We start from the raw sequence: 72,089 nt of genomic DNA on the forward strand, positions 1-72,089 counted from the left end.
AGACAATCGCTGAAGGTTCCCTATATAGGAAGGACGCTCCAACAGATTTGAGCAGTTATCTAGCTCAATATTTCCGAGATTAGTGCAATCTCCAATAGGGGTTGGGAGATTCACGATACTTGAGCATCCCCTCATATCCAATTTCTTCAGATTTGTGGCAGATCCAATAGAAGGAGGGAGCTCTAGTAGACTTGAGCAATTGTGGAGACCCAATGTCCGGAGATTAGTCGCATTTTCCATAGCTGGGAGCTCCATGACAATTCGTTAGAAACAATTCCTGGAGATTCGTGGCATTGATAGAAGAGGAGAATTTCTCAAGTCTTGAGCAATCACGAAGAATCAATTCCTCAAGTTTAGTTGTTTTCCCAATAGAGGGAAGCTCCACAAGATTTGAGAAATAAGAGAGATTTAATTTCCGGAGATTGGTCAAATTCTCAATAGTTGAAGGGATTTTCACCGAGCTTGAGCAACGAGAGAGATTTAGTTCTTGGTTGCATTCCAAACAGAAGTTGGAACCTCCACTAAACTTGAGCAATTAGAAAGATTCAATTTCTCAAGTTTAATTGCATTCCCAATAGTGGGAAACTCCACAAGATTTGAGCAATTATAGAGATCTATTTCCTGGAGATTGGTCAAATTCTCAATAGAAGAAGAAATTTTCACCAGCTTTGAACACTGAGAGAGATTTAGGTTACAAATGGTTGCACAATTGAAAAGGTTGAAGGAGTTGAAAAAAAATTATTCAACCAAGTTTCACCATTTGAATGGAAGAGGTTGCAGAAGTTGGAAAAAACTATTCAACTCATTCAACCTAAAAAGTTAAAAAAATAAACTAATCCTACAGCAGAAATGTTCAACTTGTTCAACCACTATTTTGGAGATGAATGAGTTGAATATTTTCTAACTCAATATTGTTCAACTCATTTTTTCAATTTTAAGCAACCATTTGCAGCCTTAGTTCCTGGAGACTGGTTGCGTTCCAAAAAAAAGAAACAAGGCTTGAGCAATTAGAAAGAATCAATATCTCAAGATTAGTGGCAGTTGAAAGATCGGGAAGCTCTTTCAGATCTTCAGAATCACTCAAATCCATCCCCTTGAGATTTTTAAGTTGCTGCATTGACAAATAAAAAAAATGTTAACTACACTAGAAACTTTTACGAAAACAAGTCTAATACTCTTATATACATTATAAAGAAAGTTTTGAGAATTGAAATTTTTTATCAAAATTACTTACTTTTACTCCATCCCATAGCTTCTCGAGCTTGTTGGACTGCACACTTAGTGCAACAAGAAACTCGGGATTAAAAGTAGAAGGCAAACATATGTTCTGGAAATAACTCCAAAACAGGAATCTAATCTTTTGTGAGTAATATAACAGTGAGTTCAGTCTCTCAGGCTGAGCAAGATCCTTCCTACTCTTGATTATTAAGATTTCGAGATCAGACATTCTTTCAAGTGCTTTCTCACTTATGTTCAATTCTTCCCCAATCTTAGATAACTTAAATTTAATCCCTATAAAACATCTATTATCCGGAAAAAAAACCATACAAATTATAAGTAGAAAACAGAGTTAGGTATCAAATAAACTCAATTTCTAAGGCAAAAAAGAACTTACTGTTGTATCATTACCGAGCACTTCACAAACATCTCTTCCATCAACCAAAAGCTGACATTTCAGAAGCCGACTATGAATCTATACATCCGGTTTCGTTAATAGATATGAGAGATTTTTCAGCTAAGACATGAATACCAGCTTGCGTCACATGCGGGAACTTCTTTGGGAGAACCTCTTCCAGGTCATGAGGATCTATGCCGTTGAAAAAGCTGGCTATATCTTTCGAGCTGGAATCCTCATCATCGTTGGTTGAGCATATCTTTCGTCTCTTAACAGATTCGGATTCCACATCCTGACTTGTTGGGTTTTCCTCCTAGTGGGGAAACCAATTAGATTTGGTTAACCAAACCTGGACTTGGGCCATTATATTAGTCCATGAGATTAATGTTGAGCTTTAGGTTATGAGACAGTATATAAACACTCTTAACCTAGTTATTGGTATAAGGAAAAATAGAGAGGAGAGAGTTGATTTTCGGATCTAGAGCAGAAGAGAAAAATATAATCTTTAGGGTTTGGTGTTTTGCACGTTTGGACATTCAAACGAGCTCCGATCTGGCTGATTTTTGGAGGGTAGCTTCGTGACTCAGTTTCTACATATTTGACGGTGGATATCTTGTTTCAACGGTTGGTTTGTGAGAAATCTGAGTTTTAGCGTGGCTGGTCGTGTCTGGAATTTCCAGATTTTGCAGCATCTCTCGTGAGTGTTTGTAAGATCCAACGGTGAGTACTTCTCGGTTTGAGCTGAAATTCTGCAGAGTTGTTCCTCACCTGTTTATCTAGGATTTGTACGATGGAGATCTGAATAGGTTGCCGGAATCTTAGTAAATCTAGGGTTGTTTGGAACTGCATATTTTAGCCTTTTGTTCTCTCTCTTGTGTTGTTTTCTTATTGAGATTGCTACTTGTAGCCTTAGTCTCTGGGGAGGACGTGGTTGTACTCAAATACATTGGTGATAGTGGAATTTTGAGTGGACTACGGTCCCGTGGTTTTTACTCCATGCATTGGGGAGGTTTTCCACGTATAAATTATGTGTCTTGTTTATTTTACGCTCTACCAAATTTATTATATTTTCCTCACAGGTTCACATAAGTTAGGGTGAAACTTTATTCCACTGTGCAACTGTGCGTTGTTTCCCCAACAAAGTGGTATCAGAGCTTTGGTTTAATAACTTTGGTTATTAGTTACTTTTGTGAACGATGGAAAATATGGGTAGAATGATAAGCTTGATTGGTTCTAATTATCATCTATGGAAAGGCAAGATGGAAGATTTGCTTTTCGTGAAGGAATTTCATATTCCTGTCTTTGAGGAGAAGAACCCTGAAGGTAAGATTGATGATCAGTGGAAATTGCAGCATCGCCAAGTGTGTGGTTTGATAAGGCAATGGGTAGATGATAATGTGTTGAATCATATTGAAAATGAGACTAATGCTCGTTCTTTGTGGTTGAAGCTGGAGCAACTGTTTGCTCGAAAGACCGGGAATAATAGGATGTACATAATCAAGAAGTTGATTGAGTTGAGGTATCAGGAGGGAACTCCGATGACTGATCACTTAAATGTGTTTCAGGGGCTGCTTAATAAACTTTCGGATATGGGAGTCAAGTTTGAGGATGAGATTCACGGTTTAAGGCTTCTTGGTACATTACCAGATTCTTGGGAGGTGTTTAGGATGTCTCTTTGTAACTCCGCGTTGAATGGTGCTATTTCGATGGATGTAGTGAAGAACAAGAACATCCATCGAAATAACACCATTCGACGCGGAGTTACAAAGAGACATCCTAAACACCTCCCAAGAATCTGGTAATGTACCAAGAAGGCACAAACCGTGAATCTCATCTTCAAACTTGACTCCCATATCATAAAGTTTATTAAGCAGCCCCTGAAACACATTTAAGTGATCAGTCATCGGAGTTCCCTCCTGATACCTCAACTCAATCAACTTCTTGATCATGTACATCTTATTATTTCCGGTCTTTCGAGCAAACAGTTGCTACAGCTTCAACCACAAAGAACAAGCATTAGTCTTATTTTCAATATGATTCAACACATTATCATCTACCCATTGTCTTATCAAACCACAGACTTGGCGATGCTGCAATTTCCACTGATCATCAGTCTTATCTTCAGGTTTCTTCTCCTCAAAGACGGAACATGAAATTCCTTCACGAAAAGCAAATCTTCCATCTTGCCTTTCCATAGATGATAATTAGAACCATTCAAGCTTATCATTCTACCCATATTTTCCATCGTTCACAAAAGTAACTAATAACCAAAGTTATTAAACCAAAGCTCTGATACCACTTTGTTGGGGAAACAACGCACAGTTGCGCAGCGGATTAAAGTTTCACCCTAACTTATGTGAACCTGTGAGGAAAATATAATAATCTTGGTAGCAAAAACTTCAAAGCGTAAAATAAACACAGAATTATACGTGGAAAACCCTCTCCAATGCGAGGAGTAAAAACCACGGGACCATAGTCCACTAAAAATTCTACTATCACCAATGTATTTGAGTACAACCAAGTCCTCTCCAGAGACTAAGGCTACAAGTAGCAATCTCAATAAGAAAACAACACAAGAGAGAGAACACAAAAGGCTAAAAAATATGCAGTTCCAAACGACCCTAGATTCACTAAGATTCTGGCAACTTATTCAGATCTCCACCGTACAAATCCTAGATAAACAAGTCAGGAACAACTCTGCAAATTTCAGTTCAAACCGAGAATATCTCACCATTGGATCTTACAAACACTCAGGACAGATGCTGCTAAAAAATCTAGAAATTTCAGACACGACCAGCCACGCTAAAACTCAGATTTCTCACAAACCAACCGTTGAAACAAGATCTCTCTCGTCAAATCTGTAAAACACTGAGTCACGAAGCTACCCTCCAAAAATTAGCTAGATCGGAGCTCGTTTGAATGTCCAAACATGCAAAACACCAAACTCTAAAGGTTTTGTTTTTCTCTTATCCGAAAATCAACTCTTTCTTCTCTATTTTTCTTTTTTGCCAATAACTAGTTAAGAGTGTTTATATATAGTGTCTTATAACCTAAAGCCCAATATTAATCTCATGGACTAATATAATGGCCCAAGTCCAGATTTGGTTAACTAAACCCAATTGGTTTTCCACTAGGAGGAAAACCCAACACCATGCAGCGGAGAGAGTGATCGTAACAGACCTCAAGGCGAAAGAACGAGTGATGAACTGATGAACCACGAGAACGCCCTCTTGTGCATCCAGAGACTCCTCCTCTTGGGTGCTAAGTACGCTAGCTTCTTGCAGGCTTGATGGGAACTTTGCAATATTTTTCTTTATACATAACACACAGATTGTGTCTCCACTAGATTCCAAGAACCACCATCTGTTTATTATTTTGTCCTAGAAATTTTCCTATTGTATGATCAAATAAATTAATTCTGGGCTGTTTTTCCCCTTCTTCTGTATTTAATAATTCAATTAAAAAAAAGGCTTATTTGTTACAGACTAAGAAATAACAATTATGGGTCAAACTATTGTATGATGTGAGAGATTGAGCTTAAATAAAGTTGAGATGAAGATACCTTTGATGTAGTTTGGTAGCATGATTTAGTTAGATTAGATACATCTGATTGTTGTCTGTGCAATCCATTTTTCACAACATATTAATTAATTTGAATCTGCTCAAATATTAAAACAAACATAGGAAGGAACCCTTTTAACTTAAAGAGAAAACAAGTCTCTGAAAATACGGTGTTTATTTGGACAAACATGCTTCTTACTCTGATTCCAACTTCCAAACAAGGAGCTGGACTCTCTCTGTTTTCTTTTTTCAGCAGCTGTACTATATAAAGATTATGCAGCTACACATTGAATATTATTAGACAAATCCATGGGTTTTCACGTTCTTCTCATGACTAAGATTCTTTCTTCACCTTCTCCTCCTCGTCTCCACCTTTTGTATTTTTCTCCCAGTCTGCATTTAATTTCAATTAAACATAGCCCAATATTACACACTGATAATCATACACAAGTTCAACCTAAGTAATGCACAATTTTATTAAAGATTAAAATGGCAGAGAATTTTAATACCTCCTCCATCAATGCCATCCATCAACATGAAGGGACCTCCAAGATTTGGAGTAGCCCGCATTCTGTGATATTCCAGTCGATATTGCTTGTGTCGAACCGAAAGAAAAGCTCGGTGGAATTCACCTCCTCTACTTCAACTTCAAATGTGTAGATATGCTCTGATAAAAATATATCTACGCCATGGTAGCTTGGTTTACACTGAACCTTGTGATCAGTTTTTCTGTCCACGATGTTAATCCAGACCAACGTCGACGACTCACAAGATAGGTCTGTAACCTTAACCATCATGACACAAGCCTTAAATCTCAAGGATGTATGAAGAAGCGACTCATTCAACTTGATTGTCAATGAACCTCCAGCAGTAGCTCGGTGATTGAAGCAGGCAGGAACTTGTGTACCGGGTAATATTGCATGTTTACGGGTTGATGTGTGCATGATGAGATCTACCGCTTCTTGATTCAGTTTGAAGCAATTGCTGAATTTCAGACGGATCTCTGGATTGTTAAAGGAACAATCCAATCTCTCAAGGGACTGACAATTGTCTGCGTCTATGTAAGATAGGGAATCTGAGAGTTGGGGGAGTGATACCAGATTCTTGCAGTCGTGGAGTCTAAGTACACATAAACGCGACATTCTCTTGACCCATGGAGCAACTTGTTGTATATCTTTGTTTAACTGCAGCTCCGTGATGATGTCATGAGCATGTGGGAAATCCTTGAGGCTTTCAAAGTATGAAACATGAAAGCCAGAAAGACGAGACCACGACATGATTGACATAGGAATTTCTTTTATTGCAGTTCCTGTCAGCCTGAGATACTCAATGTTTGTGGAGATCTCAGGAAAACTTTTCAACTGCGAGCAATCTGTGAGATTAAGTGAACGGAGAGATTTCAAGTTGATGTTGGTCGGAAGAGCTTCTAGCTTTGAGCATCCACACATTGACAACGTAGACAATCGCTCAAGGTTCCCTATAGATGAAGGAAGCTCCACCAGATTTGAGCAGTTATCTAGCTCAAAATATTCGAGATTAGTGAAATCTCCCATAGAGGTTGGGAGTTTCAAGAGACTTGAGCATTCTCTGATATCCAATCTCCAAAGTTTTGTGGCAGTTACAATAGAAGGAGGGAGCTCTAGTAGACTTGTGCAATTTTTGAGCAACAGTAGCTGGAGATTAGGGGCATTCTCGATAGCGGGGAGCTCCACGACACAAGAGCAATTTGATAGATTCAGCTGCTTGAGATTAGTGGCATTGATAGAAGACGGGAGCTTCACCAGACTTGAGCAATCATAGAGATCCAAAACCTCAAGTTTAGTTGCATTTCCAATAGAGGGAAGCCCCACAAGATTTGAGCAATAAGAGAGATCTAATTTCCGGAGATTGGTCAAACTCTCAATAGAAGAAGGGACTTTCACCAGACTTGTACAATGACCAAGATCCAACTTTTGGAGATTAGTGGCATTCCCAATAGAGGAGGGGAGCTCCACCAAACTTGAACAACCTCTAAGATTTAAAATTTGTAGACGGGTGAGTTTTTCAATAGAGGAAGGGATCTCCACTAAACTTGAGCATCCTTCGAGACATAATTCTTCGAGATTAGTGGCAGTTGAAAGATCGGGAAGCTCTTTCAGATCTTTAGAATAAAACAAATTCATCCACCTGAGATTTTTAAGTTGCTGCATTGACAAATAAGAAATTGTTGATAGGACGACTGACGTATAAAGTTGGAGTTTGTTAACTAGGCTTATGGAAGCAAATTACTTACCTTAGTTCCTTCCCATAGCTTCTGAAGCTTGCTGGAACTCATATCTAGTTCGACGAGAAACTCCGGATTAAAAGTAGTAGGCAAACATAAGTTCTGGTAATAACTCCAATTTAATAATCTAATCTTTTGTGAATGATGTAAAAGTGAGTTCAGTCTCTCATCAGTCTGAGCAAGATCATCCTCCTCACCATTGATTTTTATGATTTCGAGATCAGACATTCTTTCAAGTGCTTTCTCACTTATTTTCAATTCTTCCTCACTCTTAGATAAATTAATCCCTATAAAACGTCTTTTATCCTGAAAAAGAACCATACAAAATTATAATTAGATAGGAGGGTTAGGTATGAAATAAACTCAATTTGTAGAGAAAAAAAAACTTACTGCTGTATCATTACTGAGCACGTCACAAATATCTCTTTTATCAACCAAAAGTTGACATTTATGACGCCGATTATGAACGTATTGATTACGTGAAGTTTCTATTCCAAATTGCTTAATCAGAGTATGCATAGATATACATCCGAATTGGTCAACAGATATGAGAGATTTTTCAGCTAAGACATGAAGACCAGCTTGCGTCACATGCAAGAATTTCTCTGGAAGAACCTCTTCAAGTTTATGAGGATCTACGCTGTAGAAAAAGCAGGCTATGTAAAGAAATAAATCTTTATATTCATCACATAAGGCATCATAGCTGAAGTTTATAATGCTCTCTATTTCTCCATTAAGGCTGGTCTTTAGCCTTGGTAGTATCATTCTCCACTCCTGCTTGGGCTTTCCCCGCAGAGCGGAGCCTAGCATCTTCAATCCCAAAGGGAGTTCACCAGCAAGGTATGCAACTTCCTTAGCAAGCTCATAGAAACCATCCTCTGGATGCTTTTGTCCAAAGGCATGCATACAAAAGATTTGAAAAGCCTCATCACTTGATGGGAATTTCACTTTGTAAATATGATTGATCCTATGGGCTTTCAAAACACTTAAATCTTCTGTTGTGATAATAATCCGACTTCCCGGACCAAACCATCGAGTTTCTTTCGCCAAGGCATCTAGTTGTTCTAAGTGGTCCACATCATCAAGAACGAGTAACACTTTCTTGTCTTTTAACCGTTCTTTTGCCACTCCTAAATGAGAAATCGTGATTTCTTTCTGGTTGATCATCTTGGACAACATATCGTTTTGAAGTTGCAATTGTGCACTATACTCATTCAAACGAAGTCTTGGATTGCTTCCTCTGATATCAATCATGATCGCACTAAGTTGGAATCTGCTGGAGACTTGGTCAAACATAATTCTAGCAATGGTCGTCTTACCAATCCCAGGAGGCCCCCAAATCCCAATCATCCTTACTTCAGCCAAATCTAGGCTTAACAATTGTTCCATTTCTTCTATATGAGCTCTCATCCCAACTAAACCGTCGAGATCTCTTGATGGTGTGGAGCTAATCAACATGTTTGAAACATCAGTGGCTATTTTTTCGATCATGGCCGCATCATTGACCCTAACATTGGAGGATATTAACATAAATCTATCAAATAGTCTAGTCATGAGAACTTCTGATACACATCGAAAACATATGTATTTTCTTGTCTTGATATATTTTTTTTTTTATAGCTACAAATGAACTCTAAAAGGAAATATTAATTAAGGAGAGTAGAAATCAAGAGAACAAACCAGTTGCGAGAATGATATCCAGCGATTTGGGCCACATCCTCCAAAGCTATTCTCCATCTCTCAGTACGCTCTTTTGTTTCACCTTTACATGTTTTTTTAAAGGCTTTTCCAAAATCTCCAATTTGTTTCTTTACTTCAGTTGGATCAACATCATAGAAAATGGTCATGACAATCTGACCCAACACTTCCCTGCAGTTCATGATCTCTGCCAACTCATCAAGACACCAAGACGAAGAAGCATAGTTCTTGGAGAGCAAGACGATCGCGATCTTTGATCCTTTGATAGCTTCTACGAGCTCAGGACCGATCGACTTACTCCTCTTTATATCATTGTCAATGAATGGGTCAATTCCCTTATTTCTGAAGGATTCCAAAATGTGACAAAGAAAGATTTTTCGTACATCTGGTCCGTGGAAGCTCGGGAAGACATGGTGTCTACAGTTTCCGGACACATAAGTTAAAGGAGATGGAAGAGATAAGGAAGAAGCAGAAGAGGAAGAAGAAGAAGGAGAAGAAGAAGAAGAAGAAGAAGAAGAAGGAGAAGAAGATTTAGTATCTTTGTTATCTTGTTGGAATCTGCATTTTCTATAAAACGTAAAGAAGCCTACAGCAGCTACTACAGAGCCAAGGAAAAAAGAAGAATTCATTGGTATGGTAGAGAGAGGATCAAGGATTCCTAGATGGATGCAAGAAGGATTCAACAAAGATGTTTCCTGGAAAATATGGTGAGATTTCGTGGAAAATGTTGCTAACGACAAAATTATTTGTAAATATAATAAGCTCCACCATATTCAACTAGTAAACTTGCTTTGATCTAACTTTTTAATATTTTTCTTCTTTCACAGTTTCGTAGATCGTGCTTGTTATAATTGAAAAAAGTCAATTTGCGCTGTAAACGAATTTTATAACAAAATTTGTTATTTCGTGGTTTAATCTCAACTAATCTCGACTTGTGTTGATTTTGCTTCCTTGGTTGTATAATCCAAACTTATATTATACTAGGAGTTGTCCTGTGCAACACACAAGCTTATCTTCATATTTGTTCTATTGGCAATTTTTTGAACTGTTTGATTTTTATCTTTATGTATTTTGCTTTTTTAATTAGATTTTTTTATTGATAAAGATAATATAAATGTTTGGGGGAAGAGTATGTATCTTAGTAATTAATCATGTATAATGGATTTTATTAATCATGTTTACTTTTTTGAATAACAAAATGTTTATAAGCTTAGACTGATTCTCTTTTAGGACATGTTGTTTTGCGATGTAAACCATTTTGCAATACATTCATGGCCAATTTTGTGATTACAAAATAGATGATTTATGTAATGTATTTGTAAACATTGAAATGATATTTAACATTAAAATAGCCGAGAGCTACCATCATTTTTGAGTTTTGAATTTATCCTATGAGTAATCTTTTATTAAAGATGATGAAGTTTAGAGATATAAAATAAGTATTATATTCTTTAATGTTGCACATTTTTCATCATCAGATTCAGATAATGTGTGATTTATTTCCTTTTAACATTTGGTAACCCCTAACATCAAAAACACATTTTCTGTCCTATCAACACAAGATGGAAAATGATACGAATCTTTCAAGCTTCAAAGTCTATTCAGTGGTTTTAAACCAAAAATAAAATAAAATAAAATAAAATAGAGATCACTTTTTGGTGATTTTATTCACTTCGACATTGTTTAAGGCAAATCCTCATCATCTTTATTTTGTTGTTATGTGAAGACATAAACGAAAGTTGAAATTGAAGTCCCATATCCAAGTTAACTGAAATCAATTACAAATCACCTTATCTAACGTTGTTTCTTCTAATGTCTTCCTTCGACATATATGTAATAGAGATCTGATCATCTATTTTAAGCTTTAGGTCTCCCTATCTGTAGTAATCTTAACAAATATCCAAGTTAGAATAATATATAAAATAAAAGAATGTATAATTAAATTTTAAACTCAAAAAATCATTTTCTAACACAATTATACCGTTGTGTGATATACTCCCTCCGTTTCAAAATATAAGATGTTTTAGAGAAGTTTTTTGTTTCACAATATAGGATGTTTTCAAGTTTCTATGCAACTTTTAGATTAGTTTAGTATTTTATATTATGCAGTATTGTTTCTGATTGGTTGAACTTGTTAAAAGTAAAGACTTCTTAATCTGCGTGCTTTAGTTAAAACATCATATATTTTGAAACGGAGGGAGTATATCTTAGGTTAAGTTGCAATATTTTGACTTTATGAATATGTCGTAGTGTACATGCACGTAGGCTCATGGTGTCTCCATACCGTAATTAACCTTTAGAACTCATTGAGATAAAACCGAAAATGTTATTACACCTTACTTAATATGGCAATAGAAAAAAAAGCTTAAAGGAGAAAATAAGAGTAACTAAATTTTTTATTTGATTGTTTGGTCATTCCGTAAAGGTTTTCTCCTCCACCTAACCACCAGTCCAGACTACTACTTTTTACATGCTTGCATAAACTTTAGTTCCTTGTATGAGATCTTAAATCCTCCATTTTCATTTAAAAATGAATTGTGCAATGAGCAAATCATTTACGTGATCTAAAGGAAAAATGCTTCAGAGACACTAGAACTTTCCTCGAATCATAACAATAATTTGAGTACGAAATAGAATACAATCACATGAAATATACATATTAAGGAAGCCATTATAGTAGCAGAATTTGGCCATTTAAAATTAATGGGACAATATAGAATTTTAGATGAAGAGAAATAAGAGATTGTAATATAAATTTATGACTAAAAATTGAAACTGATTTTTTGATTAAATGTTAGCTAATTTATTGGGATTTAAAGGCGATAATGGGACGTTACTAATATTTAGCTTTCCACGGTTTATTGAATTGACGATGAAAAACATCAATTCTTAAACAATATTATTAACCATGCTCTAATTTTGAAATTGTCAAGAATACATATGGCCCTTTGGTAGCATTATATTCATTCATAGGCCCATATACATTGGTCTTAAGTTTTAGAACAATAAAACATTTACCAATTAATATTTAATAGAAAGTAGGACGTTAAAAACAAAACACTTACCCCTAACTTTCTGTGGGTTTACATGGGTTGCAATGACAACAACTATTTCATCTTTTAGGGTTAAAATTTTGGCATGGGCATCGACCGCAAGTTCTCTCCAAAGAGATATATATACGTTGTCACCACTACAACAAACACCAGAAATGTTGCACAGTTGCAGAATTACAAAGAGTAGAACGAATATGAAAGAAAAAAAACAAAACAAAACCAGTACCTTTCTAAAATGCAAGTCAATATTAAATTGAAAGTTGTCTTTGAAGGGTGGTTCTGATCTTTGTTTTCAAATGTTCGAGACGAGGATATTTGGCCAACAACATCTGGTGAGTGGGTTAATGTAGATATAAATCATATACTGAAGAACAAAGTGGAAGCTAAGAGACCAGAAATACGAACAGTACGAAATAGGTTGTTACCTGGAAGCTCCTCACCCTTGTCTACCATATCAAGCAAGTGTGAAAAATTAGAGAACCTAAAATAATCAAAACCAATAGAGCATTGTCGTTTTTTAACAGTCTTCAAAGACGTTTTCTCCGTGAAAAAAATTCTCCACTTGTGGTTGGTGCGACAATAACGGTTGGAGGATGCAACAACATCGAAATCATTGATGATGTACAACTGGCCTTTCACCAATTGATCTTGAAACTTAGGCACACAATTAGGAAGGACTGAAGCTTGTATAGCACAATCCTGAAACAAAGACAAAATAAATGTGTTAAAACGAGGTAAATCAGAGGTCAAGAGGAACAATAATAGAGATAATATACATTTTCATCACGAAGAGATATTGTTTCTTCGAAAGTCTTGAACTTCCCAAATATGGATGACCCGAACAACAATCCTATTGATACCAGTGTTGTGTGTTTCGTTGGAGGTTGAATCAAGGATAGAGTATTGTTTTAGGTTTACCCATGGTGTGAGAGAGAGAAGGTGAGTGTCGTCAAAGGTTGTTATTTAAAAAGAAATCTTAATGCAATGGTTGAGGGAGAGTAATCAGGGATTGGAATGAAATGTTAATGACCATGAAATCATAGGTGTTTGGTATTATTTTCATTACGTTATAATTGGGTGGTAAACGTAAAGATGAAAATGAAGGATATACTTCAATGGAATTCTTTAATTACCTTAAAAGATTGTAATAAGTAATACAAATAACGTAATCATAATAATGGTTCATATGATTCTAATTGGTAGTGCAGATCTAAACCCCTTTTTAAAAAATTTTAAATTTGTTTCCAAACAATTAGAAAACGATTTTGGACAGGATTAATGTTACATACAGTTCGGAACTTCAAATAGGTGCTCGGGATCTTGACACAGACATTAAACCGGAAATGATTTAGAATTTGGTGGTAGAGTAGGAGTATTAAACCAAAGAAACCCAAGGATTAGGATATTTTTGTGAAGGTACATCGGAGGTGGTAGCTGCTGGAAACGATGGTTGTGAGAAGGTGAGTACAGGTGAATTCGACATCGTTTGGTTCGTATCCTCCTGATAGTGTAAGGGCTGCCAATTATATTTGTTGAGCCTGTAATTGGTCTTATTTTATTAGGTCCAATATGAAAATGTAAAAACAATGGCCTTTAAGAATAAGAGAGGACATGTGTCAGTTATATAATAAGCCAGATGTCATGTTCTAAGCAGAAGTTAGAAAAAACCTTCTATTATTATATAAGATACACTTGTACAGGTAATTTTTTAAAGCACAAATGCTTTAACCAATAAAATTTTGCCACATAAATTTATATTCAAAATTTAAATATATCTTATTATATAAACCTTATGACAAAATTACTCATTAACAAGATCGTGACACATGTCAATTATATCATTCAGATGTTGACACATGTCAATTCATTATTAAAATTTTAAAAATAAAAAATGTAAAAAATTCAAAACCTAACTTAAAAAGGTTATAAAAATGTTAAAGTGAAGAACATATAATAGATTATTTAATGTGTTCATAAAGACAACTTGTTGGTAGTAGTTAAGACTAAAGAGTATATTTTAACAAAAATATATATTTGTGTGTACAAATAAACTTTTAGTGGTAATGTAGACAGTAGATTTGTAAATGGATATATATTAGTGTAATATAGCAAAAAAAAAAAACAACTATTTTCTATAACTAAAAGTTTATCTCTTTACTTTTATACATTTTTTTTTACTTACGAAAAAAATTAAATATATATTCTTTGTTAAATTTCATTTAATTTTAATACTTTTGAACTCATCTACAACTATTTTCTTTAACTAAAAGTGTATCTATTTTCTCTTTCAACCAAACAATAAATTAAAAATAATTTTCTCGGTTAGTTGCCCAAGCCAGAGGGAAGGAGTTTACAAAAGAAACTTCAGAGATAAGAGAATGCGAAGCACGGGCAAGACAATCCGCCTTCGAATTTGTCGCATGCGGGATCCAAGAGATGGAGAATAGTGGAAAAAACTCCAGTGAATCAAACACATCGAGCAAGTTGGAGAAAGATGGCCAATATTCAGGGGAATGCACCATAGTAAGGAACTCAGCACGTATCCGCTCCATGGCGCACAACAACGCTTCTAACTCTGAATGCAGGGGGGAGGGGCTCCATCTTAGACACTTGGCCCCCAACAACAAGGTTCGCTCCTCACCAACGCAACACAACCAGCCCAATCATGAATGCTCATTGGTTGCTTTCCAAGAACCATCAATTTGACAACAAGGTGAAGAAACCTGGACATCCGAGGACGGAGATGGAGTCGACATGACCGCCGTAAAAGATAGCGCCTCTTCCCAGGATAACTTATCGCCCAAAGCCTAAGCAATTATATAATTCGTCTCGATCTCTAAACCTTAAAAAAAAATTTTATGGCTTTTCAGATTGCTCATAAAAATTATGATAATTGAAAAATTGATCAGGATCACCCTGTTGTGAGACATCCCTCCAGAAAACAAAATCCAAATTTGACACTATTATGGAAACCTACAATTAAAATTTTCTTCGGGATTTACTTTAAGCTTTGTTCATATTATTTACCTTCTTTTTTTACTTTTTAATTCTCATTTAATAAAAATAAACTAAAATAAATTTTTTATCAAGATTTCATAAGAACAAGTCACTTGACCAATAAAGAAGAGTGGACGAGTCTTGAGCTTGGAGTTTCGAAGAGAGGGATTTTGAAGTTGGAAAAAAAATTATTTGTGTATTTGCGTCTGAGGTCTGACACAAAATACTAGAATAGTAATATTGCAACTCTACCATATTCACTGAATTTCTCGGAAGCCAGAATTGATGAAAGGGAAATTAGAAGATAATATGATTAATAATAATAAATCAAAACTTGTAAGACCACTACCAATGGTTTGATGTAAACTATATTACAATAGTTGGAAAAAAAATTCCCACTACAATGGTTTGTGGTAAGTGAAAAGCAACTGATGTGGCAAATTTTATGTTGATAAATATCAACACCCGTGAAAGTGGAAGGAAGAAGATAAAGGTGAGAGATGTTGTATTTTGATTGGTTGTTTGGATTTTTATGTTTTTTTATCTCAATTATATAACTTCAATTATTTCATAATATTTATAAATAAATATATCAAAACTTCTATCAAAATTTATAACTTTTCATTCTCTATAATTTGATACTACTTTCATTTGATTTGGACACAGGAAAAAAAACCCCTTCTTTAGATAAAAAAAAAGTTTAGTCTCCAATAATCTTTTGTTTTAGCTTTAAATATCTTTTTTTTTTTATCTAAATGGATCCAAACAATAATCCTTTCAACACCCAAAATTCTTCTAATTATCCTTTCAACTACCCAAATCCCAACAACTATCAGTTTCAAAATCAATCTCCCAACCAACCCCAACATATACCAAATTATGGTTATCCACCAAATTTTTTCATGCCCTCAGCTGTTCTAAACTATCGTCCATATCATGGATCGATGATGTCTTATCCATCTCAAGCACCCCCTTATTCTTCTACTCCAACGGGTAATGAAACTGATTCGAATGTTGGAGCAACTGATTTTCCCGAGTTTTCTACACAAATGGCTCTTGGTGGTATTAGCGGTATTCATGAAGCCATTCCAGATGCAGAGGATTCAACTCCTGCTCGTCGGAGAAGTCCCAAATGGACCACTGAGCAAAATTTGGTTCTACTGAGTGGGTGGATTAAACTTGGAACATACAGCATTATTGGCAAAAACCAAAAAGGTGAGTCATACTAGGGTAAAATTGCTGAATATTGTAATGAATATTGCTCATTTGATCCTCCGCGTGATGGAGAAGCATGCAGAAATCACTATAACTATGTGAACAAAAGCGTGAACAAATGGGTTGGCGCTTATGATAACGCTAAACGTATGCAACAAAGCGGGTGGTCGGAGGATGGTGTATTGGCAAAAGCGCATGAATTATATTCAAGTGCTGGTAAAGGAAGTTTCAAATGTATAAAAGAATGGCTTGCTATACGTGATCAACCACGTTATGGTAGTCAGGTAGGAGGAAATACTGGTTCTGGAAGCAGTGGATCTAAAAGAGCCCATGAGAGTGATGCTAGTGACTCAAAATCTGTAGGATCTAGTGCTCGTCCAATAGGAAGAGATGCTGCTAAGAAAAAGACTAAAAAGAAAGGTAAAGGCGCAGCCTTGGAAGTGGTCAACGAAGAGTGGAATGAATTTAAACAATTCAAGGCACAAGAGTTGGATCGGTTGGACAAAATAGCTATGATGCAAAATGAGGCAAACCAATTGATTAAAGAAAAGACTGGGGCTAAAAAGATGAAGATGTTTATCAAGCTAACTGAAAAGGAGAATCTCGATGACAAGAACAAAGAGTTGTTGCAGAAATTATGCCACGATCTATTTGGAAATTAATTATCGTAAGTGTTATCTGTATTTTGTCACTACATGCTTTAATAATTTGTGTTTGTCACTTTCTCCTTATAATTTGTGTCTGTCACTTTCTCCTTTAATAATTTGTATTGTGATGTTATGCTTTAATAATGTATGTTTGTCACTTTCTCCTTTAATAATTTGTATTGTCATATTTTGCTTTAATAATGTTATCCGTGATTTTCGGCTTTAAAAAAGAGAATCTTATCTTATCTATGACTTTTGTGTTCTAACCACTCAATTCGAATCCAAGGCTCCAACCATTCAATATGTTGGTTCCATTTTTCTATAAATTGGAACTCATTCTTTCATTGATGTACCAATACCATAAATCTCACCTTACAAAAAATCATTATGGATCCATCAGAATATTCTTTTGATATCGAAGCTTACAAGAGGCAGTCCGAAATTGAAGAGAGGTATATCATCAACCAGTTTAGGGAGCGTCGAAACAAAATATAAGAAGACTATCCACCTAGTAACAAGAGAAAATACGTCAAAAGAGATCATGCAGCAGCAAATCAAAGACTAATCGACGACTACTTTGCCAATGAACCTACATATGAGGATGCAATGTTTCGTCGGCGATTCCGGATGCGAAAACATATTTTCCTTTGGATCGTTGGAGACCTATCAAGCAGCGACAACCACTTCACCCAACGATCTGACGCAGCCAAGAAAGAAGGTATATCTCCATTAGCAAAATGTACTACGGCCATGCGAATGTTAGCATATGGTGTAGCAGCTGACGCGGTGGATGAATACATTAAAATTGGAGGAACTACTGCTTTAGAGTGCTTGCAAAGATTCTGTAAAGGAATCGTACGGCTATATGAGCAAGAGTATCTCAGAGCCCCAACTCAAGATGACCTCCAGAGAATTTTACATGTTAGTGAGATGCGAGGGTTTCCAGGGATGATTGGGAGTATTGATTTCATGCACTAGGAATGGAAAAATTGTCCTACAGCGGAAGGTCAATTTACTCGAGGAGATAAGGGAACCACCACTGTTATTCTTGAAGCAGTTGCGTCTTATGATCTATGGATCTGGCATGCTTTTTTTGGATGTCCGGGCACATTGAACATAATCAGTCCAATATTTGCAAGTACACAACAACCATTCTCGACCGAAGTGCTACCTGTATTTGCAAATCATGTGCGTGCTAGATCCGAGTTGCGTGATTCAAATGTACATCACGAATTGCAAGCAGATCTAGTCAAACACATCTGGGCACAATTTTCAATGTTCCGTGGTGAATAAGATTTTCAAGTTTGTGAGTTAAGTTTATTGTATTAATTAAGTTATGATTGTTTCCTTTACTTGTTGTGTGCTTATTGTATTGCATTTTAAATTTATGTTCACTGTATGTGTTTTAGTAATGATTATTTCTATTTCTCGTTTTTATTATTTGTAAAATTTTATGAGTGATTATTTCTATTTTTCGTTTTTATTAAGTTATGAGTGATTATTTATATTTCTCGTTTTCAAGTTTGATATTAACGGTGATTAATAATATGTAATCACAAAAAACATAAACATTAATAAAATGAAAAATATGAAATAAAAATAGTGGGGTAAGGTTTTATAATTTTATTAAACAAAACCATTGTAAAGAGTAAAAGTTATTTAGGTGTTGAATAATGATGTGGAAGAGAGAAGATGATGTGGAGTGTTAAAAGAAAAAAAGTGGGTGTTGTAAATGGGTAACCATTGTAGATAGTCTAAAGTTACTTTTAAAATAATATTGGAATTGCGTTTGCTACTTGATCTAACTTTAATAATATACTAGGATAGTACCCGCACTACTCTGGGGTTGATTTTTGTTGTGTTTTTTTTTTATGTTTTGTTTTTGTAGGATTTTTTTTGTATTTTGTTGGTCATTATGATTTTTTTTAATTGATATTTACTGTTCTTATTTGTTTTGGTTTTTATTACACGGCGGGTATTTTGTATTTTTGTTATTTCATACACAATTTATAAACTTATAATTGATCTATGTATTACATGGAACTTTATTGTTGATTATATGGTCGCTTTTATCGGCACAACCAACCAAAGATAAATATCTTTTAAAACATTATATACTATGACTACTCATATAAATAGTTTATCACTTTCATAACCGTTCAATATTTGTTACTAAATTAAATTTTTCATTATGCAAACATCGACTACATAAAATTTTGCTTACTATGATCTCTCTACTATGAAAATAGAACTAACACATGGCAATTATGAAGTTATTTATAGGGATTTTTGCCATTTATGCCATATTTTCTTTGAATCTTTTCAAATCTGTCATATTCATAAAACCTTTTCAAATCTGTCATATTCATTAAATATGGCAGTTTTAATTTTACCAGATTGTCCTTGCAATTAAGATTTGTTTCGAGGGTCGAAAGACGGACGCGTCGTAAAAAACATTTTACGGAATGGTGGACAACATATTTATATTGGAACTTGTCCATCAAAACAATGTGGACAACATATTTATGTTGGAACTAGTCCACCAAAACAAAGTGGACAACAAATTCATACTAGTTGTCCATCATTTGTGTAAATTCATTAAACAATTAATTAAAAAACATTTTACGGAATGGTGGACAACATATTCATATTGAAACTTGTCCATCAAAACAAAGTGGACAACATATTTATATTGGAACTAGTCCATCAAAACAAAGTGGACAACAAATTCATACTAGTTGTCCATCATTTGTATAAATTCATTAAACAATTAAGTAATAGACCAAAACAATTCACCATTTGGGTAAATATTAAAAGTGATTTGAAAATAAAATGTATACACAATTTTCATATTCATGATAGACAATACTAAAAACACCGATTTTGTCTATTGAGCTTTTAGGTTGTCCACCACTCGATTATATTTTGTCCATAATAAACGATTTTACATCTCGTCCATAACAATCGATTTTCTAGATCTAGTCCATAACAAACGATTACAGATGACAGCAAAGGCTGGTCTGCGAAAGACTATTACATGCAACAATGCGACACACACCGGAAAACACATACAGCGGAAAAGACAGACCCGCAACACACACCGGAAAAGACAGACACTGGAAAAGACAGACACCGGAAAAGACAGACCCGCGACACACACCGAAAAAGACAGACACCGGAAAAGACAGGCCCGTGACACACACCAGAAAAGACAGACACCGGAAAAGACAGACCCGTGACACACACCGGAAAAGACAGCGACACACCAGAAAAACATACACGCGTGAGAAGGTAAGAAGGTTATTTTTTTTTCACTAATGTTTGGCTGAAGGATATTATTGTAATTCGTTTCATACCCAATGCCATTGTTATGGCAGATTTCGAAAGGTGTAACCGATTATGGCACATTTAGAAAGATTTTTCACTGTTCATGGCACATTAGTTAGTTTTCTCTTATTTATATCTTATTTTATACCTCACCAAATTAATTACATTCAGTTTAGTCTATATTTCTTATTTTTCTACCAAAAAAACAAAAACCTATATATCATACTTATGCATTGATTACCTTATATATGATATATATTTTGAAAACTACCCTATGCTTTTTTTTTCTTCTAAACTATACTTTTTTCTTTTTTTGTGAAAATTTTTTAAACTCACTTTCTATAGTTGTAAAAAGACAAGTTCTGTCCGTCTTCACTTCAAAACAAAATTACATATTTAATTAAAAATTTATATTATAAATTGTATTTTCATGATTTAGATTACCATTTCAATAAGAAAAACATTTAGAAGGAAAAAACATTAGGGTAGTTTTGAAAAAGAAATATTGTAGATAGTTTATTAAAAAAATCTCCTTGGACCAACATGTTTGTCTAGAGTTTTAATAACTCATTTACATTGTAAATATTGTTAGAATGATTTTTTTTAGTTTTGGTATTAAAAATTAGTTTCATCGAGTCAATTAGATCAGTTGATTAGACGGTGAGTTTAAGAGTAACCACAAAATACAACACATAAACTTCAAGAAAACAACAACATTTAGAGATAATGAATTAAAGTCCACTTAACATTTACGCTCCTGCCGAAGAATTAGAAGCATCACTCTTCAAACTTCAGAGCCGCGCTCCCTTGTACAAATCAGAGCCTCCACTATCATACTCATCCATCTCCCTTGCTATTTTACAAAAAAAAAAAATATATATATATATAGAAACAACATATATAAACAGAGGAATAAGACTCATCATAATAAATTAATATACCTTCTCCAACGCTGATTTGGTCGTGGTCACGCAAATGAGAGCATATCTGCTTGAGACTTGAGGCTGAACCAGAGCTGTATATGACCATTACTGTCTTCCCATTTGAGCTGACCACTTGACTTTCGAGCTCGGAACTACCTTCACCCTTTACCTAAATTTGTGCCTTTACTAAAGGTTTATAATGCTTGATCCATGGACTCCTAAGAAACTCATGAGAACCACCACCGTGTCTTCCGTTACTCCGATGTTCAGCTTGTTTCACATTAATTTTCTTCCAGAAACCATCATGAAGAACTTTGAACTAATTGCCAAAACATATAGACAAAATAAATATTTCAATGAAAAGTGATATTACAACTTCAGCTATAATTAAAAAAAAAACAATGTCTTATATCTGTTCCTGAGACGGTTTCCTACCGCTGCTACCGAACCTCGTGGATTCGGATACATTGTCCTTCTTCCCGAGAGCACCAAGGGAACTATATAACTGATCTACAAATGAAGTTTCCAGAGATTTAAGATATAAACTATGCTTCTCATTAGTCCATTCGGTATCCATATATTCTTTCCCCGCAGAGTACTGCAACAAAGATTGATCAGAAACTCATCAGTTAATCATACAGGGTAAGATGGTTTTGTTGATTAATTGTTCACTATCAGGTGATAACAACCGAACTAAGGAAAAAAAAGTGTTCAGCTTGGAGATCACAAACCACAAAGAATTAAACTGGAAGTGAATGGAATAGCACAACAACAAAAAAATGTGCACAGAAGCGTACTGGAGACAAGAATTTAGAGAAGAGGAGATAAAAACAAACCTGAGTCATTGATTTAATCACCCCCAAGAATAGACAAAGCTTTTACCATTGAAGACTCTTTCAGTGGGACAGATTTGCCTAAAGCCGTCGTGAACATAGGCAAAGTTCCAGGTGTATCCACTGCTCGCATTTGGGGATTTGAGCTATAAGTGTTCTGCAAATCTAAAGAACAGGGAACATTCAAAAGAATTTCTCGAACTCATGTTGATAGAGCAGATCATCTTTTTCAAACTAAGTATAAACGGAGAAAGAGAAATGGGTCTGAAAAAGACAGAGCCGAGAGCCCATTGGAGTCTGTGGCCTCAAACGGAGTGTAGGGGGGTTGATTCCAGCAGAGGCAAGTCTTGGGGAAGAAGAATAAGAATATTTAGTCTTAACTATCATGCCTTATTAGTTTATCGTATTTCCATAGTGATATTATTTTATTGTATTCTGCGTACGCACCAAGGTCATTTTCCTATATAAAGGAGGCCTTAGAGAATAATAAAGATTATCGATTGAAGATCATTATAGAAAAGGAGTGTTTCGGTTTCTCGAATTACCGAAGAACGGAGTTCTGTTAGTGTTCTCGAATTCACTAACTCTTTTATAGTAATCTGCAGAGGTTTCTATCAAAATGGTATCAGAACCAGCTACGAAGCACGCTCAGACAACCATGGTTACACGCAGCATGAGTGCAAGTCTAGTGGATGTGGATGAAACAACGGAGAAGTCAGAAGAGCAAAGATTGGCGGAAGAAACAGAAGAAACTGTCGTTGAGCCATCAATGACAGAGGTGATGAGAGCCATCAGCATGCTGAATGCAAAGGTGGCTTTACTAGCACAAAAAGTTTCAGCAGAGGAAGGACAAGGAACAAAAAAACGACAAGATGAAGGAGTAGGTGTTGCGGAGGTGGCTGGAGGAGAATCTTCGGTCAAGACAGGAGAGAATCCTTCCCGGAAAGTTGATATTTCTGGATTTTTGGGGGAGAATGCAGAAGGGTGGATACTACAAGCAGAAAGGTATTTCATGTACTATCGCTCAACTGAGGAAGAAAAGAAGGAAATTGCTTTCTATAGCATGGGGGGCGAAGCCTTAATTTGGTTTCAAAGTGAGGAGTCGCAACAACCAATGTCATCATGGGACGATTTCAGGGAGAGACTTCTATTGCGTTTTGGAAGTGGGCAAGGAGGTTCCCCATATACAAGGCTAATGAATCTGAAACAGTCCGGTTTAGTAGCTGAGTATCGCAGGCAGTTTGAAGGGATAACAGCAACAGCACGAGGATTACCTCAAGAATTCTTGGAGGAAGCTTTTCTTAACGGGCTGAAACCTGAGATTGCAGAAGAAGTTAAGTTGTTTTGCTCGTCAGGGTTATCACGGCTGAAGGCAATGGCCCAGCGAATTGAGAACAAAAATTTTGCTGTTCTCTCAGGCAGGAGTTTTCAGTCGTCATCGTATTCTAGACCTTCACCACTGGTCCAAGTTCGTTCTGAAGTAAGCAAGAGCAATTCAAACCCCATCGTTAAAGACAACTCCAAATATACACCATCTTTGATTCGAAAGATGAGTTTTAAGGAGATAGAAGAGAAGAAAGCCAAAGGACTCTGTTACCGTTGTGACGCCAAATACCACCCAGGTCATCGATGCCAAGGGAAAGAGCTGCAGATATTACTTGCTGATGAAGTAGTAACGGAAGAAGATGAAGAAGGCGACGATGATGAGAAGGAAACAGCAAAGCTATCATTAAACTCCATAGCAGGATTCACATCTAAGCGAACAATGAGAATGAAAGGACTGCTACAAGGACATGAAGTAGAGGTTCTGGTTGATAGTGGTGCTACCGATAATTTTATTTCGGGACGTGTGGTGCAAAAGCTAGGGATGGAGGTTGATGAGAGTCGGACCTATGATGTATCGGTAGGAGATGGATATATATTGACAAGTCCAGGGAAGTGCAGGGCGGTGAATTTGGAAATTCAAGGAATCGAGATAAAAGAAGATTTTTTGTGGTTTGAACTTGGAAGCACCGACATAATATTAGGGTACAAGTGGTTGGAAACACTGGGAGAAACGAGAATCAATTGGAAACTGCACACCTTACGTTTCAAGCGGGGAGATCAGTGGGCTATGTTAAATGGAGATCCAAGTTTGCTCAGATCACAAGTGTCTTTAAACATCATGGTACGCACCATTAGAAAGGAGAAACAAGGCATAATTGTGGAGCTCACAAGTATGGTATCACCTGACACCAAAGAAACTACACCATCTGATGTAAGACTGCAACTTGTACTTGAGGAACATGCGGACGTATTTCGTGATTCAGCAGAGTTGCCACCGCGGCGAGACAAAGACCATGCCATCATCCTTAAGGAAGGAACACCCCCAGTCAATGTACGTCCATATAGGTATCCTTATATACAAAAAAATGCTATTGAGAAGTTGGTCGGAGAGATGCTTACTGCAGGAATTATAAGGCCAGCACTAGCCCGTTTTCAAGCCCTGTGTTACTTGTGCGTAAGAAAGACTGGGAGCTGGCGTTTTTGCGTTGATTACCGGGCTCTTAATCGGGAAACTATACCTGATCGTTTTCCTATCCCAACGATTGACGAGCTGTTAGATGAGCTACATGGCGCTGTGATTTTTTCCAAGCTAGATCTTAAGTCGGGATATCACCAAATCAGAGTTAGAGATCAAGATGTTGCAAAGACGGCCTTCCGAACTCATGAAGGACACTACGAGTTCTTGGTGATGCCATTTGGACTCACAAACGCACCGGCGACTTTCCAATCTGTCATGAACGATATCTTTCGTAACTACTTACGAAAATTCGTGTTGGTGTTTTTTGACGATATCTTGATCTACAGTAGAAGTGAGGCTGAATATGCACATCATCTCCGGGTCGTGTTAAAAGTGCTTCAAGAGCAACAATTATTTGCCAACAGAAAGAAATGTTCTTTTGGGCAGCAAAGCGTTGAGTATTTGGGGCATGTGGTGACAAGTGAGGGTGTTCAAGTCGATCAAGCAAAAATACGGGCTGTAACGGAGTGGCCGCGTCCACGGAATCTCACCAAACTTAGAGGGTTTTTGGGTCTTACGGGGTATTACCGTAAGTTTGTGTGGAGTTATGGTGGTGTGGCCTGGCCGCTGACACAACTCTTGAAGAAGGGGAATTTCCGATGGACTGAGGAAGCTGTTAAAGCTTTTGAACTGCTTAAAAAGGCTTTAACTACAACACCTGTGTTAGCTCTGCCAAATTTTTCTCGAGAGTTTGTCGTGGAGACTGATGCTTGTGGGTATGGTGTTGGGGCTGTCTTGATGCAAGATAATCGACCAATTGCTTTTATGAGTCAAGAGTTGACTTCACAAGCTAAATTGAAATCTATCTATGAGAAGGAGTTAATGGCAATTGTTATTGCTGTACAAAAATGGAGGCACTACCTATGGGGTCGAAAGTTCGTTGTTAGAACAGATCAAAAAAGCCTCAAATACATGTTGGAGCAGAGATTCACTTCCATTGAGCAACAACGGTGGATGGTCAAACTTCTACCATTTGACTTTGAAGTAGAATATAAGGTGGGAAAAACAAATTGTGCAGCTGATGGTCTGTCTCGTAATCCTCTTCCAACCCATGAATTATCTTGGCTAGTGACACGAGATGTGGATTTTTCTGAATTAGAGGGACAGGTGGCAGCAGACCCTGTTTTGTCTTCTATCGTAACAAATTTGAGTGGGGGACGTGTAGTGGAAAATTTCCATGTGGAAGAGGGGCGTCTGTTTTATGAACAGCGAATTGTTCTACCTAAGAGTTCACCTTTGGTTCACAAATTCCTGGATATGTATCATAATGGGCCAATGGGAGGACATTCTGGTGTTGAGAAAACGTATCAACGTTTGAAGCGAGAGGTATTTTGGTTTGGAATGCGAAAAGATATTGATCAGTTTGTGGCTGAATGTATTGTGTGTCAAAGGTATAAGGCATCAACGTTATCTCCAGCAGGATTATTACAGCCCTTATCCATCCCTCAACAAGTGTGGACCGAGATATCGATGGATTTTGTAGAGGGTTTACCAGTTTCAAAGTCGTGTTGATACCGTGTTAGTCGTAGTGGATCGTTTGAGCAAATACGCCCATTTTTTAGCTTTACGACACCCGTTTTCAGCATTAACAGTAGCCCAAGTTTTCTTCCAAGAAGTGGTTAGGTTACATGGTATACCCGAAGCCATTGTGTCAGATCGTGGTTCCGTTTTTTTGAGCCATTTCTGGAAGGCCCTCTTTGAGATACATGGGACTAAACTACACACCAGCACCTCATACCATCCACAAACCGACGGTCAAACCGAGGTAGTGAATAGATGCTTAGAAGGCTATTTAAGGTGTTTTGCAGGTGACAAGCCACTTACATGGTCAAGTTGGCTTGGATGGGTAGAATATTGGTACAACACGTCATATCATCGGACCATTAAGATGACTCCTTTTCGAGCTCTCTATGGCAGGGATCCTCCAACGCTCCATCGTAACCAATCACGTGGCACACCAAACAACACCTTAGACAATATGTTAGAGGAGCGTGACCTCATCTTGGCTGAATTACAAGCTAACATGTCTCGGGCACAGATCAGTATGACAGAGACAGCAAACAAGAAGCGTAGAGACGTGGAGTTCAAGGAAGGTGACTTAGTGTTTTTGAAGCTGCAGCCCTACCGGATGCGTTCACTAGCCATTCGAACAAATGAGAAGTTGGCTCCTAAGTTCTTTGGACCTTACCCAGTTCTTAAACGTATTGGTAAGGTGGCTTACAAGTTAAAGCTTCCAGACCACTCCACCATTCACCCGGTATTTCATGTCTCTCTACTTAGACGTGCTCTGGGTAACACCGACGAGATTCAAGGACAGCCACTACCACCAACTTTGACTCATTACATGGAGTTACATGTTACTCCAGCCAGTATACATGGCCTTCGACAGAAGGAAGGAAGTAAGGAGTTGGAAGTGCTTGTGCAATGGAAAGAGCTGCCACCATTTGAACAAACGTGGGAATCATATGAGATCATTGAGAAGCAGTTTCCGGAGTTTCATCTTGAGGACAAGCTGAAAGTGTGGCAGGGGAGTATTGATAGAGCAGATCATCTTTTTCAAACTAAGTATAAGCGGAGAAAGAGAAATGGGTCTGAAAAAGACAGAGCCGAGAGCCCATTGGAGTCTGTGGCCTCAAACGGAGTGTAGGGGGTTGATTCCAGCAGAGGCAAGTCTTGGAGAAGAAGAATAAGAATATTTAGTCTTAACTATCATGCCTTATTAGTTTATCGTATTTCCATAGTGATATTATTTTATTGTATTCTGCGTACGCACCAAGGTCATTTTCCTATATAAAGGAGGCCTTAGAGAATAATAAAGATTATCGATTGAAGATCATTATAGAAAAGGAGTGTTTCGGTTTCTCGAATTACCGAAGAACGGAGTTCTGTTAGTGTTCTCGAATTCACTAACTCTTTTATAGTAATCTGCAGAGGTTTCTATCACATGTCTACAAACATTATGTGATAACTGAAGAAAATTAAGAAACAACCTAAATGAATCACATTCAATGATCCGAGCCTTATCTAATGACTGATTGCTTACAATATAAACAATGTGGTGTTGAACAATGATCAATAAGAACCAGAGGTGAAGAAAGTAGATTTAATTCAATGAAATCCCCAATATAACACAATATAGAATCTCAAATCTAACAAACAAACAAATATCAGGCACAAGAAGTATTCCCCAATATAACAGACTGCAAAATCTAGATGAATCCAACAAAGACAACAAACAAATTGCAAAATTCAAGCACCAGAAGAAAGAAACCCACAATTCAATAACAAATTTATGCGTGTATGTGAACTTGTACATCGGTAGGCAAGAGATGAATTTTGAGCGCCATTTACAATAACTGTGGAATCAGAGACATCAGTGAAAATCAGAGAAAGAGATAGCAAAGACCAAGTCCGAGTCAACGTGAAGGAGGCAGCTTCCGTCGTGAGCTCAAATCGGCGACGGAGAAGATGAACAAGAATAGAAAACGACAACGAAGAAGCAGAACGACAATACACCTAGAGGTTTGCTTCTATTTTTTTTAGTACACGTATGAGTAAATTTAGATGAGCTGTATTAATGTTATAATTTGATAGGGTAGAGTTTTTACTGAGATGTCAAGACCTGCTTCAATGTTGAAACTGAGGTGTCAAGCTTTGGAGAGAAACACTCCATCTTTTATTGTATTGATATATATATATATATATATATATATATTTGATAAAATGTGAATTATATTTACCAAAAGGAACGATGTTTAGTACAAAATTTGGGGATAAACCAAGGAATAACTATGACCCAAAAAAATAAACAGCCATAGGAATTAGTGATGCTAGTAGCCATGAGAAAACCACTGAGAAAGAAGTTGTCCACAACCTTTACGGTGTAGACGAGCAAGTAGGGTGTTCCTTATACTACAGTCAATTTGAGAGAAGATTGTAGGGGCTGTGGAGGTCAATCCTTCATGAAGGCGGAGGTTCCTTTCCTTCCACAGCATGTAGATAGTTGCATGAACAGCTATACCTTTCAATGTTGATGAGAGATAAGGAGATTTAGTGAAAAGCCAAGAGATCAGGGTACTCCAATTGACAAAGGTGCATTGATGATGGCCAAGCCGAGTCATGACAATGGACCAAAATTCTTCAGTAAAGGTGCATTGGAGAAGAAGATGGTCTCGGGTTTCTACCTGAGAGTTGCAGAAGAGACATTCAGGCGCAATGTGGATTCCCCAATTGAGCAGACGAGCTTTTACAGGGAGACGATCCAAATCTGCAATCCAGAAATTGAAAGCATGTTTAGGCACAGAGTGTTTGAACCAAACGGCTTTAGCCCAAGGTTTCGTGGTATCCGTAGGTCGGAGATAATTCCAGGTTTTCTTAGTAGAGAACGGAGTGGAGGACTCATCACCCACTTCCCAAAGGTAAGTGTCGTTTCCTCTGTCAGCATGAGGAGGTAATGTGTTGAGCATCATGTTCCTGAGAGTAGCAACCAAAGTGTTCCTTGATCTACTGGATGGTAATCTCCAACCTTCACTAGTACAAGCGTCTGCAACCACAGCAGTGATGGGGATTCCTAACAGGGGAGGACCATTAGGTCCCAGAAAGTCCTGAAGAATCCTAAGAGAAGACCAATTATGGAACCAGAAACTTGCGGTGCGACCATCACCAATATCACACCGAATTAGAGACTGATCCAACGGTTTCAGCTTCAGGAGGGAACACCAAATCCAGCTGGAATTGTTATGAGGGACTGCGGTCCATTAAGTTGCTTGTTTGAGGTGATGTTCCTTCATCCATGCTACCCATAGAGAGCCGCTATTGGAGAATAGCAACCATATGAGCTTCAGGTTCAGAACTTTGTTCCACATGAGCAAATTTCGTAGGCCAAGGCCTCCTTCTGATTTAGGTAAGCAAACTGTGGCCAAGAAACTTTAGCGTGGGGCATTTGGTGTGATCGCCAGACCATAGGAAGCTATTGCAGAGTTTCTCAATCGCTTTAATACATCCTTTGGGGAGGCTGAAAGCTGTCATCCAAAAGTTGACTAACCCATAAATAACTGAGGATATTAATTGCAACCTATCAGCAAAGGATAGGCAACGAGTCGTCCAACTGTTGAACCGAGCAGAGATCTTGTCAGTGAGAGGGGAATAATCAGCTCGTCTGAGCTTCCTGGGTAGGAGAGGAAGGCCGAGATATCCAACTGGAAAGTTGCTTGTACTGAATCCAAGCTCAGCGAGAGAGTTCGCTATTTCAAGACAGATACCCGCATGATACAGCTCAGTTTTGTCCTTGTTCATTCCCAGCCCAGAAATGCTGTGGAAGGAATCAAGCGTCTCCGTTATTGCCTCCAAAGAAGAGACTTGTCCATCGAAGAAAAGCATAATGTCATCAGCAAACGCTAGATGAGTGATGCGAGGATTGACACCAAGAGGGTGATATCCAATACTTCCCTGAGCAAATTTGGCATCTAAGAGGCTAGAGAAAACTTCCATTGCCATCAAAAACAGCGGAGGGGAAAGAGCGTCTCCTTGCCTGAGACCTCTTTTACCCTGAAAATATCCACATAGCTCCCCGTTCACCTTAATTGAGAAGGATGTCGTGGTTAAGCAGTTCTTGATCCAGTTAGAGAAGATTGGAGGAAAGTCTGGTGCTTCAAGAAGAACTTTAATGAAGTCCCAGCTTAAGCATTCCTCTGGGAGAGACCAAGTCCCTACTCGATCCTTGAATCATTTAAGTAGCAAGGACATTCTCTACTAGGAGACGTCCTTTGACGAAGGCGGATTGAGAGTTGCTAATCATTTCTGGAAGAAGTTATTGGAGCCTGCGAGCTAGAATCTTGGAAATAATCTTGTAGACTGCATTGCAGCAAGAAATAGGTCTAAACTCGCCAATCTTGTCTGCTCCTATTCTTTTAGGAATGAGAGTAATCGCTGTTGCATTCCACTGCTTGACGATTTGGCCAGAACTGAAGAATTCTTTGACTGCCAAAGTTAGGTCCTCACTGATAATATCCCAAGTTGCTCTAAAGAACTCCCCTGTGTAACCATCCGGCCCGGGAGATTTACTACGAGGAAGTGAGAAAGCTTCTCTTTTAATGTCTGCATCAATAATCCCAGCTTGAAACATGTCCTTTGTTGCTTGATCACATTTGAATTTGGAAAGAGATCTGATTAGAGCCTCGTCCTCAACCGATATAGTTGGAGAAGCAACACCCAACATCTCCTTGTAGAAGCTCACACAATGGTCTTGGACATCTGAAACTGCCTCAATTCTCTGCCCTGACTCAGATACCAGGTAGTAGATTTGATTGATACCTCTTCTGCTATTTATCATCCTGTGAAAGTAGGCTGAGTTACTGTCACCACTAGCCATCCACTTAATACAAGATCATTGTAGAAGAAACTTCTCTTCAGCCAAAGCCAAACTATGCCATTTCTGCTGAGCTTGTCTCTCCATTCTCGCTAAGTAGGGGGAAGGGTTTGCGAGAAAGCATGCTTGGCGAGATGCAAGAAGATCCTGAGCCTCCTGAACTCTAGCTTCTAAATTCGAGAAGTGCTCCTTATTAAAAATTTTGAGCACTTCTCGAATTTGGAAGCTAGTAATATTTTTCTTCTTTGACAAATTCGTAGAAAGGTCAAATTTCCTGAAAACAAATTTTATAAGATGATATAATAAATAGTTTTGCATAATAATGTTTTTCCTGCATTCGACCAAAAAAAACAAGGAAAAATGATTGCCACCTACTTGAAGTATACGCCAACACATGGTCACACATACAAACAATATAAATGTCTTCTTAACTACGTGAACTATTTTCATCACATAAGAACATCCATAAACAAACATAGTTTATGAGTACAACACCATAAACTTCAACTCCGGTGTTTGGTTGGCCGAAATCCGGCATTGACTAGTGTTAACCGGCGTTGACCAGAAAAAATATTCAAAAAATATATTTTTTTCTTTTTTCCTAAAAATAATAATTTTTTTTTGTTTTTATGTATTTTTTATAAATAAATTAAAAAAAGATAAATGATTTGTATAATTTACAAAAACAAAATATAACAACAAAAAGTTATACACCAAATTGGTTATTAGATATACCACAAATATACTGTTGTGAGATTTAAGTGATTTGGTTTAGATTTTTTTTTCCAAAGATTTGGTTTAGATTTTGTGAGATTTAAGTGAGTTTTCAGATTATTTGGTGGAATGGCTTATTTTTTTTATTTTTAAGAAAAAGAATTAGCTTGTGATTTGTTGAGATTTAAGGTGATTATGATAGATTTGTGGGAAAAAAAAGTTGAGTTTATTCACATCATCGGTCCCTTTATCAAAACTGAAAACAAAACACAATTGTGACAACCCGTCCCGTTGACCCCACTAACCCACCGCTAGCTTGCCCCCATAGGCCCAAAGCTGGCCCTGCAGGGCATTGATCCTAACCCCTCACCGTGGACAGGAACTATTCATCCAAATCCACAAATAGGTTATTGGTGCGCCAGGCGTTCCTTGAACCCTAGTCTCCACCCTTTAACAGCCTTCCCACAGAACAAGCTGTCACCAATTGACCTGCACCCATCCCGTGGACCCCACTAGCTCCCCGCTAGCCCGCTAGCAGGGTCCACGGACAATCCATTGGGGCAGCTAGCGGGGGGCTAGTGGGGTCCATGGGACGGGTTGTCATAACAATCCTTGCCATGTAAAAAATTGGTGGAATGGAACAAATCACAGAAATATCTAGTGTTGGTTAATGCTATGATCTGAATCTAACCAAATGACAAAGTTTCCATTTCAAAGGCATATATAAGTTGAGTGCTTTTTGGAAGAGACTTTGGTAGACAACTAAACATACAAGTTGAGTTCCTTTTGACATTTTCTTTGAATTTTTAATTTGTGATTCATGATGGGAGAGATTTACTATACATCTGAGACTATATTGTATAATGGTAGTAAGCAAAGTCTGAGTGATCAAAGGTCAATTAAAACCCAAGGTGCACTCAACCACGATCTAGTGGTGTCGTCGTAACACTTAAGGATCAAATCCATAGAGACCAAACGATATGCTATGAAATTGTATAGATCGAATATAGCTAAGGCAAAGGAAGTTTGTTTTTCAAGTAACCAATTAAAACAGAAAAATAAAGAGTGTTTAAATTTAGAGAAAAGTATTGGGCGTTGGGAGTCTATTAGGAGTTATGATCACTAATTCAGATGATAGGTTGGGAAAGCATTAGATACCGTTCTTGAACTCAAATCTCGAATGTAAAACTAACCTACTGTCGCAGCGTTAGTTATCTATGCAAGAAATTGATTAAACTCTAAACCGTTGTTTGAATCTAGCAATCCTAGCAAGAAATAAGTTCAAGTTTGATTTTGTTTACAAGGTGCCTTAACTTCAACTTTCGTTGGCTAAGGGTCATCTTGCTCACCTATGTTCTTTTCAAGCAATTCAACAACACTTTTGATGCGTAGATGAATTAAACCTACAATCATAAACTAGGTAGCTAATTTAGTTTAAGCATTAAGAACAACAATAGATGAAGAACACAATAGATCAATCCCAAATCTAACAACCTAAGTTCAGATAATCATAAAACCCCTTTTGAAACCCGAAACCCAACAGAGAGACTACTCAGAAATTGAACAACAACAACCACAAATCAAATATGAAGAAAACATGTTTGAATTGCAAAGAGAAATAAAAGGGTTCAGAATTCTTCTCCAAAGGGTTAGAAAGGATAAGAGATTTTCTGACCAAGCTTATAAGTACTCAAAAGCTGTGTAGAATAAAACTTATCTATCTGGAGGTCGAGCCTCGTGCTTAAATAATAAATTAAAACCCTAAAAGTCGGTTTGAAACATAAAAGGAAAAGCTGCTTCGGGGACGAGACTGGTCGATCTCGAGCGAGGATCAGTCGATCCAGAATGTTTTTCTACTTTCACTCCATTTGCTTGCTAGCCTGATCAGTCTTCAACCAATTTAGCTCCAGATACATATTTTCATCTCCAAAACACTCAGTTTCCTTCCAAAGTAACCTAGAACCTGTACAGACTCACACAAGACTAAAAAGACTCTAAAAGCACACTTGGGCTTAACAAAAGACTCAAAACAAATACAAAAACTATCGTTAAAATCCTATAAAATGCAGACACATCAATTCCCCCGGACTTGAATCTTTGCTTGTCCTCAAGCAAGAACAGACAAAACTCAAGAACAAGGAAAAGGTTTGAAAGTGGAAACTCACATATTCTTGGGAACTTCTTCTTTTCACTCTTCATCACATCAAATTAAGAACTACTTTTTGTACTCTGCCCATGATTAGGACCAACACTCCCTACTCTAAACTCCACAGCCTTAGAGAACCTTCAGTCTCTCCATCGTTGTCTCTCTACATCAGATTAGTAAAAAAGTGTGGTCTTACTATGGGAGTATCGATCATTCAACTTTATTGACTCCTTCAACCTCTTATCGCCCAAGACCTCCTTCATATACTCCTTTTCCTCTCTCTTTTCTCACTTCCAAAAATTTGATTTCTCCCTAATTTTCTAGGGTATCATTTTATTTTTTTTATCAATCCTTTGCTCTTTTTCTTTTGGGACAGGTTTCCATGAATTCTGAAAGATGCAGGGGTTTACGCACATCCCTTGGCTCACTTCTTTTATTACCTATATCCTTTTTTTTTTTTTTTTACTGAGTACTGAAGGGAAGAGAGAGGGGAAGCATACTTTTCGAGGAGATGCATGTCTCGTGAGGCTTGAAGGGAGGACTCTTGTCCGATGTATACCAAGCCCCAAGGTAAGAAGTTAAATCCGGTTAAGTCTTGTCAAAGCTAGAGACAACTTCTGGTTTGACTTATTGTCCTCCTTAGCGAGTGTCTTCTGGGGCGTGTTGAGCCTGCTCATGTGTATTCCAAACTTAATTCCAAATCAGAGGTACAAAAGTAATCACAAGAGTGTTAGATCAAAGCAGAAATTCCTTGAAAAACTCATAATTTCCAAGTTTTGTTTTTTTTTTCTTTTTTTAGACTCGATAAAAACGACTCAAATGAAATAAGACCAAAGGGAAAAAACAATCAAAGAAAACATAGTTAGTAACTTGGGAACATCCCTCCTCCCGACTTACTTCACACCATCCCGGTGTGAAAACAAAACAAGAGAAAGGTATCCCTGACAAACAAATGAAATAAAGCACAAGAAAAAGTTCAAAAAGAAACCATAAACAACCCGAGAAAAAGTTCAAAGGTGGCCATCATGTCCAGGCATCCGAATGGCTCGAGGGAGAGGCTGTCGCGGAATGAGTAGTGTGGAGGTTCTCTGTAGCTGCATCATCATCATCACCTGCGGTAGCTGGATCTGTCTGTGGCTGAGCGAAACAAGAAAGTGCAAGGGTCTGAAGCCAGTCGCGTAAGAAGCAGGTTGTTCTTCCTCTGGGTGTCGTAAACCCATCTCTCAAACTCAGAGTGAGGCGCCTCCTTAGGTGTTTCAGCAACAAATTGGTTCACATCGAAAGGAGGGAACGGTGGGAGGGAATGAGATGGATGTGAAGACATAGAGTCAACTGCAGGAAGAGTGCTGCTCCGTGATCTGGTGGAAACATGTTTGCATTCCCCTGCTCAAAGGACTTTGTCAATGTCGATAAGGGCGTCAGCAGGAGGCTCAAAATCGATGTTCTGCGTTTTGCGAAGTGAAGTGCAGAAAGTCCTAGGAATCATCATGTAGCGAAGGTGACCATCCTTGTCCTGAAATCGGTAGACGAAGTTGTGACACACTAGAATTTCACTTGTGATCATATACTTGAGGTCTAGCAACTTTCTCTTTGTAACCGAAACGTGTGGTGGCAAAACGATGCCACAATACTCGATGATAGGAGTCACCAAGCTGCCGATCAGAATCCTCTTGTTCTTAGCATTAGTCATGTTCCTTCACACCTGCTCAAACTCCTTAGAAAGTAGGAATTCAAAGTTAACATCATGAGGTTGTTGGTAAATCGGGGAACTCGGATCATGGAGGAACCAATGAAGACCATAGAAGAACATCCACAACTCAGGTAACTGCAATGTGCTAGTCTCAGCCCTAGCATAAATATTGTTGCTCCAAAACTTAGCAGTGATTCGAAAGACTGGGTTGCGGATGCGAGACTGCCTGGCTCCACGAGAAACATAATTCCCAGCTCCAATCAGTTTCCAAATGTCAGTCCTGCTATCGAGCTTCTCCATCTTGCACAGCTTGTTTCTAGGGAAACAAAAGATATCATAGAGATCGAACATGGAGATGACGTAGTGCTTCTTGAGCAAGAAGAATCTGACCGAACAGTGCTCAGCCATCGTGTTAGAACAGCCTGGCAAATCCACTCGTATAGTGGCAAGAAATTCTCGTGCGAGCTGCTCATGTAAGTCCCATGCCTTTTCAGCAAAAGTATCGAATCCCATGTTTCCTTACCAACTCATCAAAGTCTGCTAGTATGGCCATCTTCTCAAAAAGCTCTCGATCAACAAAACGAGTTGGTTCCATCTTGCATTGAGCAACTAGCTTCAACCACTTGGCATCCTCATCATTCCAAACCCTTGTTAGTGGCTCGTTAGAAGGAGTGGCAGTCTCCTTACTACCGCGGCGTCGTTTAGGCATCTTCTGCAAGAGAGGAAAAATTCAATATGTGAGAATGGAATTGAAAAATTCCCTAACTATTCAACATATATTACAAGCCTATGCTAAATTCAAGCTACAACAGCCTAAATCTAGTTCCAAAATTCCCTGAGGACAGTTAATCCCACTAATTCGCTCATCAATTGGAAAGAAGAAGAGAGAATTGCAAAGATTTCAAGCTTAAACCTAGAAACCGCCAAAAATCGAACAAAAATCGGGAGGGGAAAGAACTTACCTTGTTCGATTGATCGATACAGCAAAAGGGTTGGATAAAGGATGAAAATCCGAGTGGTAGAAACCCAGAATTTAATCAAAACAAATGAGAAATCGAGAGAGGGAGCAAATCGGAGTCAGGGTCAGCGAGAGAGAAGGAAGGAAGAAGGAAAAAGAAATTAGGTTTAGTATTGGGACATTGGACACGAAACCGGGTATAGCCAGTTCAATTTAAGTCCAAAAACCGAAATACCAATTTCTTTCCTTCCTTTCTCTTTTTCTCTCGATTTACTTACCTGGTACGGAGATCGGTTGATCCGAAATTGGATTGGCCGATCCTGCGGCTGCAGAACATACCTTTGAAAGGGATTCACATCTTCTGCGTGTCGAACCTGTTCTTGAAAATAAATCTCACTACCAAACGTGATTCTCGAGTGTTTCTGCAAAGTAAACAAAAATAAAAAAAATTTCCTAAAAGAAAAACCAAACCAAAGAAAAGGGTAAGCAAATGCAAACCCTGTGGGTTGCCTCCCATTAGCGCTTGTTTAGAGTCGCGAGCCTGACTGTGTTTGCTGCTTAAGCAGCTTGGGGCTCTACCAGGGGGAGAGAGGCCTCTATCGGATCATAATCCGCAAGGTACGACTTTAGGCGTTGACCATTAACAGTAAATTCTTTTCCTTCTTGGTCCCAAAGCACAACAGCACCATAAGGCATAACCTCCTTGATTCGAAAAGGGCCGGACCAACGAGAACGCAATTTCCTGGGAAATATCTTCAGCCTTGAGTTGAAGAGTAGGACCAAATCATTTGCAACAAAGTTCCTGGGAATAATATTTTTGTCGTGTAAAGCCTTGGTCTGTTCCTTGTATATTCTGGCATTCTCATAAGCATCCATGCAAATTTCATCAAGCTCATTCAGCTGAATAAGGTGTCTTTCTATTGCCGTCTTGACGTTGAAGTTCATTTGCTTAGTTGCCCAGAGGGAGTTATATTTGAACTCAACAAGTAAGTGACATAACTTCCCGTAAACCAGCTTGAAAGGGATAGTTCCAATAGGCGTTTTATAAGCTGTCCGATACACCCATAATGCATCATCGAGCTTCAAGGACCAGTCCTTCCTAGTCGAATTGACCGTCTTTTCTAGAATGCTTTTGATCTCCCGATTTGAAATTTCGACCTGCCCACTGGTTTGTGGATGATAAGGGGTAGCAACCTTATGTGTCACGCCATGCTTCCTCAAAAGGTTCTCAAAGAATTTGTTGATTAACTGAGTTCCCTCATCGCTTATAACTCCTCTAGGGACACCAAACCGTGGGAATATTATGTGCTTGAACATTTTCAGGACCACTTTCGAATCATTGGTAGGGATTGCTAAAGCCTCAACCCATTTAGAAACGTAATCCACTGCCACAAGTATGAAGAGATTGCCATAGGAAGGTTGGAAAGGCCCCATGAATTCGATTTCCAAACTGTCAAACACCTCGATTTCCAAGATAAATTTTTGTGGCATCTCATTCCGCTTACTTATGTTGCCTCGTCGCTGGCAAGAGTCACATCGGGAGACAAAATTGTATGCATCTCGGAATAGAGTGGGCCACCAGAGGCCGGCTTGGAGCACTTTTGTCGCGGTTTTGAATGTAGCGAAGTGCCCTGCATAGTTGGAACCTTGACAGTAAAAAAAGATGCCTTGAACTTCTGATTCTGGAACACATCTTTTGTAGAGGCCGTCAGCACAATGCTAGTAAAGATAAGGTTCATCCCAGAAGTAACATCGCACATCTCGTAAGAACTTTTTCTTAGTGTATCCAGTGAAATTTGGAGGTTCTTTGGCAGCACACAAGTAGTTTGCAATATCAGCATACCCATGGGGAATCGTTACCTATTTGTTGAAGAACCTTGGCATCAGCCTTCTCCTTATAGCAGTCCATGAAAGTCGTGACCACATACACATTTTCCTCAGGTAATCAGTCATCTATGGGGATCTCTTCATCGATTCTCAGCCTAGAAAGGTGGTCTGCTACGCTTTTCTCTACTCCTTTCTTGTCCCTTATCGCAAGGTCAAATTCTTGCAAAAGCAGGATCCACCGTAACAGTCTTGGTTTGGCATCTTTTTTTTTTGTTAGCAAGTAACGTAGTGCAGCGTGATCGGTATGTACAATGACCTTGGAGCCGACCAGATAGGACCTGAATTTTTCAAACACAAAAACTATGGCGAGTAGTTCTTTTCTGTTGTGGCATACTTTGTCTGTGCCCCATCGAGTGTCCTGCTAGCGTAGTAAACAACATGTAACTTACCATCCTTGCGATGTCCCAAAACTGCTCCAACAGCAAAATTGCTTGCATCACACATAACTTCGAATGACAGGTTCCAATCGGGTGGCTGAACTATTGGAGCTGTTATCAGAGCCTGCTTGATTGTGAGGAAAGCCTCCAAGCAATCTGCAGTAAACTCAAAGGAGATGTCCTTGCATAACAGCTGGGTGAGTGGTCTAGCTATTTTAGAGAAGTTCTTTATGAACCGTCGATAAAATCCAGAATGACCAAGGAAGCTGCATATATCTTTCACTGTTTTAGGCGGCTGTAGACTGGACATCGCCTCAATCTTGGCCTTGTCAACCTCTATTCCCTTCTCAGAGATTCAATGACCAAGGACAATCCCATCAGTGACCATGAAATGGCATATCTCCCAATTCAGAACAAGGTGTTTGTCTATACAACGTTGAAGAACCTTGCATAAGTTAGACAAACACGAAGAGAAAGATGAGTCATACACCAAAAATCGTCCATATATACCTCCATAATATCCTCTATCAAGTCGGAGAAGATTGACATCATGCAACACTGAAAGGTAGTTGGGGCATTACACAACCCAAAAGGCATCCGTCGGTAAGCGAATGTACCATAAGGGCAAGTGAAAGTAGTTTTCTCCTGATCATCCAGGTGAATCAGAATCTGAAAGAAGCCAGAGTAGCCATCCAGGAGGTTCGCCAGGCGCTCAAGCATTTGATCGATAAAAGGTAGAGGGAAATGATTTTTCCTAGTGGCGGCATTGAGCTTACGATAGTCGATGCACATTCTATGGCCCTTCATTGTTCTTGTAGGGATCAATTCATTCTTCTCATTCGCAACGACCGTCACTCCTCCTTTCTTGGGTACTACATGGTCCAGACTCACCCAAATGCTGTCGGAGATTGGATAGATAACTCCGGCACCCAAAAGCTTGAGAAACTCCTTCTTTACCACCTCCTACAAGTTCGGATTCAGCCTTCGTTGATGTTCGATGGATGACTTAGAAGGGTCTTCAAGGTGAATTCAGTGTGAGCACAACTCCGGCGATATACCTGAAATATCATCTAAGGAATAGCCCAAAGCCTTCCTATATTTTCTTAGCTCGCAGAGCAAGAGTGCAGTCTCAATATTATTCATGTTAGAATTGATAATAATAGGATAAATGGAGTTTGGTCCAAGATAAGCGTACCTTAGCCCTTCAGGGAGTGGTTTCAAATCCAACTTTGGAGCCTTGAGTTCGCTCCAGTCCTCCTGGTTCTCCTTGGTCCCAGAGCAGGTTTCAAGATTGGTTGATCCATTTTCAAGAATGGTCAATCCAATGCTTTTATCGGTTATATCCATAGGAGAGGTTGGATCGGTCAGTCCAGTTTCCGGATCGGTCACTCCAGTTTGCAAATTGACGAAAAGGACTTTATGTCCCAGAACTGTGGCAGCATCGAGTGTCTTTGCTATCTTCACAGTCTCCTCAGACAAATATCACAGCTCTGGTTCCTCTTTTGTCAAAGCTACGGCTAGGTGATCATTCGAGCATACCTGCTCATAGATTTCTTCCGATATTTCCTCCTCTATAGTGAAGTGTCAATCCAGAATGTTTGACCATCGATAGTAGGCTTCTTAGCGACCTTCTCCAAATTGAATCTCACCACCAAATCGTCCATGTGCAGATCAATTTTTCCTTCACGGACGTTTATCATTGCACCCGCGGTTGCTAGGAAGGGCCTTCCTAGTAGGATCGGATCCTGGGATTCTTCGTCGAGTTTCAAAACGATGAAATCAATGGGTATGTAGCAGTTTCCAATTTGCACTGGTAAATTCTCCAACAACCCTTTTGGACGACGAGTGGAGCGATCAGCTAGGACTAGAGTCACTTGAGTGGGCTTGAAAGTATACAGTCCAAGTCGCATAGCAACGTTCAGCGGCATCAGGCTTATACTAGCTCCCAAATCGCAGAGGCAATTGTTGAACTTGAGATCTCCTATTGTGCAAGGCAGAGTAAACTATCCTGGATCTCCACATTTTTTTGGCATTCGATTTTGGAGCATTGAACTGCATTCTTGCGTGAGATACATTACTCCTTTCTCCAAACTGAGCTTATCGGTGAGGATCTCCTTCATGTACTTCTTGAGAGATGGAACCATCCTTACTGCTTCGATGAAAGGGAGTCTGACCTGAAGTTCTTCTACCACTGATTTCAGCTTTTCATATTCTCGCTTCTGTATCTTGGACTTACGACGCGTAGGGAAAGGGAGTTTGGGTACATAAGGCGATTGGGGTCTGCAAGGTTGCTCTCCCGTAGCAGTAGCTGTACCAGATATTTCAATGCCATCAGAAGCTTCGTTAGGAACCTCATCAGAGTTGCTTTCCTGTTCTTGTGTCTTGGATTGGTCAGTCTTGTTATTGGATTGGTCAGTCCCTTCTCTTTGCTTTGGTTCTTTAAGTTCCCTGCCGCTTCGAAGGGTGATGACATTCACGAATTCTTTTGGATTAGCCTCGTTTTTCCCTGGAAGTGTTCCTGGAGGCGCCTTGACTCTCGCTGCAGACTGTGCCACTTGGTTCTCCAACACTCTCATGTGAGTGTTTAATGATTCTATCCTCCCATTCAACTCAGAATACATGATGTCGATCTTGACATTCACCTCAGTGGCGTTTTTCTTTTGATTCTCCATCAAAGCATGCATCATCTCTTCCAATTTGCTCTCTTGCGGGACGGCGGCCTGCGGTAGAGCTGCTTGATAACCTTGTGAGAAGTTATTGACTTGAGGTTTCTTCTAAAAATTTGATCCTCCAAAGCCTGTCCCCTTGTTCTGGAAGCCCTGCGCAACGTTGCTCTGCTGAGGACGTGGTGGATAGACTTGATCCTGAGGATTCTCGACATTGTTGCTTCTCTATGACAGGTTAGGATGATTCCTAAAATTCTGGTTAAAGCCTCGATTCTGAAAATTTCCTTGTCCTCCTATGTAGTTCATCTCCTCCGTACCCTCAAGGTATGTCTCAGCTCCGAAATCTGCATATTCCCCGGCTTGTTCCTCGCACAAGTTAACGTTTTGATGATCCCTTTTCAGTAGGAGATTCACCTTGGCTGTGAGATCCTTAATATCATCAGTCTCGACAGCATTAACCCGCACCGTACGATCATAGTTTGTGCCGTGATTGCTATTGCTTGCCACAAGATTTTCTATCAGTGCATTGGCCTCGTTTGCGCTGTTGGTGGAGAAATCTCCTTTGCTAGCTGTGTCTAACGCCATCTGGTACTTTTGTTCGATGCCTCCCATAGAAGATGTTCATCAGGTTCTCTTGGGTTTAACCGTGGTGAGGACAGTCTCTCAGATACTCCTTGAACCTCTCCCATGCTTCGCAAAATGTCTCCATGCCTCCTTGAGAGAATGTAGTAATATTGCTTCGCAGTTTGGCTGAGTGCAATTTGGTGTAGAAGTGGTTCAGGAAAGTTGCTCTACATTGTGCCCAAGGGGTGAGCGATCCAGGATCCAGAAGATTCAGCCATCTCAGCGCCTTATCCGCTAAAGAAAACTGGAACAAAGTCAGCATCAGGTAGTCGTAGGGGACACCATTGGACCTTGTCGTACTAGTTAGTCTTTCAAAAGCTTTGATGTGATCTAGAGGACTCTCCGATGGCAAACCATGGAACACACGGTTCTGAACCAAATTGATTAGACTATGCTTAATCTCATAGTCTTGCCTCGCATGAGCGGGTGGTTGAATTGCAGATCGATTTGCAAACAGCCTGTTTCGAGCATCTTCATCTCTCAAGGTTGTTTGCATTGCTAGCGGATTTGGTGCAGCTTTCTCTTGCTGGTCCTGCCTCTGCTGTTGTTGGACGATACCCAGTTGAGGGTTGGATGGACGAGCCCCTGCTTCTTCTCCGTGAGCCATAGGGTTGGTCTGGGCTTTTGCTTTCTGGTTTTAGTGTTCAAGCTGTGCTAATTCCTTGTTTCCTAGTATATGCAAATCAGCTTTCTTGTTGCTCCTTGTGTGAATACACCTGAAATAAAGGAATAAGATCGCAAGAACTAGTTAGTAAACTAAAATTAAAGAGACCTTAGACTAAACGTGAATCTAAAATTTCAAAGGCAGCGTTTTGGTCCCCGGCAACGGCGCCAAATTGATCAAAGGTCAACTAAAACCCAAGGTGCACTCAACCACGATCTAGTGGTGTCGTCGTAACACTTCATGATCGAATCCACAGAGACCAAACGATACGCTATGAAATTGTATAGATCGTATATAGCTAAGGCAAAGGAAGTTTGTTTTTCAAGTAATCGATTAAAACAGAAAAATAAAGAGTGTTTAAATTCAGAGAAAAGTATTGGGCGTTGGGAGTCTATTAGGAGTTATGATCACTAATTCAGATGATATGTTGGGAAAGCATTAGATACTGTTATTGAACTCAAATCTCGAATGTAAAACTAACCTATTGTCGCAGCGTTAGTTATCTATGAAAGAAATTGATTAAACTCTAAACCGTCGGTTGAATCTAGCTATCCTAGCAAGCAATAAGTTCAAGTTTGATTTGTTTACAAGGTGCCTTAACTTCAAATTTCGTTGGCTAAGGGTCATCTTGCTCACCTATGTTCTTTTCAAGCAATTCAACAACATTTTTGATGCCTAGATGAATTAAACCTACAATCATAAACTAGGTAGCTAATCTAGTTTAAGCATTAAGAACAACAATAGATGAAGAACACAATAGATCAATCCCAAATCTAACAACCTAAGTTCAGATAATCATAAAACCCCTTTTGAAACCCAAAACCCAACAGAGAGACTACTCAGACATTGAACAACAGCAACCACAAATCAAATATGAAGAAAACATGTTTGAATTGCAAAGAGAAATAAAAGGGTTCAGAATTCTTCTCCAAAGGGTTAGAAAGGATAAGATATCTTCTCCCCAAGCTTGAAAGTACTCAAAAGCTGCGTAGAATAAAACTTATCTATCTAGAGGTCGAGCCTCGTGCTTAAATAATAAATTAAAACCCTAAAAGTCGGTTTGAAACATAAAAGGAAAAGCTGCTTCGGGACGGGACTGGTTGATCTCGAGCGAGGATCAGTTGATCTCGAGCAAGGATCAGTCGATCCGGAATGTTTTTCTGCTTTCACTCCATTTGCTTGCTAGCCCGATCAGTCTTCAACCAATTTAGCTCCAGATGCATATTTTCATCCCCAAAACACTCAATTTCCTTCCAAAGTAACCTAGAACCTGTACAGACTCACACAAGACTAAAAAGACTCTAAAAGCACACTTGGGCTTAACAAAAGACTCAAAACAAATACAAAAACTATTGTTAAAATCCTATAAAATGCAGACACATCACTGAGTAATCAAAGGCTTCTCTATATATGAAATTAGCAAAGTTGGACAAACGTATTTGCAAGTCTACTTCAAATAGAGATAATGGAAGTGTGCCATTTAGGACAGCCCTTGTAAAGGTAAACAAAAGTACATGCCCTTTCTCCTTTTGCAAGTCTTCTGGGTTTACACAAACACAGCTGTACCTTCCCCTTCCCCAACTAATATAACCATTATACTACTCTTCCTCATATGAATGTATCCAAGATGTATACGCATTTTGGCTTCAGATACATTCATAATTTGCATCATAATTAAGCTTTGAATTTAAGCAACATCGTCTTGAGCTGCAAAGCACAATAGAAAGAGGAGTCATCATGATCAGTTTATACTTTCATTTCACCTGCATATTCAAATGGTCTCTTTTAAAGCATGATCTAATGCATGGTAAAATAGCAATGTCTATATCATTTTGTGAGAAAAATATAATAAACATTACACAACACTAAAGAGATAGAGTTTGTTTAGTTAAACATAAGTGAAGAGTAAAACATAAGTGAAGAGTAAAACTTAAGCTGAACGTTTGAAACTCTAACTCAATGTCTGAAATTGAAATAGAACTATCCAAACAAAGTGTATTTGTGTCTAATGTTGAGCTCAAGAAATAATTCTACATAACCAGAAAGGATTAGAATTTCTTATTAAAACACATTTGAATAATCGAATCCAAAATAAATTGCAGTTAACAAATTAATGTATTTACGACGATAAGTGGAACGGCGGCAACATGACCAAGTGTTAACACGGTAGCCAATGTTGACTGTGACCACTGAAACTGTCATTTCATGCTCTCTTATGATGCACGGTACGAAGAGTTAAGCTAGCTTCTTCTTGAAAAGAACTTCATAAGGCGAGAGTCCGTCCAAGACAGTGGTAGGTGTGTAGTTGATTAAGTGAGCAGCAGTCAGCACGCTTTCTCCCCAAAAAGAAACTGGTAGACGAGCCCAAAACAGACATGCCCGTGCAACATTGAGGAGGTGGCGATGCTTCCGTTCAACACGGCCATTTTGCTGTGGAGTGTCGATGCAAGATGTTTGATGTAGAATACCTAGTGTTCTGAAGTAAGACGATAGAAACATAAACTCGCTGCCATTATCAGTCCGTATTTGCTTGACCGATTTGCCAAACTGTCGTTCACATAGAGCAAAGACTTGTTTAAGTAGATTTGTGACTTCGGATTTCTCAAGCATGTGATAAATCCATACCGCGCGAGAGTAGTAGTCAACAATAGTCAGAAAATAACGTGCACCACAAGAAGAAGGAGTTTTGTAATGCCCCCAAACATCACAATGAATTAAAGAGAAAGGTTCAAAAAATATATTAGAGCTCTCTGGAAAAACACCACGGGTTTGTTTAGCCCGAAAACAAATCTCAAAAGAGGTAGATTGAGAAGAATCAAGTGTCACATTGTCTAAAACCGGTAAAGTAGATAAGATCCTAAAAAAACGGATGTCCAAGTCGACGATGCCAAAGTTCTGATTGAGAAGCTTGTCCTGTATCAGTTCGATGTACCCTTGCCGCTATAACAGCTGTGAAATAATAAACCCCGTCACGCTCTTCCCTGCTTCAATCAGAGTTCTCAAAAAACGGTCTTGCAAGACACAAAAAGTGTCAGTAAAAATGGCAATGCAACCCATTTGTTGCAAAAGACGAGAAACCGAGATCAATGTGCAGTTGAATCCGGGAACATATAACACATCAAGTAAGTAGTAGTCACGGCTCAAAATTAGTTTTCCCGTTTCATAGCACGGGATAGCTTGCCATCGGGGAAGACGACAGTAGAGGGAATGATGTCAATGACATCAGTTAACAGAGTAAGGTTGTCGGTCATGTGATGAGAAGCTCCTGTGTTAATAATAATATCACCAAATTGTGCTTTACCAGACAGTTTTTTGGAGGAGATAGTAGTACGAGGAGTTTGTAGTAGTTGAATTAGTTGAGCCATCTGATCGTTGTTCCAACCGATAGAAGGAGCAGTTGTGTTGTTGGAGATGATGCGAGAAGGATTGGATCTGCCACGGCCACGACTGCCAGAGTTGGAGAAGCATCCAACACCTTGACCTCGTTGACCAGAGGCCACATTAGTGATAGAGTTATTACGTTGCTGTTCCTGCCACCAATAGGGGTAGCCATGAAGAAGGGAAGCATTCAGAATTGTCATGTCCTTTGCGAGAGCAGTGAGAACAAAAACGATTCGGGTCACGTGAGCGAACAGCTGCTACAATTGCACCATTGGCATCCTCAAGTTTGGAGCCATCACTTTTAACAGAGCAGCCAACAGCCTCTGTTTTAGCTTCGGTGATGCGGGCAGAGTTTAGGTGTTGTTCTTCACGGATGACACGAGAGTAGACAACATTTAAGTCTGGCTAAAACTCTGCCCGCATCCATACTATTGCTTGGCTTGACTTGTATTGTTCTGATCATATATTTTCTGCTAACATCACAACCATTTGGATTGATAACCCTTTGTACTACAACTGCATAGGAAATTGATACCCTGGGTGAAAAGTACCATATCATCTACATTGCTCAGATGAAGAAAGCTGGAAAGGCAATGGTGGTGACATCTATGAATCGGAAACCTCAGAGCTGTACCGTAAGAGTTACGGAAACGATGAACCAATGTTTTCTTTCTGAAATCCTTCGAAATTCTGTCTCAAAGGGTATGATTTTATTAGTCATATTTTTCAACTAAAAAATAAAAACAAGTCTCCTAGAATCATTCAAAGTAACATTTTAAAAAAAAATTGTGATACTTTGAATAACACTAGATTTCAAGTAAGTTTTATAAATTATTGATTGAATAACAAGAGATTGTGTATTATTTAAAATGATTTACCATGAATGTCAAGTTAAATAACATAGGATTTTTAAAAATCATCAATTGAATAACAAGTGATTTTAAGAATACTGTTTTTTCTTTCATCCTACTATATTAATTGAAAAGTACAAATATGAAACTAAACTTAAAATGTGTAAAAAATTACATTCAATTGCCATTAGAAAATATAATTAATATTAATTAATGAATCAAAAAAAATAAAATGCTGACAGATCAAATATGAAAAAATCTAGAAAAGTAAAAGAAATCTATTCAAATCAAAACTAATTTGTACTTGAAAAAAAAAATTAACTGCTAAGATTTTTTAAAAATACGGATAAAATTTTTTCCAAGTATTTTTTATTTTCTTCTTTAGTTTTACATTGGCATACTATTGATTTTAAATAATTATTAGTTAAAAAAAAATATTTTCTCTTTCTAATAAATTATGGACGGAAATTACAAAATATATTTTTTAAATATAAACAAATCAGAATTTCAAAAACTAAGATTTTATATCCAAGTAGTCAATATAATTATATTTAATAAATATTTTGAAGATTTTGTTAAGATTTCAAATTATGATTCTCCTATCATCTTTATTTTATTTTATTTACAAATTGTTTGGAATATTCATATAATACTTATGATTAATAAAATACAGATTTTTTTTGCATATGTTGTGATTTGAAATTTTAAAAACAAAAATATATTACTCAATCTATGAAAATAAAATTTGTGTTTTAATTTTCACATTGGCGGGTTGGTAAAACTAAATTTATATAGCTGATAAATTAATAAATTTTATTCGCTCACAATTATAAAATTAAAAACACTACTATATATTTCACAAAATAATGATGCAAATACAACAAACAAACAATATAAAATTGTAATCTACGTCAAAAATAAAATACTATAATATTCTAAAATAATTAGTATTTTTAAAAAATATATATATATATATATATTTACAAAACAATTAAAAATAAATATTACCTCAAACAAAATATCTTTTTTTTTAAAATATAACAATAACTCTTATTATTTTATTATAATTTTTTTTTAAATGTTCACCTGTGCTTCCGTGCTTTAAGCACGGGATATCTCCTAGTTGTTAGTAATCGACTAGTGAGAATAAATAGCTGAATCTTTCTTTTATGTGTGCATGATGGCTTCTTGATTCAGTTTGAGGAGTTGGTGAAATGGAGACGAATCTCTAGATTGTTAAAAGGAACAACCGAATATCTCAAGTGATACCAGATTGTTGCAGTTGTTGAGTCTAAGTACCCGAAAATTAGACATTCCCTTGACCCATGGAGGAATTTCTTTTATTGAAGTTCATATAAGAAGTTTGTGAAGCTCTTAGGAAAAACTTGAGATCCAGCATTGTCAAGCTCCACAAATTTTTAAGATTTCGTAAAGAGCAAGGAAGCTCCACCAGACTTGAGCAATATGAAAAATATAATCTCTCGAGATTGGTCACATTCCCCATAGAAGAAGGGATTTTCACCAGTCTTCATGCTCATCAACATGAAGGAACCTTCAAGCTTTGGAGTAGCCCGCATTTTCTGATCTTCCAGTTGTCTTTGCTTGTTGTGAACGCAAAGCAAAGCTCGGTGGAAGTCACCTCCTCTGTTTACACTTCAAATGTGTAGATATGCTCTGTTAAGATATCTACGCTATGGATATTTTGTTTACACTGAACCTGAACTTTGTGATCATTTTTCTTGTCCACGAAGTCAATCCAGATCTTGACGTATCATAAGATTCTTTTGTACCCATAACCAGCATGACACAGGCCTTAAATCTCAAGGATGTAGTAAGAGGCAACTCATTCGACTTGATCTTCAAGGAACCCCCAGCAGTAAGCTCGGTGATTGAAGCAGGGAGGCACTTGTGTACCGGGTAGTTATTATTATATAACAGGATCTTGACTCTTGAGACAAAACATTGGAAGACGTAAACTGAAATTGTATTAAGTAATGTTTCATTATTTATAGTGAATAAAATCTGAAACGTTACATCAGTACTGAAAACAAGAACTAAACAAACTTGGGTCTTAAGGAAAAAAGGAAAAGAAAACCAGAGTCTGCAAAATTATAACCACTGAACCAGTAATTAGGTAAACTCTGATTAGCTAATCTCAAACCAAATAAACACGAAAACTTTAGTGATGGGGCTGGGGTCTGAAAGTGCTTAACCACTTTGTGAGGCGGTCCATAGCTGACAAATCCATCTTTTTGGGAAAATTGGTGAAAGTAACGGCTTTCGGTAATGGTCCGACCACAACTCGAAGCTTAAGCCCATCCGCGCAGTGACCCGTCTCTGAGCTAATGAAATAGTGAACTCCTGGTTTGGTGAGCGTAACGAGATCATGTCCCGTCTTGTGCACGGCTACGCGAGAAGTCGGGTCAAAGGTTATGAATTCAAGGTCACCGCTAATCTCTAAGACGTCGTTTACTTCGTTGTCGTATTCGAAAGTAGACTATGTCCTTCATGAAACAGTTTATCTTCACTCCACTTGTTATAGTAGTCACTATCTTCAGGAACGCTCCATGCTTTAAAGTCACTGACCCTGTAGGTTTTCCAGGAAGGAAGGATCTTGCTCGGTAGTGGTGGAGGAATAGGACGTGACGGGTCATGTACGACAAGAACGTCGAGCCTCTGTCCAAGTGTGCATTGAGATTGATTTGAGCTGATGAAGTAGTGATCTCCTGGTTCCGTGAAGGTTACCACATCATGTCCTGTCCGGTAGACGGCTTTAGGAGAAAAAGTATCGCAAAATTCTAATTCTAAAGCGCCCCAAACTTGAGTAACGTCGTTGATGGAGGGATCATATTTGAAGACCAAAGAGTTTCCTACGTAAAACACCTTTTCCTTGGCCCATTCCTAATAGAAGCCTTCTTTGGCAATCCATCCAGCCGAGTCCCCAACGGTGTAGATAGTAGCTGAACAAGAACCAAAGAGAACCGTGAAGGTTGTTAAACCAGCAGCAAGAAGCTGTAGATCTTCATTGTTTTGGCCATGATTAAGTGAACAAATTGGAAGGGAATGAAGGAAGATTGCAAGATCTGAAGCAGAGAGAGAGTTGTTTGTAAACAAGTCAAGACATTTCGCAGTGATAATGGGACTGAATTCATGTGTCTCACGTCCTACTTTCAACAGCAAGGGATTATACATCAAACTTCCTACGTGGATACTCCACGGCAAAACGGCCGGGTAGAGCGTAAACACCTGATATGCTCAAATTTACCCTAGAGCTACTCTCTCAAATTAAGAGATTACTGCAGTATTTAAGGGTCGAATTCCACAAGGACTCAAGTCTACACAATAAATTATAGAGTTTTATAATTAAGCTAAACAGATTAATTTGAATTAAAATAAAAGCAATGCAAAATATTAAATAAAACTGTTGTAAATTCAGAACATCAAAAAGCTAGGCCTAGGAAATTTCTCAGGAAATTATGAAATATTAAATCATGAAATAAATAGGATTCAAGCAATTAAGAACAGATCTAGAACTCTAAATACTTTTGTAAATTAAATCAGTTCTCACTGCAAATAATATCTAAATTTAAAACCTGAAAATCCAAATCTCTTGGTAAAATTCTAGGTTAAAAATCAGCAATAAAATCAGGTTTAGATTGTTCACAAAATTATTAAATCAAATCTCTTTGCAGGAAATAATTTTGCTCATCAAAAGGTTTTAACAGAAAAATCAATTATATTCTCATATCAATTTATTTTCCTAAAGTATTAATTCTAGGTGATCAATCAAGAATTAATATGAGGAACAACCTAAGATGAAGATTTAGATAAATAATAAATCCTAAATAATCAGATCTAATAATTCATAAAATCCCTGTGAAAAACCCTAAACCTAACAAGCAAATTACTCAGACATAATCATTGAAGAACATAATCATTGAAGAACAAAACATCTTTCTGAATAATAAGCAATTGAGATTATAAAGAGTAAAAGGGAGTTCAATAATTCTTCTCTACAAAGCAGATCTGATCTCTTTCTCTCCAAAAGCTCCCAAAATTCTCTCAGGGTTGCAGGAAAAATATAACTTGATAGAATAAAACTTAAGGGTTTGCAAAAACCTAAAAACTATATATATATGTCCTAAAACACGTCAGGGACTAGTCTTGCAAATATGGAAAACTTTGGGCAACTTTTGTAAATTTTTCAAAACTTGGGTCTTGAGTCGGCAGAGATGAGTGTCGATCGATGCCTCCTATCTTGGTGTCGGTTGATGCTCCTGCTTTGATCCGAGACCAAATTGATTCTTCAAGATTTATGCTCCAAAACATCCAAATTGCTCCATTTTGCTCCTTTCATGCTAAAAACCTGTAAAGACTAAAAACAATCTAGAAACAAATGAAAAGACACTAAAAAACTCCTTATATCATGGTTAAAAACAACAAAAACAAGGATATATCAACCGTCACATCCTTAATGTGGCCCGTGCTTGCCTCTTTCAAGGACATTTACCAACTACCTTTTGGGGTGAGAGCATTCTCACTGCTACACATCTTATCAATCGGACTCCATCATCAGTTTTAGAGGGTAAAACACGATATGAAATGCTCTTTGGTTTGCCACCTTCGTATGCCATGATCCGTGTATTCGGTTGCTTATGTTATGCTCACCACCGCTCTCGCGACAAGGACAAGTTTGGAACTCGCAGTCGGAGGTGTATCATGGTTGGTTATCCGTTTGGTAAGAAGGCCTGGCGGTTGTATGATCTTGACACATAACAGTTTTTCACAAGTAGAGATGTGCGCTTTCAGGAGGATGTCTTTCCTTTCGTTAGGATTGAGAACTCCTCACCGTCGGTTATACCATCAGGTCCTCTCACTGGTGACCTGTTTCTCGAAGAACCTACCAACGTCCCTGACCATGCACCTTCAGGTTCATTATCTACTATTCCTCCCGTCAACAACATTGTTCCTAAACCCACACCTACTATTGCTCCTCCACCAGCTGTTGTTGATGCCTCGAAGAACCTACCAACGTCCCTGACCATGCACCTTCAGGTTCATTATCTACTATTCCTCCCGTCAACAACATTGTTCCTAAACCCACACCTACTATTGCTCCTCCACCAGCTGTTGTTGATGCCTCGAAGAACCTACCAACGTCCCTGACCATGCACCTTCAGGTTCATTATCTACTATTCCTCCCGTCAACAACATTGTTCCTAAACCCACACCTACTATTGCTCCTCCACCAGCTGTTGTTGATGCCTCGAAGAACCTACCAACGTCCCTGACCATGCACCTTCAGGTTCATTATCTACTATTCCTCCCGTCAACAACATTGTTCCTAAACCCACACCTACTATTGCTCCTCCACCAGCTGCTGTTGATGCCTCGCCATTGACACCTAAACAACCAGTGCATCCCCCGCCTTTGGCTCCTCCTTGTGATATTGATTTTACTCCTTCGTTGTCATCAGATTCGCCTACGATCGATCTTGTGCCTCTTGTTGAGTCACCACCATCACCGGGTCTTCCTGAACTTCTCGGCAAGGGTCTTCGTACCAAGAACCCGTCTGTGTTGCTTAAGGATTATGTGGTCACTCGTAATGTACACTCTCCCTCACACGTTCTCTCGCCTGGTCTCTCCACCAAAGAATCCTCGTCAACGGTCTCCGGTAAGGTTTTGTATGTTATTGCTGATTGCTTACATGAGTCGGTTTTTCAGCAAACCACATTGCTTTTCTTGCCGCGATCTTGGACAGCAATGAACCTAAGCACTTTAAGGATGCAGTTCTCATCAAGGAATGGTGTGATGCTATGCAGAAGGAAATTGATGCTCTTGAAGCTAATCATACATGGGATGTTACTGATATCCCTCCTAGGAAGAAAGCTATCAGCAGCAAATGGGTATATAAATTAAAATTTCACTCCGACGGAACTCTCGAGCGCCACAAAGCTTGTTTGGTGGTGATGGGGAACCATCAAAAAGAAGGTACGGATTTTAAAGAAACATTCGCTCTCGTTGCTAAGATGACCACGTTTCGGTCTCTTTTAGCTTTTGCGGCTGCCAAGGACTGGGAAGTGCACCAAATGGACGTCCACAACGCCTTCTTACATGGTGATCTGGATGAGGAGGTGTATATGAAACTTCCTCCGGGGTTCAAGTCAGCGGATCCAAACAAAGTCTGTCGTCTTCGGAAATCTTTGTACGGCCTTAAACAGGCTCTGCGCTGTTGGTTTTCGAAGTTGTCTACTGCTCTTCGGGAACTTGGCTTCACTCAGAGCTATCAGGATTATTCTTTATTCTCCTTAGGCCGAGGAACGCTAATACTTCATGTTTTTGTGTATGTGGATGATTTTGTCGTTGCAGGAAATGATCTTCAGGCGATCAACAAGTTCAAGGTTCAGCTCAACAAATTTTTTCATATGAAGGATTTGGGCAAACTTAAATATTTTCTCGGTATTGAGGTTTCTCGGGGACCGGATGGTTTTTGTCTCTCCCAATGCAAGTATGCTTTTGACATCATCTCTGAAGCTGGTCTCTTGGGTGCCAAACCGTCACCGGTTTCTATTGAGCTGAATCACAAGCTTGCTTCGATTAAGGGTCTTGTGTTTGATAATCCGGAGCAGTATCGCCTTCTGGTGGGCCCGTTCATTTACTTGACCATCACCATACCAGATTTGAGTTATGTTGTGCACATCCTTTCTCAGTTTATGAAAGCACCTCTCGTTGCTCATTGGGAAGCAGCCTTGCATCTTGTTCGCTATCTCAAAGGTTCTCCTGCTCAAGGTATATTTCTTCGCTCTAACAGTGAGCTTCATCTCAGTGCATATTGCGACTCCGACTACAACGGCTGTCCTTTAACTCGTCGGTCTCTCTCCGCTTACGTCGTTTACTTAGGTGACTCACCCATTTCTTGGAAAACCAAGAAACAGAAAACGGTCTCCTCTTCCTCTGCTGAAGCGGAGTACCGCGCTATGGCCTATACTCTAAAAGATATCAAATGGCTGAAGGCTCTTATGCGGACCTTGGGTGTTGATCATTCTCACCCTATCGAACTTCATTGTGATAGTCAAGCTGCTATCTACATCGCTGCTAATCCTGTCTTCCATGAGCGTACCAAAAACATTGAGTCTGATTGCCATCAAGTACGAGATGCTGTTCAGGCCAAGCTCATTGCAACTCAACACATTTCTACATCGGACCAGGTGGCCGATCTCTTGACCAAAGCATTGCCCGGACCTACCTTTGCAAGACTGATGTCCACGTTTGGCGTTCGACATTACGTACCACCAACGTGACGGGGGTATTACGATATACTCGAATATGTATAGAATATTTACTTAGATATGACTCTATCATAAACTCTGTATGTATAAATAGCAAAGCTATGTGAATGAATAAAAACAACAACTTCAGAAAATATTTCATTATCCACAGTCTAAAAACACAAGCGTGGAGTGACGAGGTAAGACGAGTTAGATACAAAGCCTGAAGACTGCTTTTTATTTAGCCGTCATGTGGAACTTGAATTTCTTAATTCTCTGCTAAATCTGCAGTGAGAACAAATCTGGTTATATAAGTGATTCCGACAACATTAGATCTTTTTTTTAGGTACATGATCGTAACTAAACCCGTTATATTTTGAATTTGTAAGGATTTGCTGGATACATATTGAACCAACTAGAAGAAGGGCTAAAAGAAAAGATCAGGAAATTAAGTTCCTTTGACAAGTAAAAGCAAAACCCTTAAGCACCTTTTAAATCTTGTTGGATGCAGATACTCAGGGTCCTCTTCACGTCACGATCCTGGACACGTCGAGTGATCCAAGATCACTGGCAGTGGCATGTTTTTACTCTCACAGTTCATAGAGTACCATGCAGCCGGGAGAGTGATCGTAACAGACCTGAAGGCGAAAGAAGGAGTGATGAAACTGATGAACCACGAGAACGCCGAGGTCACCAAGAACGCCCTCTTGTGCATACAGAGGCTCCTCTTGGGTGCTAAGTACGCTAGCTTCTTGTTGGATGTTTCTTTACACATATGGGAAAGTAACCAAACACACATTCCAAGAACCATCATCTCTTTATTATTTTGCCGTCCAAATTTTCATATTGTATGATCAAAATAAACTATTTCTGGGCTGTGTTTTTTTTCTTCTCTTTTTTTGTATATTATTTATTCAATAAAATGGCTTATTTGTCGCAAACAGACAATTTAGGGCCAAACTGTTGTATGATGTGAGAGATTGAGTTTAAATAAAGATGAGATGAAGATACCTTTGATGTAGTTTGGTAACATGGTTTAGTTACATAAGATGCATCTGCTTTTTACTCTACAACAACAAGACTATAGCTCCTTTGCTGACATTTTAGTGTTCAATTCCAAGACGAAATTCAAAGTCTCTACAGCTCCCCAATATTGGATTTTAAGAATCTTGTACTTACTCATGACTTTAATTGATTCTTCCTTCTTCTCCTTCTCGTCTTTATCTGCAATTAATTTCGATTAAACATAATCGTTATATAAATTTAAAGCTTATTATTGAAGACGAAAATATCATAAAATTTTCTAACCTCCTCCATCGATGTCCATCTCTGAAGCTCTTAAGATTCATTAACACTAATTAATTAAGGAACCTTCAAGATATGATATACCCCGCATTCTCCTATCTTTCACTTGCTATTGTCTGTTGTGAACTCAAAGACAAGCTCGGTGGAAATCACCTCCTCTGCTTCAACTTCAAATGTGTATATATGCTCTGTTAAAAGTCGATCTATTATATGGCTGCCTCGTGTACACCGAACCTTGAGATCATTCTGTTTGTCCATAATGTTAGTATATACATACATGGAACGCGGATCATAACCCGTTTCTTCATTAACCTTAACCAGCATAACACAAGCCTTAAATTTCAAGGATGCAGGAAGAAGCGACTCATTCAACTTGATCGTCAATAAACCTCCAGCAGTAGCAGTAGCTCGGTGATTGAAGCAGTCAGGCACTTGTGTACCGGGTAACATCGCATAACTATAAGAAGCCGATGTGTGCATGATGAGATCTCTGGCTTCTTGGTTCAGTTTGAAGCAGTTGCTGAACTTGAGAATATTAAAAAAACAATCCAGTCTCTCAAGGGACTGACAATTGTCTGCAACTATGCTAGATAAGGAATCTGGAAGTTGTGGGAGAGATACAAAATGATTGCAGTCGTGGAGTCCAAGGACACGTAAACGAGACATTCCCTTGACCCATGGAGGAACTTGTTGTATATCTTGTTCGTTAAGAAAAAGCAGCTCTGTGATGATGTCAAGAGCATGCGGGAATTCCTTGAGGCTTTCGGAGTATGACATACGAAAGTCAGAAAGACGAGACCACGACATGATCGACTTAGGAACTTCTTTTATTGCAGTTCCTGTGAGATTGAGTTCCTTAATGTTTGTGGAGATCTCAGGAAAACTTTTCAACTGCGAGCAATCTGTGAGATCAAGATAATAGAGAGATTCCAAGTTGATTTTGGTTGGAAGAGCCTCGAGCTTTGAGCATCCGCACATCGTCAACACAGACAATCGCTGAAGGTTGCCTATAGAGGAAGGAAGCTCCATCAGATTTGAGCAGTTATGTAGCTCAAAATAATAGAGATTAGTGCAATCTCCAATAGAGGTGGGCAGAGTCCCGATACTCGAGCATCTGCTCATCTTCAATTTTTTCAGATTCGTGGCAGTTCCAATAGAAGGAGGGAGCTCTCGTAGGCTTGAGCAGTTACTAAGCTCCAACCACAGTAGATTAGTTGCATTCTCGATAGCTGTGAGTTGCAGCAGACTTGAGCAATTATTGAGATCCAATCTCCGGAGATTAGTCGCATTCTCCATAGCGGGGAGTTCCAGCAGACTTGAGCAGTTAGATGGATCAAAATCTTCGAGATTAGTGCAATTTCCAATAGAGGTTGGGAGATTCACGAGACTTGAGCACCCACTGATATTCAGTTTCTTCAAATTTCTAGCAGTTCCAATAGACGGAGGGAGCTCTACTAGACTTGAGCAATTTTTGAGCTCCAATATCTGTAGATTAAACGCATTCTCCATAGCTGGGAGCTCCACGAGACAGGAACAACTTGTTAGAAGCAATTCCTTGAGATTAGTGGCATTGATAGAAGACGGGAGTTTCACAAGACTTGAGCAATAACTAAGATCCAAAACCTCAAGTTTAGTTGCATTCCCAATAGCAGGAAGCTCCACAAGATTTGAGCAATCAGAGAGATTTAATACCCGGAGATTGGTCAAATTCTCAATAGAAGAAGGAAGCTCCGCTAAACTTGAGCAAAACTGGAGATCTAAATCTTCCAGTTTAGTGGCTGTTGAAAGATCCGGAAGCTCTTTCAGCTCTTTAGAACGGGACAGATCCATCCACCTGAGGTTTTTAAGTTGCTGCATTGACTCTCATAAGAAAAATGTTGATTATAAACTACAGATATTGGGACTTTTACAGAAACAAATTCTGAAAATACTGAAAGTTTTTTTTAATCAAAATTACTTACTTTATGAGTTCCTTCCCATAGCTTCTCAAGCTTGCTGGAACTCATATGTAGTTCGACGAGAAACTCCGGATTAAAAGTAGATGGCAAACATGTATTTTGGAAATAACTCCAATCCAGTATTCTAATCTTTTGTGAATGATATATCAACGAGTGCAGTCTCTCAGGCTCAGCAAGATCCTTCCTACCATTGATTCTTACGATTTCGAGATCAGACATTCTTTCAAGAGCTTTCTCATTTATATTCAATTCTTCCTCAGTTTTAGATAAATCAAAATTTATCCCTATAAACCTTGTATTTTGCTGAAAAAGAACCCAAACAAAAAAATTATAAGTAGATAACAGAGTTAGTTATCAAAATAAACTCAGATTTGTACGGCAAAAAAAAACAACTTACTGTTGTATCATGACTGAGCACTTGACGAATATCTCTTCCATCAACCAAAAGCTGGCATTTCAGAAGCCGATTATGAACGAATTGCTTACGAGAAGTTTCTCTTCCGAATTGTTCTAGCAGAGTATGCATATCTATACATCCGGTTTTGTCTATAGATATGAGAGATTTCTCAGCTAAGATATGAATACCAACTTGCGTCACATGCGATAACTTCTTCGAAAGAACCTCTTCCACACTATGATGATATCCGCCATTGAAAAAGCAGGCTATATAAAGAAATAAATCTTTATATTCATCACATAAGGCATCATAACTGAACTTTATAATGCTCTCTATTTTGCCATTAAGGCTGGTTTGTAACATTGGTAGTATCCTTTTCCACTCCTGCTTAGACATTCCTTTCAAAGCGGATCCTAGCACCTTCAATCCCAAAGGGAGTTCACCAGCAAGTTTTGTAACTTCCCAAGCAAGCTCATAGAAGCCATCATCTGGGTGCTTGTGTCCAAAGGCATGCATACAAAAAATTTGATAAGCCTCAACACTTGATGGAAAATTCACTTTGTAAATATGATTGATGCCATGGGCTTTTAAAACTCTTAGATCTTCTGTCGTGATAATAATCCGACTTCCAGGACCAAACCATAGAATTTCTTTCGCCAAGGCATCTAGTTGCCCTAAGTCATCCACATCATCAAGAACTAGTAACACTTTCTTGTCTTTCAATCGTTCTTGTGCCACTCCTAAATGAGAAACAATAATATCTTTCTGATTGATAATCTGAGACAACATTTGGCTTTGTAGTTGCAGTTGTGCACTATACTCATCCAAACAAGGTCTCGGATAGCATCCTTTGATATTGACTACGATTGCACTAAGTTGGAATCTGTTGGAGACTTGGTTAAACAAAACTCTAGCGATAGTTGTCTTACCAATCCCAGGCGGTCCCCAAATCCCGATCATCCTTACTTCGTCCAAATCTAGGCGTAACAATTGTTCCATCCTTTCCATATGAGTTCTCATCCCAACTAAACCATCGAAATCTCTTGATGGTGTGGAGCTATTCAACATGTTTGAAACATCATTGGCTATTTTTTCGATCATGGCCGCTTCATTGCTCCTATCATTAGAGGATATCAATATAGAATCGTTACTTAGCATAGTCATGGAAAATTCTCTCATACATACACATCCGAGACAAATGTATATTCATGTCCTGATATTTTTTTAAAGCTACAAATAGATATATAGTTTCAACTCTTTAAGTAAATATATTGATTAAGGAAAGGAGAGTAGGAATCAAGAGGACAAACCAGCTGCGAGAATGCTCTCCGGCTATCTTGGCCACATCCTCCAAAGCTTTTCTCCATCTCTCAGTACGCTCTTTTGTTTTACCTTTACAAGTTCTTCTGAAGGCTTTTCCAAAACCACCGGTCTATTTCTTTATGTCAGTTGGATCCACTTCATAGAAAATAGTCATGACTATCTGACCCGACACTTCCCTGCACTTCATGATCTCTGCTAATTCATCGAGACACCACGAAGAAGAAGCATAGTTCTTGGAGAGCAAGACGATAGCAATCTTCGATCCTCGGATAGCTTCTACGAGCTCAGGACCGATGGACTTACTCCTCTCTATATTATTATCAATGAATGAGTCAATTCCCTTTCTTCTGAACGATTGCAGGATGTGACTAAGAATGGTTGTTCGGACATCTGCTCCGTGGAAGCTCGGGAAGACGTGGTGTTTCCAGATTCGAGACACTGAAGTTGGAGGAGATGGAAGAGGTAAAGAAGAAGATATAGTAGTATCTTTGTTACCTTGTTGGAATCTGAATTTCGTAAAAACTGCGGCTGTGACTGAGTCAAGGCGAAAAGACGAATACATTACTATGGTAAAGAGCGTATCAAGAAGAATTAAGATGGATGGAGGAAGGATTTTAGCAGTGAAAGGGATACATATATACCGTTGACGACTCTGTTGGCACAGAAACTCAAAGGATGTTTCCAAGATAACTCATTCGGAGGACTTGGAATCAATCTGTAAAGCACATATATGTGGCTAGTTCTATATGTTTTCATGTGCGTGTATGAAAGAGCATAATAGTAAAGAATACACAAACTTTGTTAACGGGGTTCGGATAACCTACATCCCCGGGACCTAGTCCAGAATTCATTGATTAGAAGTAGAACTTCAACAATACCATCAAAAGATCTCTATCTTATAGATGGGGCAACGCCACACACCTTGTGTGCATCTCTCCTAATACCCTAAGACGCGCACCTCTTCATGAAACGCTCTCTTGGTATTTATAACAATTGTTCAACCCTAGAATTGACAACTTTCCTATTCTAAACCGGTAAACTAACATATTTAGATAACTCCTAAATAGAATTAATCCTAATTCCATAACTCGGTAGGATTGGTATAGCTTGCACCTCAAGTTATCTTCAAGCTTATGCCAACATTCTCCCTCTTAAACTTGAACTCATTTTCTTCCAAATCTCTCACGCCAATGAGATCCCTCTGATCCAATGATACAATAATATTTATGTGTACATGAGCTATAGAACCTTCACCTCTTCTCTTAATGTCAATTTTCGTCTAGCCCATTAAAGCCCATTTGTTTTGTGTTTGTCAAACCCAACAACAATCTCCACTTTTTGACAAAAACAAACACTCATCGACAACAACGACATCTGAAAAAACCAACTTCTTCTCTTCCTCTGTTCGTGAAGTCTAACGTCACCATATGGCCTCCTCCTCCGGCGAACTCTGTCTCTTTATCCGGCGAGTATCTCTGTTCTCGCCTGCAACCAATTTTATTTTTCCTTTTCTTTTCTTTCACCGAGTTCTTCTCATTCTCGACATGGAGAAGATGAAGCTTCTTAATTCCCCATGGTATAGTCCGAATTGGAGGCCAAATCTGGTCACCCCTGCATCTTCTCAGGCGAAGCAAAACTTCAGCCTCCACTTGTCTTACGACGGCTCCCATTTCGGCGAATCAAGAGACATATCATCATATCTCAACTTTGTCTCTTGTTCGATGAACCATGAATCACCACCATTTTCGCCGGCAATCTCCTTCGGCTGCGATCTCCACCGGTGAAGCTCTCCTCTTACCTCTTCGGTGATTTAATTTTTAGAACATGAGACATCAACTTTGTCTCTTATTCATGCCTCTTCTCCCAAGCTGTTCCGTTTCCACCGGCAAATCATGCCGTCGCCGTCACCGTCCAGCTCAGGTACCCTCTAATCTCTCCCTTCCTCGTTGTGTTGTCAGCAACAATTAGAGATTAGTTCTTCTAATTTCCAGAGATTTTGAAACTCTCAATATCAAAACTCAAAAATATTTCAGGCCAAGTGTTTCATCTCTTCTCCGATGAAACTTTCAGGTGAGTCCAAACAGCAATTCCTCTGCAAATCTCAGGTACATCTAATCTCTCTCTTGTCTCTTCCTGACACTTAGTGATTAGAATCTTCTGAGAATTGCCAGAAATATTGAAACTTAAAGTTTCAATTTTGAATCCATTTTAGGTGATGAGCTCCACCTTGTCGTCACTAGCAAACTTCATTGCTTCTTCCATGTGATCTAGTTCAAGCAATTTCGACGACCCTTGGGTAAGAAGTTATCTCACCAATTGCTTTCACCCTTACCTCCTCCATCACAATTTCTGAAATTTTATTGAGAAACCTCAATTCTCCTTTTATATTTTGTTTCTCCATGGACACAGTTTCTCCACCTGAAACATGCATCCCTTTCTTGGTTTTAAATAGTGCGCCTGTGGCGCGCAATTGCGCATGGCGCAGTAAGTTTTGAAGAAAAGGGCAACCAAACTTGGATGCGTGGCGAGATCTATGATGCGCGCGCCATATGTGAGCCTCGTCGATGCGCGAGGCAATCATGGCGATCGCATCATTGGTTGATGCAAAAACTCTTCAAAACCTGCAACAAAAAACTTTGTGATTTTAGGGTTGTTAGGAAGAGAACAACTAGATGCAATAGGATAAACCATTTTGACAAACCGAGCTGGTTAAAACATTATTCAATTAAAGAGATTTGGTAGTTTCCCAATTTGAAGATGTTTAATTCCCAGTTCTCTTTAATAAATCACCATATATGAACAAAGCTTGAAGGATAAAACTATATGTAGATAATCTGTTAATGGAGCGCCACAAATCCAAAAGGCGCGCGCCTTAGTGCGCCATGGCGCATGGCTCATTGATGGACCCTTTGTGCCATGGTGCGCTTTGCGCCATTTAAAACCAAGATCCCTTTTAACCCAGTTTCACAAATCTTCAAAAAAGATTACAGCCTTGAATCACCTCTGCTTGATCAGTTCCTCCAACCTCAAGGTCTTAGGTGATTCTCTGCCAAGTTCTCTTTGGAGCATTCATAAGCTGCTCCACCTGAAACCAAACACCCTTATCAGGGCTCCAAAACTTTCAAGGTAACTTCTTCACAGCCTCTTGTGACAGTTCATTCAATGACTTATGATCTTCAAGTTTTTTTTTTTTACAGATACTAACCACCTTTTTCTTTGTCTAATCTGTCCTGCAAGATCATGTCACAAACTCTATGACTGCCTTTAATAAGCACTACAGCCTTCACCTGTTAAGACGATCTCTGGTAAGCCTTCTCTCCCTGGATCATCTTCTTTCAATTTTTAGAGACTCCATGAAACTCTAACTTCAGTTTCATGTCTACTCTCACAGCAGCTCCTCTGTTGAACATCCCATGTTCTTCTTTCTCCTTGATGATTTCAGGTTCCCTCCTGACCATGAATCATCCTTCAATCTCTAGCTGCTGGAATTATACCCTTGAGCCACCAAAATCCTAACTTGGATTTTCTGAATCTTCATCACAGAACCTCCACCTGGAATCAGAATCTGCAACTGATTCTCCACTGGTAACCAACTTCTCTGATCCTGAGTCACCCTATCATGACTCTATACTTCCAAAAAATTCAAGAACTCAACTAAGTCTTTTTTTCTTGAATTTTTCCCAACAGCTCCACCTGGAATCTAATTCTCTTCACCATAATTCCAGGTGCCTACAGAGCTACAGGTAATTCCCTTAACCTCCTTACTTACCTCTATCAACATAATATATATATATATATATATATATATATATATTTTTTCACGCTGACTTGTTTCCCTTTTTTTTCTTCCTGCCAGCCTACAATGTCGATAGTGGAGTTACCTAGAGCTGTGTTGTCCTTCAGGCGATGTTGAGAAGATCTTAGTAGACCTGAAGATCTTGTCCAGGTAATGCGTGACTAATATCATCTGTTGGATTTATACTTGTGAGTATCTTGCTTAGGACTATCTCTCATTTAGATACCCAATCTGTGATGAACTGAAATCTTGTGTCCATAAGTTTGGTTCCCGACGCCTCTCTTCTGGAGTTAGGCTCTCTGATTTGAAATGAGATGCAGTTGGCGTTACCACTGCTTTAGCTTCTGATTTTTCAAAAGTCTCAACTTCCTTTTCCTGTGAGGAAGCTAGACCTTCCTTTGCTCCATCTCTTTTGATCTCCATTCCCTGAATCCTTGAAGCTTTTCCCAAATCTTTCATTTCAACTTAGTCGCTTAAACTCTCCTGAACCAAACTAATTTCTGACAAGTCCGCTTCTTTATTGAAATTTTCTGGTTTATCCTCCAAAACCTTTTCATCATTCATGTCACTATCACAGTGTGTCTGCTCTTTACTGTGATTTCTCAATTGTGGCTGGTCATCAGATCTTTCTTCATTCTATTCAGACTTAACCTCATCTGAAGTTTCTGATTCTTCTGTTGAGGATGAATCATTACCTTGAGCTGATGATTCTCTTCTCTCAAAGCCATATGGAGTAGGCCCTTGAATTAAATTCACGCTGAAAGTAACCTTCTTTGACTTCTTCTTTCTCACTCCATCTTCAGCCTTTTGACAAAATTTCTTAAACACATGTTTCTGATTTTTTCTTACTCATTGTGAATCACCATCGATGATTTAACATCTTGATAGCCATTGAAACCCAAAAAATCCAAGCCCATGGTATCCTCTTCTCTTAATAAACGTAGCTCTTGGTTCAGTAAGCCAGCCATAACAAACCAATCTCTTGTATCTTCTAAGTCTTAGAGCAGACAAACTAACAACAAAAACCCCACAAACAAGAATGATTTTTACTGTTTCAAATTACACAATCCATGAATCTTTGTTCCTATCTGTCACGTTCACAATTTCATTCTCCTCTTGCACACGTTCATGAACACAGTAATTCTCATCCACTTAACCTTTCTTTTCTAGTCCATGTCAGTAAAATTCTTTTTCTTCTCAATCGTGTCCTGACGACGGTAATAGAAACAATCAAATTAGTTGCGCTCTTCACACAACTCTGATAGAACAAACCCTTTATGAGAGTTTGTGATTTATTCTAGCCCTTCATAAATACTCTCTACCTTCTCATATGCATTCTCCGCTAGCCACAAATCCAGGATCACATCCGAAACGAGAACAATTCTCTATAAGCTCTGATACCAAATAAAGCACATATATGTGGCTAGATCTATATGTTTTCATGTGCGTGTATGAAAGAGCATAATAGTAAAGAATACACAAACTTTGTTAACGGGGTTCGGATAACCTACATCCCCGGGACCTAGTCCAGAATTCATTGATTAGAAGTAGAACTTCAACAATACCATCAAAAGATCTCTATCTTATAGATGGGGCAACGCCACACACCTTGTGTGCATCTCCCCTAATACCCTAAGACGCGCACCTCTTCATGAAACGCTCTCTTGGTATTTATAACAATTGTTCAACCCTAGAATTGACAACTTTCCTATTCTAAACCGGTAAACTAACATATTTAGATAACTCCTAAATAGAATTAATCCTAATTCCATAACTCGGTAGGATTGGTATAGCTTGCACCTCAAGCTATTTTCAAGCTTATGCCAACAATCTGGAGTTCTCATCATCGTTGGTTGAGCATATCTTTCTTCTTTTAAAAGATTCGGATTCCACATCATGACTCGTCGCTTTCCTCTTGGAACAGCTCAAGCTCATTACAGAACCCATTAATGAATCAAGAAGTTTCACACTGCAGCAATCATTTTAAACCCCCTCCATTAGGCGAATAAAAGAACAACACATAATCAAATAAATGGGCTCAAAAACACTAACCAAAACAAAGAAACCATCAAGATCAGAATTATCATCAAGAACCAGTCCAGTCAAATTTGATTCCACAGTGATAAAACCTTAAGTAAAACTTAAAAAAAAAAAAAAAAATGTTTTTGAATTTAATTCAGTCAGTGAGGATAAGAAATGAAATCTCACCAATGCAAGAAAAGACGAGAAATCTTTAATAATGTGTTTCGAATTTGCCTTTTGTTTGGTTCAGAGAAGAATCTTGTAGATGAATGGAGGTATAGCTGTCAATTGGGCTCTCGGCCCATGGTCGAGACCAGTCCAAACTATTACGGGCGGGCTATGGACACGCCCAATAATCAAATGGTCCAATTGGTCCAAAGATCAAATTTGACCCGTGACCAAATGGGCAAAACCATGTGGACATTGGGCATGCCCAACTCTCTAAAAATCTAGGGTTAGGAAAAATCGATGTCTTCTTCTGGTTCTTTCTCTTCCTCCGTCTTCTCTCTTAGTCTTCTCTCGTGTTCGTCGATACAAATTGATACTCTCTTCGTCTTCTCTCGTGTTCGTCGATACAAACGCAGTCACCTTCTCTGTCGCCTCTTCCTCTGTCAAAGAAGAATCGCCGTGAGATCTCCAAGTACCTCTTCAAAGGTACTAACTTGATTTGAGCTTATGAATCAAGTGGTCTTCTTAGTAAATGGGTTTATGTCTTGAATCTTCATAAGTTTCGATTTTTGATAATGGGTTTTGTTTTTGTGTTTCGGTTTGTTGTTCTGATACATCGCTTATGAAGATTGTTTCGCTTGAGGCTTGAGCATCGTTACTACGGGAAGAGCTCACCGTTTAGTTCATTGGCCGCTGGGATTGTTTCGCTTGAGCATCGTTACTACGGGAAGAGCTCACCGTTTAGTTCATTGGCCGCTGGGATTGTTTCGCTTGAGCATCGTTACTACGGGATCAAGTATGTTTCTTGCTTTTTCTTCTCTTCACTTCACTCCTATCGAATTTGGGTTAATGGGTCATTCGTTTCTTGTTTCAAATGCCTTTTGTGTTCAATTTCTTATGGAAAAGATGTGACATTTGGAATTTCTGATGTGACACCACAATTTGTGTTTCAAATTTCTGATTGTTTCATTCATCTTTCTCATATAGCATTGTTTCTGAAATTTGCATTGCTTAACATGTAATTCAGGTGTTTGAAGCTGAGCATCATTACTACGGGAAACATTAGACTTTACTTTGGTACCAACACTCTTGTTCTGGTAATCATTCTCTCTCTGTTTTTTAAGAGTTCATCATCGAGTCTTTTATTTTGTGTCTTGGCTGTTCGTACTTCCATTGGGGTTGTTTGTACTGATGGGATTCGTCAGGATCTTTGTACTGATGTGAATGATGTTGTTGCATTGACGGACATGGTCAAGTTACTTGTGTATATAAATATGATAAGCTTCTGCATCATTTCTTGTGTTTTTTTGGTATGAGAAATGAGATAGTTTGTGTAACATGGAGAAAGCATAGTTGTTATAATCAGATAGACTATCTTCTGATTACAACCGAGAGTCTATCTGTCCATGAGAAACTATCTTTTGATTATAACATGGAGAAGAAAAGCTTTGATCTGTGAGAAAGCATAGTTGTTTGGTTGCATACGTATATATGAAAAGCGTTGATCTATGAAAACTATTGACATCTGATATTCTAGTTCTAGTTACCTTCTGTATTCTATTCTATTCCAGATCATACTGTAGTTCTCTGTAGTTCTTTGAGCCTCTTACTTCTCTGTAGTTCTTTGCTATTCTTCTCGAGACTCTTGTGTTATGTTAGCGTCATTGTGTAATCTATAACATGATCTTGTTTTCGCAGGTCAGGATAATGGATTTGGATACTCAAAACTTGATTGATCAATACAACTTGGCTGATGAAGAACGCTTGACTGATGAAGACAACTTGTCTGATGAAGGTAACTTGGCTGATGAAGATATGCCGCCAGCAGCTCACCAAAATAAACACTTTGGTTTTATAAAATAGATCTTGGTGAGAATGAGATTATGATCTTGAGATTATGACATGTCTGTTTTATAAAATAAATAAGATTTTATAAAAATAAACACTTTGGTTTTATACAACTTAATCGAAAGAGACTACTTGAGTTTATAAAATAAGTCAGATTTTATAAAAATAAACAATAAACACGTTTGGTTTAGTAAAAAAATTTTAAACAGCAAACACAGAATAAAAAAAGCTTCAAAAATAAAAAAGTTGTCCAATGGGCATGTCCAAATGGACTTGGGCATATTTTGGACCATTGTCCAAATGGACAACTGTCCATTGTGGACCGTCCAAACAAAGCCCATCAACAGAAACGCCCATATGGACACACCCATTGGATAATGGACAGCCCATTTGACAGTTATAAATGGAGGAAGGATTACAGACCGCGTCGATTCTGTTGACACTGTATAGTTGTTTCTCGGAAGCCAAAGAAAGATAATAAGAAAAAAAATTAGTAAAGTTGCCATGTAACTTTATTTCACTTTTATATCAATATATTATTGTCGTGCCTACAAAAAGAAAAAAAAAAGTTTACAAGAACAAGTTCAATATATTATTTATCACTTTTGTCTGTTTTGCCTTGGCCCTTGCTCGTTTTGTCTGTCTGAGATCCTGATTATAGACATGATGTGTCAGTTTTTCCTGGATAAATCGTATGCCGGCTCCACAATATTCATTTAGAATTTTTCGGAAGCCAAAAAGTGAATATTACGGATTTTTAATCAAATTTTAAGATATTATTTTTATTTGCATTTGCTACTGTTATTAGTTATTATTAAGACTCATGTCCTCGCCATGTCGCGGGGAAATATTTTAGAAAAAAATAAATTAAATTTAAAATTTCATATTATACATTATGAACTTATTTAAATGTAATAGAACAGTTTGAATACATAAACTGCTACTAAAAACACAACCATCAAAATGAAAACTTAACAAAAAAATATTATATAAAATAGACGCAACTTTGCAAAAACATTGTTTAAACCATTATAAATATTAGATATTTTATGATGAATTATGGTAAAGACTTACAATTTAAAAAATCACTATGACAAAGTGATCCTAACTGAGAATATTGAACTAATAGTTGTAATGAATAAATGTAATTAATGAATAAATGTAATTTTTTATTTAATAATTATAATTAAAATATATTTAATAATGAGTGAAACTGTATCAATAAAAAAGTAAAATTAAAATACACAACTTCTAAAAACAAAATAAAATAAATTTTAAATATGAAAATAGGTTTTAAAGAAAATTTACGATAAATAGACGCAAATGTAAATTTTGTATTAAGTTTTATTAAATTTCTAAATTGCTATAATCATTTCTAAAATTTTAGTATTATTATAGAATAACGTTTACATATTAGATATTAATATTCAAATTATTTAGATTCAACATAAAATGGAAAGTTTGTTTCAACGAACAATGATTTGTTAGTTATTGATGAAGATACAAATATATAGAAAGTTCAAAAGACATGACTATTTAAATAAATACACCTATTAGAACGAAAAGTTGTGATGGAAAAATATGAATAAAATATAGTGAAAACTCACAGTTCTACAATGAACAAATACAACTGTTTGAGTTTTTTTTTTAAATAAAAGCAATTTCTTTTTACAAAAAAAGTACTACGAAAAGTCGCAAGTGTTGTTTGCATTTATTCAAATTGTTATTACTATTTTTAAATATTAAAATATTTGTTTTAATGAAAAGTTAAGATACATGGACGCAACTATAAATTCTATATTAAGTTAACTAAATTTTTCTATTGCTATAATCATTTCTAAAAATTTTGTTAGATTATAGAATAACATTGAATATTAGATATTAATATTCAATTATTTAGATTCAACATAAAATGAAAAATTTGTTTCAACAAACTTGTTAGTTAATGATGAAGAGACAAATATAAAGAGAGTTCAAAAGACATGACTATTTAAATAGACACACTTATTAGAACGAAAAGTTGTGATGAAAAAAATATAAATGAAATATAGTAAAAAGACAAAACTCTACAATGAACAGATACACCGTTGAAATTTAAAAAAAAACAAATAATTTTTTTTTTTACGAAAAAGTACTACAAAAAATCGCATTTGTTGTGTCTGCACTTGATTATACCTAAGACCATCATTACTCGAGAAACAGGTGAACATTTCTCAGAAAATAAAATAAAAAATTTGTATTATATATATTCATTTTTTATTTTTTTTTTTACTATATATACCAATAAGGAAATGAAACCTCTCTGTTTAGTAGAGAGAACTGTTTCTTCCAGTCCTCCAGCAAGTAACGATTTCTTCTGATTTCTCTTCTCTCTCTTCTTTTTATTATTTTTTTAATAAAAGCAATCATGTGAGTAACCACCGATGTGGATGCCCTAATAACTCATATAAACTACTTTTAAATAGAAGACATCTTTATTATCATAGAAAAGTCAAATCCAAAAACTCACTATATAATTCATCTAACTCTTGGAAAAAAACTCTAGCTAGTTTCATTAAATATTTATATTTAAAATTAACTAAAAAATGTATATTAAATTCATCATTGCAAAAATCTTTTGTTAAATCAAGAATTGGAGGAATTTTTTTACTTTTAAAAGAATGAATGCTATAAAATAATTTAGAAAGCTGTAAGAACCCGTGAGATTGAGATTTTACATTATTTTGTGTCATGGCAAAAACAGTTCAAACAAACATATATATATATATATATTTCAAAAGATACAAATATTCGAATAAACACAACTCTACAATGAACAGTTGCAACTTTACAAAAAAAACTGTTACAATGAACAATCGCAACTTTTTGTAAAACATATAATTTAAATTTTCTACATATTTTTTTTGGAAAATTATTCAAAAGGTATGATTGAAAAAATATAACTTTTGGTAGAATTTATTCGGATTGCTATTATATATAGATTTTAATAAACATATTCAATTCTATTCAAAACCAAAAGAAACTATATCCTTATATAAAATTAAATAATATCTCATACTCCAATAAATTGATTCAATATTCAAAAACCAAAAAAAAAATATTTCCTCTATTTCAAAATATAAGATGTTTTAGCTAAAACACGCATATTATGATAACTACTTTTAAAAAGTTTAACCAATCAAAAACAAAACTGCATAATATAAAATATAAAATTAATTTAAAAGTTGCATAGAAACTTGAAAACATTCTATATTATGAAAGAAAAATACTTCTCTAAACATCTTATATTATGAAATGGAGAGAGTATATACTTATATCAAGATATTATGAGAAAAAGAGAAATTGACCACAATAATTAATGTGAGTTATTAAAAATATATGGGTCAACTCAATTCAACCCATGAATTCCGATAAGTTACAAATTTTGTTTTATTGAAAAACATTTTATGGATACATTATACAACTATGGTATTCCAAAATATAAAAATGAGATAAAGAGTTTTGTCTTGTGGCTATTAAAAGAAAATCTAACAAATATATAAGGTTCTTAATCATATATATAGAAGTAGATGAAACTTTGTTATTTTCTTTTCTTGTTTTGGGTAAAATAACTTTTATTTTGTTATCTTTATCTTTAAATAGCAAAAAAAAAGATTTTGTGTCACTTTAGTTGTCATGTGATTGGGTGCCATACTATATATGTAGAGATTTTTTACTCTTTATGTAAAGGATGTGAGAGGAAACTTTTGTTTCCCAATTAAGGCAAAGAAAGAACAAAATCTGAGTGGGATACTAGTAACGTAACCGTCGAGAAGCTTGGATTATATAAACCTAAGTCCAAAAGAACACAAATTCACAAGAAAAGTTCTTGAAGAAATTGAAATCCAAATATACAAATATACAAATCATGATGATGATACTTCTCTTGTGCTCAGTAATTTTCTTTACCATCCTCTTCTCGAAAAAACAGTCGAGATGGAAGAAAGGTAAGACACCTCCGTCACCACCAGGACTTCCGTTGATCGGAAACCTTCATCAGCTCGGCCGCCACACTCACCGTTCACTATGCTCCCTCAGTCACCAATACGGTCCTCTCATGCTCCTTCACTTAGGTAGTGTCCCCGTTCTTATAGTCTCTTCCGCGGAGATGGCTCAAGAAATTTTGAAGACGCACGACGTCACTTTCGCCAACCGCCCACGGTCAAAACTCTCCCAGAAGCTTCTTTACAACAATCGTGATGTGGCCTCAGCTCCTTATGGAGAGTATTGGAGGCAAATGAAGAAGGTGTGCGTCGTTCATCTTTTAAGCAACAAGATGGTGAAATCCTTTCAAGATGTAAGAGAAGATGAAATCACTTTGATGATGGAAAAGATCAGGAAATCGAGTTCTTTGCCGTTTAATCTAAGCAAGATCTTGGAGTGTTTAACAAACGATGTGATATGTAGAGTCGCTTTGGGAAGGAAGTACGGTGGCGAAACGGACTTCAAGAAGTTAACTGATAGACTTAGTGAGCTATTGGGGACGTTTAGTATAGGGAGTTTTGTACCGTGGCTTTCGTGGATTGATTGGATCCGTGGTTGGGATGCTCAGCTAGATAAGACGGGAAAAGATCTTGATGAGTTCTTTGAGAAAGTTGTGCAAGATCATGAATATGGCAACCACCAAGATAGGAGTGATTTGATTGATGCATTGCTCACTGTCAAAAGAGAGAAGAGTGCTGGGTTTGATATAGACCGACTCAGCATTAAGGCAATCACGTTGGTGAGTGACTATACATATTTTTGGATAATACCTATTCAGATTCAATAATATAACTGTGGTTCTTGTTTTTGGTTGTCAGGATGTTTTTGTGGGTGGTTCGGACACATCGTTCACGCTTTTGGAATGGGCGATGACAGAGCTTCTACGTCACCCGGAGTCTATGGAAAGGCTTCAAGAAGAAGTCCGCACGATTTGTAAGGGCAAATCTCGTGTATCGGAAGA

The 72,089-nt window shown here is 37.8% G+C and overlaps 3 protein-coding genes and 4 pseudogenes across 3 annotated transcripts in view; 3 read left to right on the top strand and 4 right to left on the bottom strand.

Annotated features, from left to right (window-relative positions):
• LOC104711321 (probable disease resistance protein RPP1) lies at positions 5,285–9,841 on the bottom strand. Its single transcript, XM_010428013.2, has 5 exons — positions 9,120–9,841; positions 7,830–8,946; positions 7,449–7,745; positions 5,686–7,359; positions 5,285–5,569 (listed from the first exon to the last, which is right to left on the bottom strand). Exons 1-4 carry the CDS (start codon positions 9,764–9,766, stop codon positions 5,707–5,709), a joined length of 3,714 nt encoding a protein of 1,237 aa, XP_010426315.1. The 5' UTR covers positions 9,767–9,841; the 3' UTR covers positions 5,285–5,569; positions 5,686–5,706.
• Positions 15,943–17,064, top strand: LOC104711322 (annotated as a pseudogene).
• Positions 17,412–18,482, top strand: LOC104715412 (annotated as a pseudogene).
• On the bottom strand, positions 40,406–41,521 carry LOC104715413. The gene is made up of 2 exons (XM_010432822.1): positions 40,888–41,521; positions 40,406–40,815 (listed from the first exon to the last, which is right to left on the bottom strand). The coding sequence occupies exons 1-2, from the start codon at positions 41,519–41,521 to the stop codon at positions 40,406–40,408; spliced, it is 1,044 nt and encodes a 347-aa protein (XP_010431124.1).
• Positions 49,200–50,058, bottom strand: LOC109126445 (annotated as a pseudogene).
• Positions 55,306–65,014, bottom strand: LOC104715414 (annotated as a pseudogene).
• LOC104711323 (cytochrome P450 71A25-like) overlaps positions 70,967–72,089 on the top strand; it is a 1,740-nt gene continuing 617 nt past the window's right edge. The window contains exons 1-2 of the mRNA XM_010428015.2: positions 70,967–71,867; positions 71,947–72,089. The exon at positions 71,947–72,089 is cut by the window's right edge and continues 617 nt beyond it. Coding sequence (XP_010426317.1) covers positions 71,013–71,867; positions 71,947–72,089 — 998 coding nt within the window. The 5' untranslated portion in view covers positions 70,967–71,012. The remainder of the gene's footprint in view (positions 71,868–71,946) is intronic.

The sequence above is a fragment of the Camelina sativa genome, chromosome 9 (assembly GCF_000633955.1).
Source record: "Camelina sativa cultivar DH55 chromosome 9, Cs, whole genome shotgun sequence".
Taxonomy (NCBI): Eukaryota; Viridiplantae; Streptophyta; class Magnoliopsida; order Brassicales; family Brassicaceae; genus Camelina; species Camelina sativa.

Coding starts and splice junctions, on each gene's coding strand:
- LOC104711321 (XM_010428013.2), bottom strand. CDS start 9,766: ATGAATTCTTCTTTTTTCCTTGGCTCTGTAGTAGCTGCTGTAGGCTTC. Junction 8,947..9,119: donor GGATATCATTCTCGCAACTG/GTTTGTTCTCTT, acceptor CTCCAATGTTAG/GGTCAATGATGCGGCCATGA. Junction 7,746..7,829: donor TGCTCAGTAATGATACAGCA/GTAAGTTTTTTT, acceptor GTTCTTTTTCAG/GATAAAAGACGTTTTATAGG.
- LOC104715413 (XM_010432822.1), bottom strand. CDS start 41,521: ATGATGCATGCTTTGATGGAGAATCAAAAGAAAAACGCCACTGAGGTG. Junction 40,816..40,887: donor GTATCTCACGCAAGAATGCA/GTTCAATGCTCC, acceptor CTTGCACAATAG/GAGATCTCAAGTTCAACAAT.